The sequence below is a fragment of the Leptosomus discolor genome, chromosome 8 (genome assembly GCF_034619465.1).
Source record: "Leptosomus discolor isolate bLepDis1 chromosome 8, bLepDis1.hap2, whole genome shotgun sequence".
NCBI classification, from domain to species: Eukaryota; Metazoa; Chordata; class Aves; order Leptosomiformes; family Leptosomidae; genus Leptosomus; species Leptosomus discolor.
This window is the reverse complement of record NC_141398.1, coordinates 42,622,204-42,694,292: the sequence shown is the minus strand read 5'-3', so window position 1 is coordinate 42,694,292 and position 72,089 is coordinate 42,622,204. Positions and strand designations below refer to the sequence as shown.

At 39.1% G+C, this 72,089-nt stretch overlaps 1 protein-coding gene across 2 annotated transcripts; it reads left to right on the top strand.

The window, feature by feature from the left end:
• Nucleotides 1-37,049: 37,049 nt before the first annotated feature.
• Nucleotides 37,050-70,262, top strand: MMP2 (matrix metallopeptidase 2). Of its 2 annotated transcripts, none has more exons than XM_009948795.2 (13): nucleotides 37,050-37,193; nucleotides 41,515-41,741; nucleotides 43,290-43,438; nucleotides 45,570-45,698; nucleotides 47,297-47,470; nucleotides 52,464-52,637; nucleotides 54,717-54,890; nucleotides 56,023-56,178; nucleotides 57,942-58,095; nucleotides 63,156-63,292; nucleotides 65,089-65,248; nucleotides 68,718-68,827; nucleotides 70,159-70,262. In XM_009948795.2, the coding sequence occupies exons 1-13, from the start codon at nucleotides 37,050-37,052 to the stop codon at nucleotides 70,260-70,262; spliced, it is 1,992 nt and encodes a 663-aa protein (XP_009947097.1). The 2 variants fall into 2 exon arrangements, with proteins under 2 accessions (XP_009947097.1, XP_009947098.2); XM_009948796.2 differs by having other exon boundaries at nucleotides 37,134-37,193; nucleotides 57,972-58,095.
• Nucleotides 70,263-72,089: the final 1,827 nt, after the last annotated feature.

Sequence of the window (72,089 nt, the reverse complement as noted above, 5' to 3'; positions counted from 1 at the left end):
GTAGAAATACTTTCTATATTTTATAAATCTGCTTTAAGCAGGCATTAATGTTTACCAAATCAAGCCCATTTCATTTTAAAGGCTCAATCAACATAAACCACTTAAAATTCCCATCATTTCAGATTATTAAAATGTAAATAACTTCTTCAAATCAAATTGTGTTTTGCCATATGCTTTGTAGATGTACTGTTCAGCCTCAATGAATTCCAAAATTAGACTGGTCATTTTCACTCTGGCCTCCAATGCCAGCAAAACAGGACTGAGCAAATGAACAATCAGCCCTGCAGAAGAATGGTTAATTAAAAATGAAAATCAGTTCAAACTTTTCATGGCTTAGTTTATTTGGCTTGTCATTTGGAGGAAATCTGCTTATTCAGTCACCAACACATAACTTGATTGTCACTGGGGCAATATTTGTTTTCTAAGAAGACCTAGCTTCTACAGCTATGTGACTACGTGAGGCTCTGGTTTAGTTATTGTTTTCAAGGCAATTAAAACGTCAGTATTTGTGAAAACCCAAAAATATGCATTGTGAATAATTAAAATCTGGAAACAAGTTACAAGATATAAACCCCTACTGCCTTCAAAATCCCATGATTTTTTGAGGGCCAAGTCTCAATTTGAGAATGCCCTGGGTTGGCAATATTAACTCCACCACAATATTTTCAGCTACTGAGCAATTAGTCCCAGATCCACCTACTGTGGATATATGGGATACACTCACCCTTTGCAATACAGCAAGTCCCTTAAGGATATCTAAATGACTCTTTGGTATCAAACTTACAGGATTTAGGATTCCTAATACCACTTGGTTACATTCAGGAGTAGATTTATACTCAGATTAGCGTCTACAAAATCTGCTGCCACCTACATACCTTCCATCAAGCTCAAAAAGAGTTTGATTCTGTGCTTGCTGACAGTGTCCCGTTAAGCGTTGCCTGATCACAACTAGGAAAAAGTGAGCAATCCCGGGCAAAGAAATGGGTCTGCTTCTCCGATAAGTCTTCATTAGAATATGTAGCTGCATTTTGCAGCAGAAAAATCTAATTCCAATTTCAAATTAAGTCATTTGAAACAAAAGCAAAACATCAAAAAATAGCGGTCAGGGGAAGACATGAAATATTTTCAGTATATCAAAGAAATACAATCTAATTTTTTGTTAAAGTTTGCCAGTTTGCAACTTGAAGGCTGTTGAAAATTGACAAGAAGAGAAAAGAAATGAAACACCCAGTTTAAATGTCAAATTTTTTAAGAAGTCCTCATGGTAAAAAAAAAAAAAAAAAAAAAATAACCATCTTCCCTAAAATCTCAACCACAACTTGGCTTCAGAACCTTTATATAAACTTTCTGTCAACTTCTTTTTGTTTCCCACTTGTTCAGACCAGAGAGCTGAGAACAGTGCTGAGGATCTGCAGACCTGTCAGCTGAGTCCCACTGCTATCTTCCTGGGGACAGCCACACTGCAACCGCTTCCCCCCTGGAAGGGGTCCAGATGGGGAAGCATGGAAGGAAGCTGCTCCTTTGGAAAGGGCATGTAAAGTTCCTGCTGAAAGCATCTCCAGAAGGAAAACCTGGGAGGCCATAACCCCAAGGCCATATTGGAAGGTTTTCAGCAGTAACAGAAGGCCCTAGAGCAGAGGCAGCTCTGGCTGAGTCACCACTCCTGCCTCCCTGAAGCACTGTATGTGGGGTTGCATGCATGGAGCAGTGAAGCTCCTTTCAACTGAGGAAACACCCAGAAACAAAGTTTAATATCCTACCCCTGCCCTGGAGTAATTCTGGAAAAAAATACCTTAATAAGCCTGCAACATAGAATCACCCATAAATTGTTGTTTCCTTGCATTTTTTGTGCATCCCATCTCACAGGAGAGAGATCCTGTGATGCTTGATGGCAGCCTTGGCCACTACTGCTGGTTGAAGAGGTGTTTCATGGAGATAGCCAGGGGATTCACATCTGAGGTGTTTCATGGAGATAGCCAGGGGATTCACATCTCTTCTCCATGCAGATGGGACTCTGAGGTTGAGTGTTGTTCATTAGAAAGGTCATCATAACATATCTCAGGTTTTATACTCCCACTGTAGGTGCTGGGGTTGTGAGCAAAGGCAAGTGCTCTCATGTCAGCAATGAACTTCAGGACTGGAAGTGAGCTAAGAGCAGCTGGAGTGGCTGCCTGCCAGTACTAATATGTACACAAAGGGTGTTGCTTCAGCTTCATCACATGCAACTTTTACCAAAGATACTAAGACAGCACTGCGCAGATTGGGCTAGTCTTGCAGAAATCTTTACAACCACAAAAGATGCTTAGGACCAATAAAAACATCACTGCACGCATTTAAAACTTCAGAACATGTTGGTTTCTTGGCCAAAGGCCACGAGCCAATTGTTCAGCACAGAGGAAATTGTAGTTTAAGAAAAGACCCAAGCCAGGTTGTACTCAGGTCTGTCCAACTCTATGAAATCAGAGCAGCAAATAACAAGATTCATGCCTAAACACCTCCATTGCCTTTATGAACACAGCATTCAACGAAAGTTTCTGGGGAGTGGCAGTTCCCCCCTTATTCTCTTTACTTCTGCAACAACACACCCATGGTATTCCCAGCTCTATCCTATGACCCAAAACAGTGCAATGATAGTTAACCACTGCATGTTTTCAAACCCCAGATGGGGTGATTGCAAAATGATGTAATTTTCTTTTTCTACAATACGGAAGAAATATGCTTCTGAAGAGCCAGTAAATTGTATATAGACACTTACTTTAAATATCTATTAGCCACTCTCCAAGCTGCAACTCTACTCCCAAGTGAGAAGAAAGCAATACATTTGGGAAGTCAGATGCAGCCCGCTTAACTGGTTTTTGCTTTGGGCTGTACCTAAAGGCATAGGCTTGCCTACATAAACACTCCGGTGAGTCTCATTCCCCAATATGCAGCACTAGATATATGTTTCCATACAACAGCAGATAGTTTTAGTGAAGCCTTATAAAGAAATTCTGAAATCAACCTTAATAAACCCCTAAGATGATTGCCATCTCACACATATTCTCTTCCTGCGGAAGTTCTACCACACTCAAGTTTCTCCTGTTCTCCCTAAATTCCAGCGAATGTTGTATCAGACATCATATAAATGATTACTCAGGCAGACTTTGCTAGACACGCATCAAAGATGTCCAGATGTCACGAATCTGCAGGTCACTGAGCTACCTAAGTGTATAACAAGCATTCCTGCAATTCATCTGTGAATATAATACCTATTGAAGTCTTACCCGTTTCTAGTATTTCAGTTCTTGTGGTTATCCAAGAAGTGGTTAATTTTCCTGTCCCACCCACAGTAGGAGACTGACTACAGCTTTGTCTGAACAGTATACTACATTCAACTCTCTCAATTTTTGCATTTATGTTAGTATTTTAAATAAATTTGGCATATACTCGAGGAACCCTAGCTGTGTTTCTACTATACACACCAGTGGCCGTGATCTTTCTATAAACGCTTTAGATCACATCCTTGTCTCTATTCAGTTAAATTTACCACGTCAAAGGAAGCAGTTTTTTGAAGCTAACCATTTCCTATAATCTCAACAAAAAGAGAAGACAGATGAAAAGTCTAAAATTTTGATCCAAATTTCAACCAGACCTTATTCGCAGTTCAAAATCGCCTAGCCAACTGCTGTCTTCACTTCCTGTTCCTGGTTGTGGCTAACTCTATAGGAATGAATATCAGGACTGTCTTTAGAAAATTACCATAGTACTCTGGAAAATCAAAGACATTGGTGCATTTCAAATAAGAATCCCAAATGCTTGTTTTCATACCTTTAAATCTGATATTCACCTGTCATTAGAGAAAACAAAATATCCCAACAGATGAACACTTTGCAAATGACTAATCCTTTACACAAAACAAAAAACCTAAACCACACCATGACTGGCTTTGCATACATTTGTGATCTCATTATGGTTATTTAAGCCTACCATGTAAATTACTAAGTCCTTAACTTTTGGATCTAATAGAGGAAGAATAAAAATTGATTTTGTGATATAAATACTGGAAGTAATAAAGGCTTCATGTGATGTTCGACCTCGTGATAAACTGTGCTGCTAAATGATTCTGTTTCAGAGCGCTGATTGCATGGTTTGGCAAGTAAGAGATTGCTTCTATACCGTACCCGTGGATAAAATATTCTATTCACTGTAGACTGAAGTCACACTTTTGGGAAAGGAGTTAGTAGGCCCAAAGGGATCAGTCCCATACAGGTTTTTCTGAGTCTGCATCCATCCAAAGGATGCAGTGATTTCTATGATGTGACCCAACTATGAAAACTGATAAATCCAGTTGATTTTATTTCTTGAAAGTGTAACTTAATAAAATTCCTACAGTTGTTAGCTTTTTTACAACACTCCTATCTCATACATAGGGGTGCAATAAAGAAAGATGCTTTGCAGTCTCTCTCAAGATTCGTTCCATCCTCTGTCTACTACAGTCTCTGTATCATGCTTCTTGACCACATTAGAGAGAAAAAGGTTAGAACTTTCTTGATGGGGTGGGAGGGGGATCAAAGCAGTAAAAATATAGAAAGGGAAAAAAAAAGCGCACTATCAGATGCAAGTCAGGAAGCAACAGGACAGGAGAAATTTAGAGTTCGATAGTACCAAGCCAGAAGAAATAAGGCATAGGACCAGTAGTCTAGAGTTGCTTTTCTCCTCCAGATTTATGGGATCAGTAGTTTGTATTGCCCAGGAGGGCTCTTAAACAAGCTGGATCCCAACCTAGTTCTCCCATGCCCACAAATCCTTTTATAATCCTGCTGTGGAACACAACTACTATACTGTCTTGGTTTGAAAGACAGGTGTCTGTGGAGGAAGGCAGGAGCCTCCCTTGAAATGGAAAATGCAACCCCCTTCCCTCCAAATTACTATAATTTTGAAATTAACGGGCGTTCAGGCAAAGATATGGGGAATAGGAATAACAGTTCTTTACTAATATATATATATATATATCACACAAGGCAGGGAAAAACCAAACAACCCACTGATTTACACTGACAGAGTCAGGAATACAACCTGCCACCCTGTTAGGGTGGCAGTAGCAGTCCGATGAGATGCTGGCTGTAGTCCTTCTGAAGCGATGGATGTAGTTCTGTGGAAGCAGCAATCAGGTAAAAGAGTCTGGTCTTCCTCCGAAGGTCCAGTGGTCGGCAGGTAGCTCTTGTCCTCTGGAACTCCAGTGGGGGAAAAGCTCCTCTGGGAATCCAGTGGAAGAAGGCTGCTAGGGTGTTCAAAATCTCCGTTTTTATTTGGCATGGAATGCTTGGCTCCTTCCCCCCCCCCCCCTCCCCGGGCGGAGCATCTCACAATGGGATGGGGAGTCGTGAGGCAATTCCTTGATGGGCCATTAACAGGAGATAGCCCAGGAGCGAGTTATCGATGGGTCAGGCGATGAGGCATTGTTGTGCCCATTGACAGGAGATAGTCCAGAGGGGGGAGGCAGGGAGCACCGCCCCACCTGGTCTCAACAGCTCCTGAAGATGGTAATAGAATATTTTTTTTCCTTTTGGCACATTTTACACTGTAACCCAGGACATATAAATATGGCGACCTCCAGTCAGAATGAGTTTTTGGACAGAAAATCCCCCACAAGCAGCATTGAGGCCAAACTTCCTCCTTGTTCACAGATTATTTTGAATCCTATCTGTTTCAGCATTTGCTGCACATGGATCCTATGCCTCTTCTTTCCCCAGCTGTGTTTAAGAGCCAAATTCTAGATTTCAACCGGGACTCTCAAATAAAAATGCAATGTATCACCAATAGAAACATTCCTAAAAATATCCCTTAAAGATTCCCAAACATTTTCATCTCTTCCAAAGGTCATAAAACAAAACTAGGGGCAGTAGGGTCTTCACCCTCTTAAAACTTCTCTCTAGAGGTTGACCATATCTGTCAGTTTGAAACTATTTATTTATTTGAGGGTTTGTTAAATACTTTGAAACGTGCTGTTGGTGAAAGCCCTAGACGACATCCAAAGAAGAAAATGGGTAAATATAGAAAAAAGTGAAACCTGTTCAGTTAACCTTTGATCAAATGCTAAAAAAAGCTCAGTTTCATGATGTTCACTGAGGAATTACAGCACTTGACCTGTGCGTACACCAAATTTGATTCCCTAAGTTGAATGATTTTAATATTGAATTTTACAAATGTTGTGAAGACAAAGTTATGCTGTACACTTTGATGACTCCTTTGATATGATAAATTCCCTGAATGCATTTAGATGACCTTGATTTCTTTAAAAAAAAAAAAAGTGGCAGAGTTCCACTCCACCCTTATCTTTTAGCCCTGCCACATCAGTTTTCCACAATGTTATTTCAGTTGAGAATCCTCAGAATACCAAAAAAAAAAAAAAAAAAAAAAAAAAATCTCATTTACTAATTCAAGGATGCCCTGACGAATCACTCCTGTATGGTAGGACTCAACGAGGCAATATTCCACAGGAAGACCAACTTCGGAGATATTTTATAGCAGAGCTTTCTCCCCTTTTCTTCATAATGTCTTCCCCATGTGGACACATGCATTTTGAGAACTCGTGGGAAGCCACCCCCTTTTTGCTTTATTTCCATTCAGCATAAAGCAGACCCGTCAAACTGTAACATAGCCTTCAGCATAGTTCAGGTAATTAAGGATAAAGCATGAGCCTGATAAAGAGGAAGGGAAGCTCAATATTGACATTCTCCCCACATGTGGGAGCAGCTAGCAGACATGTTTGCCACAGTAAGAGGAAACATAACAAGAGCTCCATGGGCTCTGTTAAGGTTTATGAGTGCCAGCTACGGAGCCAACTCGACGCAAAGGAGCATCTCTCGTGACTCTCTTGCCCAAACACGAGCATTGCAATGCTCCTTGACTGTGTGTCACTGGGCTTTAAACGTCACTCCCTCTCTGCCCCCTGCTCGCAGGTGGGCACACCTCAATACAGACCCTCACGACAAGTTCACAGTGCCATTGAGAATTTTTTTGTCTGTTTTGTTTGGGGGTCAGGGTATCTCATATGCAGACAATTTGAAAAATGAGACATTCGCACTACAAATGCTGATTCAGGTTAAGAAATGAAATCCCACTGACATCTTTGGGACAAGCAAAAGTTTAATTACTCTTTTACACCACACCACGATGCCTGACCACCTTCATACTTGAGATAAAAAGTCTTCCTGAAACTCTGCTGGTTTTCAGTCAAGCTGTTTACAGTTACTGGTGAAGCCTGAAGACAAGAGTGGGAGAGTGAGAGCGGGCTACTCGCAGGAGGGTTTTCCTGTCACATTTGGGGCTAGGACTGTCCCCATACAGCAGGGACTCCTCCATCCTGCTGGCCTCCCAGCTGTACACACAGCAGTATTGCTGCCTCAGCGAGTCCAAATCTTAAGGTCATGTGCAAAGTACAGAAATGATGGAACATCGCTTAAAATGCAACATCCAAACCAGGACTTAGTTCAAGATCCATGAACACTTCTATCAGATGTAGCCAGCTGGCAATCTGAAAACCAGGAGAGCTGCTCTTACCCAGAGTTAATCCAGTGCCCAAAGCAATACTGCATCACAGTTTTGGAAGTTCACAACTCATTGAGGCTACTAAAGCACTACCAAAATCAGCTTTTGTTTTTCATGCTCATTCTTTCAGAACATTTGTGAAGTATCACCCTGGAGTTGACTGCAGATATCTGACCTTAGGAAGGGCACTTCAGAGTATTTACGAAGTGTTAAATAACACTGTACAGACCTGCCAAGCAGTAGACTGTCTGTGCCACGCTAGTAGGGAACTCCAAGTCAAACGGCAAAGCCCTAGCACTATTTCTTCCTCTCGTTCAGTGCTTACCCGTCTGCCTGCATTCAGTATCAAGACACTTACGGAACAGAAACCAATCATTGCAACAAGAGCAAAGGAGAAACTGCTGCATCATAGCAGTTCCAAACACGTTTTACTTTGCTTTTATTTTTTCCTTTTAACCGAAAAACAAATACACAAAAGGTTTTTTGCTTTTAAAGAGAAAATAAATACACAGAAAGGCTCTTTGAAAGTCTCAGGAAAATACCCAAACAGAAAACAACTTTGGATCATAAATATTTACTGAAACAACTCTGTGGCTATATAATGTCGTTCAGCCTGGAATTTCAAAGTACAGGTTCCTGTGGTGAGCATCGTACTCCGCAGTGTTTCTTCACACTGAACAGCACCTCTTTTTGATCTGCCCAGTTTATACCATAAAGTACCTTAAAAAGCCCTCATATCTGCTTTAACAGTTTTTTGAAACAGATGCACAGAAGTTGCATTGACTGTTGTTAAGTAACAAGACGACACTCAGGTACAGAGCTCTCTAAGTTTTGACTTCCATTACGACTATGCCAAATATTCTCCTCCGCATTGTAATAAAATATTTAAAGATGGCCTGTCTTTAAAGCCAAGGATACATGTAAAATAATCCTGCAGATAAACTAAATCCCTCTATCCCATACTAGTTTTACAACAGAAAAAGTCCCATCTGACTTGAATTGTCTGATGGGCTGAAATAACTCACTCCAGGACAGGCCTAAATCAGAGTTTGGATCTGATGTTAAACAGAGTCAAGGTTTAGGGTGTCCATTACAGGACCCTGAACCATCAGTCACCGACCTAAATTTCAGAGGAGAGTTGTAATTGCACTGGCCAGTTATTGAAAATAGACAAGTATTATAAGACATCTCAATTGCCCTATCCCCTGCAGAAGTGAACAGCCATGGAAAAGCACCATTTCATTTCCTTCACACCTTTTTTGTTGTTGTTGTTGACAATACAAACTTTTAACACTTTCCCAGCTTTACTTGAAGTACATTAAATTGCTTTGCAATTTTGGCAAGTGTACAGCAATTTATTTAGCTAGACGTTTGTTAGACATTGCCCAAAAGCTGCTTCCCATGAGGACATTCCTTCCAAATGAAATATCATCTTATGCCTCCCACCCCAAAAAGCGAACTGCAACTGCAGGGGAGAAATGCTGTCACCTCATAACTGCAGCTGGTGTAAGGCCAGAAACTGCTTCACAGGCTGTAGCACAGTGATCACCTGCACTAACCAGAGGCTGGAGGACAACTTCATGTTATAGACTCAGAAGCTTTTAAATTTCTGGTGAAGTATTAGGGTCAAATTAATTTACTGGTTTCCCTTCCTCTGAATATGTATGTGGGCAGCTATAACACAGAGTTCAGTTTCACTTCCAAAGAAATACCCCAACTTTCTTAATGGATACCGCTGTTTGACAAATTAACATTTCTTTCTTTCCCCCACCCCGTTTTTCCTTTTTGAATATACAATCTTCCCTTTTTCAAATAATCTACAAGACCTGTCACAGGAAATCATGGACACTTAAACTCCTCTAACATGCAGATCAGTAATAAAAATGCACTATAATGCACAACAGCAGAGTAATTTATGAGTAAATCTAAATGGATTCACATGGGAAAAGCAAAAAATCGTAAGGTACAAAACAGATAATAGAAATTGCACGGACTAATACCTAAAAACCTGAAAAAACAGCTATTATTGACCCAGCAACAGCCATAAAAGAAGCAGCAAAACTCCCAAAGGTCATGTCAAGTGCTTTGATGGATTGAATTAACTTTCCCAAACTGTACTGGCATTCATCTATATCCCCAAAAGGCCAAAATTAACTTTCTAAAATAAGTTAAAATAAAAAAATAAATCTAAATCTAGAAAAGTATTGTAGAAGAGTTGGTTGGGTTTTTTCTTGCTTTTTGTCTGAAGAATGATTTGCAGCATTATTTCTCATGTGATTTCAGTGGATTTTGATTAATACTTTCAGAAAACTACTGTAGGATTACAGAAGACTTATCTTGCTGAGCTTGACCATCACGTTTGAGGAATTGCACAGTAATCTATTTTTGGTAGGCAAAAGGACCAATATATATTAGAGAACCTATGTTTTTTTTACCTGAAATCAAATGTCCAAATACAGCGAGAAAAATAATTCCCAGCAGTTACTGAGTTCCAGATAATCCCTCTGTACTGGAGCATACCAGATTTGTTCAGGTATAAGATACAGGTGACCCACATGAGGTCTGTATAGTTCCAGGTACACTTCAGCCCTAAATGATCCTGAAGCACAGGGGGGTGGGGGGATGAGGTACAACAGCAAAAAAACATACCACGAACCAACCAAAATCTACTGATTGACTCCACAGCTACAAGTTTGGATCTTTTATTGCCTCAAAAGACAAATAAATGAATTGCTTTCAGACTCAGAAAACTGTTTGCAACTGTCAGCTTTCAGAATTTGGAAAACTCCAGTTCCTAAATTATCTCCCTCTCCATCAACCAAGTTTCATAACTTCTGGATTCAGGCAAAACCATTTAAAATGCTAATGTAAATGAACGAGCAGTGCATCAAATTCTAGTCCTCTTAATGCACACTGCATCCACCATCAGACCACACAGAAAATACTCCTGAATTCATTCGCAGTTTGACTAAGCAATGTTCTACACCTGCACAGAAATCCATGCCCCAAGTTTAGCAGAGATTAATATTTACACACTGTAAATCGCAAATGTAATAGTAACACAATAATTTTCAAGGCTATTTCCAAGACAATGCCAGAAATACTCTCAAGACTTCCTGGTTTTCAGACTGAGCTGACACAAAATACTAGTTTCAGCTCCACAACTGTAGATATATAGTTACTGACAGTGGTTTAAGTAAAGCTGGCTTCTCAAATGAGCATGTTTTCCCTCATGTGTACACAAAACTGAAAATAAAGTCAGGAATTCTCTCTGTTTTGCTCACCTAGTGATGCCCATTTCATTTTGAGAATTTAGTCCCTTACAGATGTCAAAAAATACACATTAAATTTATGCTTCCCAAATTCCTGAAGTAATTTATTACAGCATTCTCTCAACAGAGACCTGAGTCTAGAAAGCCCAACTGGCTCCTGAAGGCCCAATGGGCTGAAGGCAGAGCAACCTACAGTAGGGCCTGAAGCAGTGAAAAAAAAACCAAAATAAAAAAGCCCATCATCATAGTGTCTGTTATGTTGTCCACATAAGAAGCCTAGTGTTGGTACTCTTCGTAATTAGAAGTAATCCAAATAAACTGCTTAGAGGAAATAAGGAATAGTTGCTAATCAAAACACATGGGTTCAGACTTTAGTCAAAGCAGTCAATTCTGAACATCTTTATGTTGATATTACATCAGTCTCCACTACAAGATACAATTTTTAAACAGGAACAAAATACTCAAGACATTATATTTCATTAGGAAACATTCCATCCCACACATTTGTTTTCTTTTCTTCTCAAATGTTGAGAAGTCCAGATACAGTGTCTGCAGTACCTCCAGGGTCTCCTGGCAGAACTGCAATATATAATAATAATCAGCCCAAGCTCAATCATAAGTGCATTACAGAAATGCCACAATCATGATTTATGCTTGAGCAGACTTGCACACCTCAAAAGATTCAATTAACCTAATGAAAAAAACCCTGCACATTTTGAAGTTGCCACATCAGAAGTTTGGCTTGACTTTCTGAGGTTTGTTTAAGGTTGCCAAATGGTCAGATCAGTTTATCAGTGAGACATCCCAAAAGCACACTGGTCCAGAAATGTGCACTTACTTTTCTCTTGTATTTCAGCTTAGTCTATGACCTCCTAGGTAAGTGAGAGATACAAGATACCTACAAACCCAACCTACAAACAAAACATGTCTTTTTGAAAGAGAGAGAAAATCGCTACCAAGTTCCTTTAAGTCCCAAACACAGTTTATTATTCAGTAGCCTGAAACTAATATGTCCACTAGTTTTATAATGTTGATCCATAAAGCTTATTACATCCCATTTTAAGGAAGAATTTCTGTACTTGCTACATGTTTGAAATTTTAACTAGTGTAAACTAGCACAGGGCTGCTGACTTCAGTAAAGGTATCTTAAGTAGTTTAATTTTCATAACATTTTTCACTATATAATATTATCAGTAATTATTCCCAAATATAAACAAACCTTTTTTTCAATTAGCAATTGAACAGAACTAGCTACATATTTAAAGCAGAAAATGAAGAATATTTCTATTTGAAATGGAGTTTTATAATACAGGTTTGTAGAAGTCTTTTGTTCTCTAATAGGAAAAGAGAATGAGGAGAGCAAAACTACTCTGAAAAATTCTACGTTGCTCATGTCTTTGAAACACACAGAAAAACTAATACTACAAAATATCAATTATTGAGCAAAACTTACTTTGTAGGAGATAATGCCTTCAACAAAGACTCAGATGCACTCCAGCATTCATAAAGACTAACTCCTCCTAAGTGAACACAACCTTTTGGGAGTGAAAGAGAAACCTTAGCTCTGTTTGAAATACAGATTATCACTTGGGATTTTTTCAGCTGCTGACAATCTAGGTAGCTCAATTTCAATTCCCTTTGACTTTAATGGAGCTCATTTTGAGTGACACCAGCTGAGGACATCCCTGTAGATGTATTTACTTATGGAGACCTATTGCAGCAAATCACTTAGGGAACGATGGCCCTGTCTGAGAGGACTGCATAGCTGTTAAGTCAGAAGCCTATCAGCACCCATAGGGATGGCCAGGAACTGAAGTAATTTGTGCAATTCGGTTCTTGGTCATGTTTGGTTTACAAATATCTTGCTTCCTTAAAAATCAGTGCTTTGTTGCCTTATAAGAGAATTGTTCTATCTCTCCAGAACCAGGTACAAAGGCGGCACCGGAATTTTAAGTTCAACTTTTTCCCCACTGATTGCTAGGGATGCATAGCAGACACCGAAACAGAGTGCTCTTGCAGATATAAAGCCTCCGTATGCCTCTGTGAGGTTCACTGGTTCAGGTTCAAGCGTCTAGCCAAAACTCATTGCTAGGAATGCAGCTGCCCTAGGTTTCCTATGATAGAAGGGACTCCGCAACCGTGTTCGGTTTGCTTCATCAAATGGCCCTACTATCCCTTACCCAGAAAATAACTTTATTGTTTTCTTCAGTGACTTTAACAATGCTCAAAACACCTAGATGGTTTTAATGTTCATATGAAACTCTGCAAATAAAACTAAAAGAAAAGATGTTTTGTTACACTTCAATAAACAAAAGACATCCAAGGCTGAGTGATCAATTCTGCCTACAATTATCCCGATGTAAATGAAGGAGTGGATATTTGTATGACATGACTAAAAGCTAGCCTTGATCTGATCAGATGTAACGGAGAACAGAATTTGGCCTACAGCTACAGAGTGTTTAAGTTTAAAACTCTAGGTTTATCCTCACAAGCAGTCTGCACTGCACAGACAAATGCAGTAACATGTAGATTTGGCAAACACTGTACTACCGGAGAGGGAAACGTCCCAGAGCAGCCTGCAATAACAAATTGTCACTGTTCAGGATAATAAGAACAAGCACTTAGCAAAGTTGATGCAGAGAACTAGACTGATCTTTACATGGTAGCAGGTGACAGCAGCGACAGAGACATTTATGGAATTTGGAACAGTACATGGAACAAGGGGACCGCCATCCTCCCACTGTGAGAGTGCCTTAGGCTGTACACAGAAGCATCAGGCTTTAATCTCCTCCATATTGCTCAGAACTGAGACCATAATCAGCATTATATGAAGAGGCGTTTTCATATTTATTTATGTTCTGGATGGCAAAGAAACGCATGCCATCATTTGAAGCCTTAGAAATCAGATGTGCTGGGGGTTTTGTGCATGTGTTACCAAGCATTAAAGAAAAGGATCTCTCACTAATTTACTAAAAGCTATGCTAGGCAGTTATAAAACAACTTTCTAATCATCACTCTGTGGTGGCTGCTCCTTTTCTCTTTGATGTGGCACCCCAGATAATACCCAACAGCAGAATACCTAGTAGGATCATGGTTCAGCTGCGTAACTAGAGCTCATCTGCTTGCTTTTCTCTCACAGCCAGTTACAAGAAGTAAGCCAGGCCTTTGTTTCATTCATTTCTTGCCCACACTGCATGGCCCTGTCCATTAATTTCACTGAGCTTATACAGCAGAATAGAAGAGTTGGAAAGAACATTTGTAACCATGGAAAACCTGAAAAGACCATCTCTCCTCCATGTCTGAATAAGAAGTTGAGAAAGGATAAGAATAAAGATGAGACTGAGAGATGAGAAGAATGTTTTGTTAATGGTTAGACAAGCACAGACTGAACAGCTAGAGGTTATAAATGGCTGCATTTTTAATAGGGTGCTGAAACGCATTTTGTAGATAAATGCAGACACATAGTCCATGCTTTGTGGAGCTCAAAATCCAAACATTAAATTTTGGCCAACTGTTCAGAGAGATGTTGAACTGTCCTTCAGGTTTCCCTAGAACAAAAAGATCCTTCTTAACAACTGTTGGCATGTCCAAAAAGTAAGTGTTGATCTCTTTCTTCTATTAGCCCTCTGACCTGCACTAGTGAATGCAGGAGAGTTGGATGCAGATGCTGTACAACAACACCCTACCACAGTGTGACAGAGGAAGCCCTACAGACCAGATATCTCAGAGTGCCATCTGTAAGGCTGACCCTGCAAGCCAGCCTAAATGGGCCCAGTTAGTGCAGAATGCTTCTCTCAAACCAATATAGCATAGAATACCTATTCTTTCAGGTCTGCTTCCAATTTACTGATTGGTACAACAGAAAATTATCTTGATCTGAAAAGATTAGTGCAGTGGGTTTCTGCTAAGTCTGAGAAACTGAATCTCTCTCCATAGTAGTGTCACTCCCAATGAAATTCTCTGGGACACACACAAAAATGTTCCTAATTTCATGCCAAGAGGCATTTTCTGTTTCTCAACCCTTGTATTCATATCCCTTCTTGGACCTGAAGTTAAGTTTAGTGGTTGCCTTTAGCTTAAGATCATAAGAAAAGCCATGATAGTTCAAAGAAAAAGTCGCATCTAGCTCTACTGTGGCTGTCCCTGGTGGTCAGGAGTACATCACTAGAGAAGAATATAAGAGATGACAGGTGCACAGCATGGTTTTTCCTTGTATAATCTTCACAAGCTTCTAAGATTCAGTGGTTCAAGGGCTGCCAGACCTGGAGGATGCCTTTAGACCACTTTGACAGATCTGTGAACTCAGTAAGTTTAGTACTAGAGTTAGGATCAGATCTGGCATTATTCACCACGCCTGTATGTATATTAATTGACATTAACATGTCCTACCTCATCTGAGGGCTGTGAACACCAACTGCAGAAGCTGTGAGCAGCCAGCTCACCTTGACACCCTTATTTTGAGGTAGTTCATAATCTTTCTTGCTCATAATGAGCAACTCGAGCACCTAAGAAAACACAGGCTACTTGGCAGTTACAAACAGCCATCACTCTTGGATCTTCTTCTCATGGTTCGGTGATGTGGTATTTGGCACACTCACTGTATGCAGTCAAAGGAAGCACAGAGTTACCAATGTAGGATTTGGGTCACAGGGGAGCTTGCAAAACTGAGGGGCAGTAGTAGCTGCTCTCCAAATATGTTCCCTTCACTGTGTACAGCATATGTACGGGACTCGCATAAGTACTTCTGCTGCCATTGCAACTGGAGTAAAGGTCTTGTCTGTCTTGGATTAATTTTAAATTTGGAACAAGGAGAATTAAATCGCAATTTCCTTCTTTCACCCTATTTCATTGTGTCACAATCCCATACATACTTACCAACTCTGGCAACACTTAGCATGGTTCTTCTTCTGACACTTCAGCAAGTAACTTTTTCAGAAGAAAACCTGACTCAGATACCTCCAGAGTGGAAGCATTAATGCTTTTCAGTTACATATGGTTTCAGGTGATGGGTACTGCATAAGTGTCTGAAAGTTGCTCAGAGTTGGCTGCAACAAACTTTAACAGATCTTAGTATCACTTCAGACATTTGTGATGCCTTCATTAGCACTTGCTGCCTGCAGATAGAAATGTATCTTGCATTGGTTGACACAGAGGACACAAATCTTTAGAATGTCTCTTTTTCTGCCATTAGTATATATGATCTTTGAGTGAATACAAGTCTGGAAAATATATATTAATTTTAACTTCAGCAAAGTCTGTTGTAAGAGAACACAGAAACTAACTTTCACCTTTTTTACTTGCCAACTAACTTCATCCATGTGTTGGAAGTATTTAGATGAATTTAACATTCTTGAATTATTTGGGCTCCATATTCTTATAAATATTTATACTCAGCATGAATCCAAGACACTGTCTCCATCTAAAAATAGCATTCTGAATTGTAGCTTTGCAAATATGAGATGAGAAGTCAGAGCATTACAAACTACATACAGCAAGTGTGTGTAATTACATTCATTAAAATAGTCTAAATGGAAAAAAATTCATTACCCTGGGATACAAGAGAAGCAGGGCAGACGTCCCCTGGATCCCCACTGCAAGCAACTTTTATGAAGACCACGTAATCCCACATTTCTAGCAATTTGCTCAGACTCTCAGAGACTTGCTTTTAGCCCTGAAGCTAGAACCTGCCTGTGCAGAGCTGGGGCAGATGCATGGCCACTTCCTGAGTAAATCCCTGTAAAATTACTCTGTGGGTTTCTGGAAGGCTAATGGGGGAACTCTGGTCTGGACTTCCAAGTGTCAAAGTTGGAATCTGAAAAATGCCATGGAAAATCTCTTAGTAGGACATTGATAGTTCTGGTCTTCCAAGATTTTATTGTTTTAAAAGCCATTTGCTTGACTGCAAGCTGAGTATTTAGTGTTGCCACTCAATGGATTCTGCCTACAAGTAGGATCTTCTGGAAGCAGAAGTATAAATGAAAACATCACCATCCCATAATTGCCATCTGTCTGATATTCTGCAGCTGCCTTTATTAGAACAGACATTTTACTTTCATTCTACTACTGTCTGGTTTAGTTTTAAAAGCATAAATCCTCAGTACATATTTTCTCTCCCACACATTCAGACTTTCTCCTTTTCCCCTCCAAACACCTTCATGTTGTTTCCCAAAGATCCCAATATGATTCTGCCCTACAGAATGAGGGGGACCACGATCCTTTTCACTTCTTCTCTGAATGAAAGCACAGCAGGAAGAACTCCTGTAGTAATGTTTATTCAGCTGTGAAACAGTCTTCCAAAGGAAGTAGCAGAATTGCTAACACCTGAGTCATTTTATCACAGTGACCCAAAGTACTGCAGAATGTATGTCCTCCACTAGCAGAGCAGAGCTGATTCTGTATTGTCAAAAACCTCTAACCCCATGCTCCCTTCTTTGAAGAATGCAAAATAAAATACAAATCAATAAAACAGAAGTTGTGCATTGATTCATTTCACTAGGCAATAAATGCTTTTTGATTCTTGTTCTTTTACAATCCATGTTGCATGGAAGCGCGCTCGGTGTGTCTTTCCTCTTGACAGGTGACTGCATAGCTAGCAGGAAACGGACACTGGAGAACACATACTGACTGTCTGAGAATAATGAAGTGACTGGAATGTAACAGTTTTAATTTAATCCTCCAACACACTTTCCCTCTAAGTACTTAGTTATAAACCTTAATCTTCTAGGTAAACTACTCTCTCATCTATTTGTCAGGATGTCAGACAGGCTTTTAATATATTTACCCATTTCACTGGCATAGATACATATCCACAGAAAACATGATATTCACAGTGAAAGCAATCATGGCCCTAGTAAACATGCTAACTATAGCACTTCTGCTGTATCATAAGCATAACTGTTTGGCCTGGTGCAGAACAGGGAACTGTTCTGCAGAAGCAGAAATAAAAGATGGCAGATAAGGAATCACATTCAGATGGCTCCATAGGCCCATGTCTAACAATTTTCTCATGGTCTCACCCATTTTCTGCACATGCACAACAGTATTCCAAAGGAGTGTGCACTTACTGACTGGTCAACCTGTAAAAGGTCCTGCTTGTGCTACTGGATTGCTAGCACTGCAATGGAACACATTTTAACGACCTAAATATTATTTTTTTTTCGATTAATTTCATGTTGGTCTAAGTGCAGAAACTTTAGATTATGTCTAATTTTTTCAATTTGTACCTTCAGAGTAAGAACCATCACCTGATTCTGCACTTGCTGAACAATTCAGGCTCCAAATGGTTAACCTCCTCAAAGAAAAAAAAAAAAAAAGGCACTTTTCCTTCTGGGCTTCCTGCTGAAACTGAAAACAGAAGTGCCAGAATACCACAATAAAGGCTGCTCTTACTGTATTTTTGAACTGACTAGAAGAGACAGGAAGATCAAGAAACCCTGTGAGAGATAATAAAAGACATGCACTTGGAAACTGAATTGTGATGTGGCCACCAGAAATACCATTCTCAGAAGCAAAAATACTTGCAAGTGCATCCCTAGAGAATGGACTGCCAAGTCCTGGCTCAGCAGCTCTGCTCTTTTTTCGAGCTAGATTATGCAAGAATCCTCTGTGAGCGAATGGAAGGAGAAAAGCCGCAGTGGCTTTTGTCAAGCATCAAGCTATCATGAAAATCTAGGAATTACCATATTAGATTAGGCTATGCCCTCTATCAAGTTCCTCTTACTAGTTATCAGCCCCAGATGCTCCAGAGGAAGCTGAGACAGTTCTAGTATATCATATTCCCCAGGAGACCTTCCCCCTCTGCTTCCCATAGGCAGCATTTGGATAAAGCACTGAAGCATCAGAGAAGGACTGCCTCCCTCTGTGCTCCACAGAGCTCAGAGGAAATGCATATAACTTGGCCCCTAGCTGGTAGGTCTCTGGATCCTTTCAGAATAATTCAGGGTTAGCTCTAGTCCAAAGAACATTTCACTCGTAAATGTTTTTAATAAAGCAATGGAAGCCACACACATTCTACTGGGATAGTATGAGCTTGTGTTTCTGAGCTCTTGAACCATTTCAGCAAAAAACTCATGCACACTAGGATCCTTTTAAATGTCGTATCAGGCAGTAAGTGATATTTTGCACAATGAGATAATTATTTTTTTTAATAAAAAGGAGTCGTCCAACTAAATTTTTGCTACAAACACACACAAAGTAGCCCCAGCTCAAATGTTTATGCAAGATGAATACACAGCCCAGTTTTTTCCCTATTACCTTTTGAGAAGCAGCAAGGCAGCCTCAGGCAGGCGTCTGTCTCCCTGGGAACGTCACTGGGGAGCTGTACCACTTCAGACTTCTTCAAAATAGGAAAGCATTTCAAAACCAACCACGCACTGTAATTACTGGCAATTAGAAATTCCTGGGTTTGTGTGTTTACAGCTGAAAAATGTTAATGTGTGCCAGTTGTGTCAGAAAGTTTGATTAAGCTCTTTAAACTGAACTTGAAAAACTTGAAACACTCCAAACACTCTATGATCACAGTATCTTGGGGGGCTTTCCAAAGTGACATGTATAAGTCAGAACTACTTTAATAGTCTCCTCACTGTTCCCAGTGGACCACAGCTTGCCTTGCAAAGACATGCACCCAACATAGTTGGCAGAAGAGATTTCTATCCAGTTTTACAAAGACTTAGCAGCATCTTAATCACACCTAAGGTCACTATCTGAACGGTAAACTGGAGTTACAACTGAGGTTCAAATGAACAGACCTGGTGTGTAGTGGGGTATATAAGCAGCTCTGAAATGAGATAAAGGTGAGGCTGTATGGGTTAGCTTCTTTTTCAGCATACAGCACAGCTGTGTTAGTAGTTTTCTTCGAAAATTAACGACTGAATCAATATAAAAGTGATGTTAGACTAAGTTCATAAGCAAAATACAAGGAGAACAAAAGGTACTTTTTCTGGCCTAAGAGAGGATATTTCCATAGATATGTAAGGCTGCTGATGAATGCTTGCTACAGAGCTCTCCATGTGTCATAAAATATGAGCAATAAAATAAAGTCAAAGAATTGAAAAGACAAATGACAAGCCACTGTGCATCATTAATGAATGATGAGGGTAGAAAGGCAGAAGATAACCCTCCATGCATATAATAATGATGTCTTTGACTAGCGGTGCTTCTCTATGCCTGCACATTTAATAAGACGTGTTAGAATTAAAAATTTAAAAATCAAGTCCATGTGCTCCATAAAATATGAGGAAAGGCGCAACTCTAGCCTAAGTTAAGATCTTAGCATTGTACATCCTACTAAAGAACGAGATGTGTTGATTTATGCAAACACTCATAAATGAAGCATGGCAATATTCTAATACTGATAACAAAACAGTCATACAGTCAGTAATCTCATCTCTCATTAAAGGAAGAATTTTGATACTTAGCAAAGAGTCCACAGGAAACTATCCATTATTGTATCAACCGACATTTTGTCAGCTGCTTTATACCTGATGCTGCTACAGACACCAGGCTAACTAATAGGGTACCATATTTTTTCCTGAATATCATTCATTAGAGAGAAGACATTAAAAGTTCACATTTTGCTTGTAACACTGTCCATTGCAAAGGACGTGAACACACTATTTAATGAGCAAACCTACATGGCCCTTTCAGTATCACAGGTACTTCCTAGTGGAGAAATGAAAGCACTAAGAATGACAACTTTCTTTCTGCACACCTTTAGCAAGTATGCTCTCTATTCCACTGAAGTATACCTAATGCTACCCAATCCAACATGCCTTTACTGGGAGGCAAAGCTGTATTTGAAACTTTTTCCAGGATTAATGACATAACAAGGATTAATAACAGCTGGACTCAATGATCTTAAAGGTCTTTTCCAGCCTAAACAATTCTATGATCCACTATGTTCCCACACGCATCCTCAGGCAAACATATACAAAACAGCTTTCCAGTTATAAATATTTTGGAGACTTCTGAAAAGTGAGCCTTAAAAGGGTGGTGTCAAAGAACTGGAAGAGTGGCAGTGGGACCCCTCAGCAGTGGTCTCAAAAGGCAAGGAGACATCAGCCACAGGAGATGTGCTGGGGCTCCTGGTAAGTCAGAAGGACATGCAGCTTTGTGCTGTTGATCACAGGTCACCCAGAAGACAGAGTCAGGTTGGTCTGAGACTGCAAATCACAGCTTCGTAAAAGGGATATAGACCTGCTTATTTGCCTGCTTTTTGCCTACCACAGTGAGGCCATAACAACATATTCAAGTCACAGAATCCATAAAATTGTGATCTTCGCAGGACAACTGCACCTCTGCAATGTCCAGTTTGAGAGGGATTACCAACCTCCTGAGAGACTACCTACACTCATCACTCCACACAGCCATACTGGAGCTGGTAGCTTCCCCATTTACAAAGGGAGAGAAATCACCTCTTATAAATCAAACAAGCCACATAAGTACAGCAGATATTTTACCATCCTGTTGACTAAGTATTTAGTTCTTTCCCAAATATTGCCAGTAAGACCAAATCAAAAGGCACCTGGTGTTATCCTAATCACACCCCAACCATGCTGCATTACTTTTGAAACATCCAGCATGACTGTTCATGGGTTTTTTCCTTCATTATTGTTATGAGTAGGTTAATAAAATGTGGGGTTTTGCATTCTACTCTCTCGTCCATACCTACACATACACAGCTGGGGTCACTTCCCAACCTGTCTTTGTTGCCTGCCACATTACTGTCATCCCCATGTCTTGTTCATTCAACTACTGAAAGTGCAGGAAAGAACAGGCAGCGATTTCCAGTAAAATATTCAACATTTTCTGTATTCCAGATATTCCAGACCCAAATTAGGGGGCCAGTATTACATTCTGGGACAGATTTCACCAGGCTTGGCTTCTCTGCCACCGTCACCTCAGCTGAACTTGCTAGCTAAATCGTGCTGACAATCATTTTGCATTACCGGGCAGAAAAAAACCAAAACCCAAACCTTCCAACTCTAGCTCTGTATATTAAGCTTGTGATGAAAAGCAAAGACACAGCAGATATTTCCTGGCATGTTCAGAACGTGGGAATGGCTCAGTTCCCCTCAAAATTCATTTGATTCCACGTTTTCAGATTTAGGACAGGTATTTTGCAAAGCATGCAGCAATGTCTGCTTCCTGCAAGCTGGAGCCTCCAAGGAACACGTACATTTGAGGAAGAAGAGAGGTAATTTTGGAAATGTCACTTCTGAATGAAAAAGCGGGTGCATACTGCTTAGAATTCTGGGATGTGGATAAATCATGGGATGGTAGGCCCCTGACACACCTTAACAACCACTTAGCCAGAGTCTTTGACTTAAATCACCAACAACCTAGTGGTTGAACCACAACAGTGTGGATTTCATTATTACAACTGGTGCTAAATGCTCTGACCAAATTTGCAGAAACAACTAATTAATCTCTGATTTATTTTGTACTATGACCTCAGCAACAATAAAAAACTGAACTAAAAAAAGTGCTAGTTATAAAAGTCTCGTAACAGAGGTAATGGAGTAAGAGCACGTCACACCTCTTAGAAAGAAAAACCCACAATCCACCATGGTATCTCTCATACCTTGGCATATTTTTGTTACAAACACCATTAACAACTCCCTTTCCTGACCCACCCCCTCCAAACTTTGTTTGAACTTAAAAATGATGAAAATGTGCTTTAATGAACTATTAGTGTCTCTCAATGTCTTCCAGGCTAAGTTTACCCAATTTACAAAGCAAGCAATTTTCTTTTCCCTTTTTTTTTTCCCCATGCTGCCAGCTCTGCAAATGCAACATGGAATCATAAGTGTGATCCTAAGGGCTGAAGTATCATCACCAACAATAAAAATCTGGTAACTGAAATTTACCTGAGAGTGATGCTGTTCATCTGCCAGATAGAGCAGAAAACCAGCTCACTTTCCCACAACTATATTGTCTCTTAATTGTTAGCAATAATAAAAGCTTGTTTCCATTAAGTAAGCAGATACGTCAGACATATGGGGAGCAGGTCTAGAGGGCGAGTGCCATTGTTTTATAGTCATTTCCCTCACCATAATGGCATTTAAGAAGTTACTTGCAGCATGTAAACTAGAAGTAGGATATGCATGTAGGTAGCATGTGAGACAACTGGACTAAGAAAAGCATCTGGCTTCTTTACAATTGAAATCTTAAACCTTAAATCAATTAAAGGTCTTTAAAGTAAGGGACGCTGTCCTGTTCCCTAGTGAAGCAAATGGCTAACCTTCCAAGGTCTGAAAGAGGAAGAGTCCACCACCAAAACTTTCAGGAGTAAAACATCAGTTATTTATTTTTACTACATTTGAAAAGTTCTTGGTCAAAACACAAAGGTTTTTGTTGTAAAGAACTCATAATGTTAAGGTTCTTAGTTACACAATTTTCCTTAGGATCTAGAAATTCCAGTTTACTACATAATGAGAACAATATTATTTTTAGCAGCATATTCTACACAAAAAGGACTGTAAAAAATCCATTCTCATTACTCACAGTGGGAAGAGACGAGAGGCAGTAGCTTTAGCTCTCAGGGGCTGGAAGAGGGAGAAGCATCGCTGGGCTGTACGATAAAAGGTTCTGCCCATGCTTCAGCAGAGTATATTACACATCTTCTAAAATATACATTGCTGCATAGCTCTCAGAATGAGAAGCAAGTAACAGACTTCACAACTAGTATTATATGCCAGTAAGAGGGGAATTATTTTTTCCACATAGCCTTGCAAATTCACACTTTCATTAAAGCAGTGTACCAACACTGGACAAGTTGACTTGGCCAGCCCAAACTTACTGTTTAGTGAAAGTAAAAAGTAGAACAGATGCAGTAAAATTTAAATCCAAGGTTTGGTGTCATGGAAGAGAAAAAGTCAAACTTCTTATAAAAGGAACTTGGAGAACAGCAAGTAAGAGCTGTACTGAAACCATATTTTAAAATTATTTTTATCCAGCTGAATGACAGAGCTTGTCACTTCTGTGTAGTATAAATGACTGAATAGTTGGGATGAGCGATAATACCATGGCAGATTGAGTCAAGCCAAGATTTGATTCTTAGCTCTGCTACCAATTCATGCAGATAAATCATTCAAAGTCTTTGTGCTTTGACTTTCCTGTCTCAGAAAGAAGATATTCAGCCTAGTTCACAGAGGTGTTGAAATGTTGATCATTTTTATGCATGCAGCAATGTGAACTCATCGGGTGAAAGGTGCTTGGGAAATATTAAATATTCTTCTTGCTATTATGCCTGCTTTCGTCTTCATACTGTTTATGAGTAGCGCTATTCTTTTGACTGAACTTCAGCACCTTAGAACTTAACAGAATAGAATTTACATTCTTTGCAATGATAAAAGCATTTAATTTTCTTCAAGCAAATATATTCCAATCCAGCATTTAAGCATATGACTAATCTCTTTTGTTTCACATGATTATTGAGTAAAAAAAAAGTGCTCAACTGCTTTGTCAAACTGAGGCCGTAAGAGCTTTTGCAAGAATAAGCAGCAATCGGCAGTTGAACCCTGTGATTTGAAAAAAGTTCTCTTCCAAATCATGAAAAAACTATCAATAATTTGGTTGCCATCCCACCAAAATGGATGTGGTATAGTATCTGTACACACAGGTTAAAAAAACCAAACCAAACCAAACCAAACCAAAAACAAAACCCCAAGAATTTCCCATCATGGTCTTGACTCTTCCTCTAGAACTGCAATATCCCCTGTTACATCTTGCTCTGACTTTGGAAGGGAAAGAAGCACTAATTGAAGTCTTAAGAAGTTTGAGGGCAGAGACAGATTCTTCTTGTCACCATCCTTACAGGGACGAGGTTTTCTTCTGCACTTTTATCAGGTGTGGTGCATTTCCTAAAACTATGAGAATCTAACACACCAACGAAGTCTCTGACTGTTTCTGCTGTCTTCCTGTTTTACACATCAGTAGTAGTTATACTTCTTACACAATCAAAAACCTGATCCAGGGTATAAGGAGGTTTGTGCAACCTATGAGGTATAAATTCATGAATTCTTCTAGAGCACCTGCAGTGAAATGAGCTCTATCCATGCATATTTCATTGATTCAGATCTGTATATTCACATTAAAAACAAACGATTGCTATGAATCAGTTCTCATGCTACCTGCAATAAACCAGAAAGTAATATAAACAGTGCATGCTTAGACTGGTTTTCCTGAGACGTTGTATTAGGTCAGAAACTCATCATGACAAGAACCGCAGTTTGTAATCTGCAACATTACAGATCGTTAGGACTTCAACTGATTTCAATATAAATAGGTCTCTCTGATCGGAACGAAATCCACAAGACAGAGGACGATCTTCCCTTCCCTGCCCCCTGTCATCAAAACTTTGAAATCTTGAGATATGACAGGCCAAGCAATCATAGCCCCAGCTCTGCACATGGTATTGGGAAACCCTAAAGATCTCATCAGCTTTATTGAAAAGAAAGATCTTCCTGATGAACTTCAGTGAAATAAATGAAAAAGGAAGTTTCAGTGCATACAAGCTAATACACATAAGAATCAGCACAGAACAATCTACAGGTAAGTCATAGTAAGATTGTATTAGTGAGCAACATATATGCAAATATTTCTTGAAATGGTGAATTCTTGGAGGGGAATCTAGGGCATTTCTGTCTGGAAGAGCTAATGTGTAAAAATCGCCAGTAGACATGAAATGCAAAACCCAATCAAGCATTTGAATAACTGGGACATCTGAAGAGCTCTCCTTCCCTCAAACTTAGGTACTATTAAGGTAAACAAAAACTAAATTTTGTCATCAGGAAAGGTATTGGATCAGTTCTTGTAGAAATAGGGTTAAGATTATCTTACACACAATTGTCTGCAGCAAATGCTGAGTATCACTGTGCTCACAGAAAAGGGTAGTGGAGAGGGAGGACTGGGTCTTGGGCGAAGTCTATGAAAAAGCTTCTTGTCTTAATTTACGAGACCTCTGTAGACCAAAATAAATGGTAAATCACTTATTTTATTCCCCAAAGAAGCCTAAACGTCCTACCTCCCCCTTGGGAACACAGAAAGTTGGTTTTTTAAGTTTACAGATTTCTGATCTGCAAATTACCTGAGAGATACTTTTAGACTGCAGGTACAAGCATCAGAGGAGTGGACAAAAGCTCAGTAAAGCGACATCCAGAATGAAAAGAGTGTTCTGGGTAAAACATCATGTCTCTTCTCAGGTGATGTGGACTGCCATTCCTAAAGCTACGCAGGAGATCAAGCAGAAAAAGATAATTAACTATGACTGTTCAGGCTGCAAAGACTCTCAATGTGAAAAGCTGAAAGTAAGAGGACTTGCTGCATTTTAAAGAATACCCCTTCCTGGAATAGGAATATGATTCCATCACAGATGGTAATGCTAAAAAAATAAATAAACTTAATAATACTGTACAGCCACTGCTGCACCATAGAAGATGGCATGTTTTCAGTAATGCCTTTTAATCCATCATTGTACACAGAAGTTCCCACTGCTTATTTTACTGTCATCAGAAAACATGTATTGATTTGCTTATGATCATAATTCCTGATTCAAATCTTTGTCTATTACATCACAGCGGGGCGTGGGGGTGGGGGTGGGGAGAAAATCCAGAAATAAACCCAAATTAAATCTCCATTTAGATTTCAGAGTAAAATCTTAAGCACTTTATTCTTTGAAACAGAGAAAAAAATATGTGATCCGGATTTTGTGTGCAGCTGCACACAAAATCCGGATCACGTATTTTCATATAATCTTAAGATCAGGAACAAAAAACCAGTACAAAACTTGTGCAAATGGCCCTAGAATCAGTCTTCCTGACAGAAAAATGTAGACATGCTGTATGGCCCATCGAGGTGCCTCTGGAAGTAGTTTAGCCATTTATTTGCCCTGCATTAATAATGGTCAAGTATGAAAGAAATTAACAGCTCGTAAAAAACATAGGAAGAATAATAAAAATGTTGAAAGACAAAAAGTTGGAATTTAATCCCTTTATAGAAACATTCTCGCTGACCATTAAAGTGCTGTCTTTATTCGGTCATTCCCATTAACAGCTAACACAGACCGCTAAAGGACAGGCAAGTGGTGCCGTCGGGTCAGGTTTTCCCTCTAATGGAGGTTCTCCTTTGAACTCAATACCTCCCGCCTAACCACTGAGGGCTGGTAGACTTTCCTCACTTCTCCCCTTTGGGATTCCCATGGTGCCCTTAGATCTTTCTCCTTTTTGGCATCTTTGAGGTTGTAATTCTGTTCCTGAGAGCTCCAAGATGATCCAATGACCTAGTACGTCTTGTTAAAGGAAAAGAAGCCGACCTTGATACCTAATTATAGAAGAAAGTAAGTCACTAAATAAAAGCCGCGAGCCTGATTTACTTAACAGCCTGCTTGAACAGCTCCTGTGACACATGCAGTGCTGGCAACTGCCTGAACAGTCTTGGTATAGGCACTGAACACACTTCTGCACATCTGAGCTCGAACATAATCCAACGTTTTTCTAGTACGATGCCACAAAATACTGCTCAAGCAGAGGAGAGTCTGCAATTAGATGATATTTACTTTGGTTTAACATTCTGAGAATGACCCAACCCAGACCCAGCTGCCTTGACAATGGCTGGACGTACAGTAACAGCCAGTGCTATTAAGACTCATATACAAATACATCTGCCAGCCAAACAGCCTTAAATAATCAAATAAGAGTAACAGTCTACTGTAGCAAATTGACAATAAAAACAAAAGAAAAAACTCCAGATAAAATTCCCCCATGACCGTGTCCAGGAATTTAATTTTAACAGTTTACAAATTGTAGTTTTAGCAGTTGGTTAAAGCACTATGTGAAAAGTTAGTAATATAAAACCGACAAACCTTTTGCAACATTACCAAGAGCAACCACTCAAGAAATCAAGTAATGTTTCCTTTCCAGGGAAGTTACTTTATATTCATAAAATATATTCATATTTTATGTTTATATCTAAGAAATTATTATCACTGTGAAGGCAAAGATGGTAACTACAGATGGCTGAATGATGTTCAAGATTTATCAAATATATTTTTCAGTAACTGCTGAAAAATCGTGAATCGTATTTTCCTATTGTTAAGCCATTTCTATAGCTAATAAATAAGACATTTCTGAATTTTTGCCAGCTTGCAGTGACTAATTTATTCAAATGCAATTTTTTCCATTATTCATCTCCCTCTCAAGGCAATGTTTTTGAGAGATCTTGATGTGATTTATCGACCAATTTCCCTTAGCTCTATTAAATCGTAAATTTTGTTTAATTTATTAGATTTTGTATATGTAGCAGGTAGTTATTCTTATTGGTTGGTTTTGTTTGTTTGTTTGTTTCTGATGGTAAGATCACAGATTGGCCTCCATACACAGGATGGGGAAACTTAGCAACTCCAAACAAGCTAATCCCACAGAAAGGAAGACACATCCTTTAGTAGACCAGACCAGATAATAAACCTTAAAATACAACCCACAATGGTAAAATCAAAGCCACAATGCCCGCTGAATCTTCACCCTGAGATGGCAGAGTAACCATCAAGACTATGAAATGAAGTCCATTCAAAGAACTTCATGGAAGTCACTGCAGTAACGGGACAGCAGTGTAAGTCCCCTTGATAAAAACAACATATTTGATAAGAAATTCAGGTGAATCAAGGTATACAGTAACACCAAATAAACTAAAACAAAATTCAACTGTCATAAGAAAATCGTGTTCCCTGGCACAACAGATTTAATCTACAGCAATATATTCTGCTCCATATTTGCTTAAGTTCAGTTATCATAACATAGGCCAGAAAGAAATGTGATTGATCAGTGTGCCAGGCTGAACTCTTCAAAAATACATGAATTTCCCCTACATCGTCTGAGTGCAAGCACTGCCTCAGTTCCCCTTTTTGTGAAATAAGAATTCTCCTACTGCCTGGGCAAGAGTCCTGGCGTGAGTACCTGATCCATACACAGCATTTTAACACACCATGTCTACAAATAAAAAATTAGTATAGAAGCATCATACAAATGTGAGTCCTTTTTTTTACCTACTAATACAGACATTTAAAATATACGAGGATTTCAGAAGGAGAAAAGGGGGGTAGGAGGGGGAATCAAATGACTGCAGACGCCTTGGCCTTACCATTTCTCCAGAGTCTATAGCAACAGGGACCTCTCTGTTTCAAAAAAAGCCCATTCTGTTTTCTGAATCTGCTGTGATGAAATGGAATTTGCATTCAGCATACAGCACTAGTGGTCAGAGGGAATCACTGTCTCCATCAAAGACTGCGCACTTTAAATCCTTTGCTAGTTCAACTGCTATATATTTGATTTTAATTAAAGTTCTGTCATGAATTATAAAAGACCAGATCTTCAAAGTCATTAATTAAGGCCCCTTGGTGTCTGAATACTAACACTATGATGACAAGTGAGATGTACAGTGCCTATCAACATGCGGCTGCACGGCAGCAGCAGCAAAGCAAGCAGAACTATTATTCTGACATGTTCAGGATTGCACTTGCCGATGGTTACAGCAAAGAGATCTCCCATGAATACAAACAGAACGGTGGTGGGGAACAGTCAAGCTTTGGCGTGGCGCTGTTTGTAAGTAATGTGCCTCTTCCCAGAATTTGCAAAATGGGTCGCTCAGTGAGGTACTCCTTAGGGTCTGCCTCTGAAATTTGAAAAGCAGGAGTTCCATAGCTCTGTACTATGGGGCTTAGGAGCTGATCATGCAATCACATCAACTTAGCTCTTGCTCTTACCATGTGCGTAGTAGTGGCTACCTTACTAGCTAAGGGCTAGATCCCGTTATCCTTACTCACATCTTTCACTGCAAGATGCCTCTAAGATCAACAGGCCCACTGACAAAATACGAGACAAGCCAACACCAACAGGGATGGCAGGATCTGTCCCCAGTGCTACTAATGATCATGTTGAGTTTACCAAACTCAAGCAAATACAGCAGCATCGAGACTTCATTCTTCTGCTGAGCCACCAGTGATGTGGAGTTTCTGTTCAAGGCATACGAATTCTGCACATTTTATCCACAAGATCCAGTTCATTTTCAAACATAGAAGCCAGTGGCCAGATGTCCCTCCCTTTCCCTACAAGTAGCCCCACTTATTTTTTTTAGACACTTTACAAAGTGAAATACAAAGGAACACGGAATAGCTAGGTGGTTTTCATATTTTGCAACTAGCTGGGCAAATTGCAATGGTTAAGTGATAACCTCATTTGTAAATCACTGCAGAATTGGATGCTTGAAAATAAGAAAGAGTTAATATGTGAAAAGGGAGTAAAAGGAGAAGTATAGAATCAGATACTAATAGTCATGATGTTTTAGTTTGAAATAATACAAGCTGATGCACTTCTTATGTTTTAAGCAGGGCACTTAGGTTTACATCAGAAACAACTCAGGTTTACAAATGCACTGTCCTCAGAGAACACTGATAACTCAAAACTAAAAAATCCTTACTCAAAATCAGCTTGACTGACTTTCCAAAATAAAGGTCTTCTCTGCAGCTGAAAGCTTGACACTAAAGTCTTTTTCACACCTCACTGCTGAGGAGCAGCTTGATCTTCTGCTTTCTCTCTACAATCCGCAGGTGGGGTGCCAGCCAGTCCTGTTGGAGCTAACAAGCAAGGCCCTTGAGGAAGCCAGAGCCATCTCCTCACTCAAGCTTTTTGTTCCTCAAGCAGCTTATTTTGCTCAATAGACTAACCTGATCTACTTCAAATTCAATAGCCCTACAAGCTAGAAGGGAGTTCTTCAGATTCGTTCTGACAAACATTATCAAGACACACTTTCTCAATATTCCACACTAGTCGTCCAATTTATGATCTCTATTATTAATTAATTGTTCTTGCATAGAAACTATTTCTTTGAGTATTTCCACAGTTCCATCACAAGGAATTGCCTTATATTGTGCTCCATTTATGGCACTTTAGGAATATTTCCCCATTCATATCCCCCACATTGTTACCACTAAACTATGTCCTTTTTAATGAAAGCATTATGCTTTCCATTTTACTGGCATAATTTTCACTAAAGACACATTTCGATTAGTGACTCTAAAAGTTAATAGGTCAGGCATAGGCTACTTACTATAATCAGTCTCTAAATGGACATACCTAAAATATGCATTTTTTTAATTATATCTAGTCTCTGTCTGAAATGCAGGGGTGACAAGCAGGCAATGACCAACATCAAACAGAAGTGTTTGAAATTAGTTTCTAACCAAATCTCAAAGGCTTTATGATTTCTGAACTAACTAGCTAGCAGAATGCTCAACAGCAATGAGTAATCAGAACACCCTAAAATCAAGTTACAAGAACTCACCAGATGTCACTTTATCCTACCAGATACTTGAAATCAAAATAGTTAAAACAGGTAAGAATTACATTGGGAAAATGTGTAGGGACAATAGATAAATTTATCAAAGGAGTCTGCATTTTAAACCTTCTCTAGACTATCTGGCACTGTTAAGAAGGCACAAAGAAGATTGTTCTGGCGACACATGTAGCTTTGGCCTGGGATTTTGCCCAAAGTAGTTCAGTGTATTTCCGCTGAACTAATTCACCCAACAGCAGCTTTGCAATGCCGATTAACACCAGCTGAGGACACAAGCATGAATTTCTGTTTCAGCAGAAGCATAATGAACAAATGCAACGGAAAATGCTTTGTTGAGAGTAACAGATTTAGTTAAAATTCATTTCTAATTTAGTAGCAAGCTAACAAATGAAATCCATGTGTCAATGGAACTTCACATCCTTAGGACGCAATATCCCAAACAGAAGGGTTGTAGAAACAAAAGCAAAAATATAATTGCTACCTTAAATACTGAAAATCACATCTGGTACCAACTGTTGACCCTTTGTACATTGTCCCGCTCTCACCCCTCTGTGCACACACATGCACACACTTGATTTCCAGCAGTTTAAAGACTCCCTCATGTGGTGGTCAGATATGGTGAATTCGATCACTGGAGTCTGAGCTAGGCACTGAACAAGCGGAGAGCATATCCAGATAATAAATGATGTGGATGTTTAAGGTTTACATTCTGTTAGGATCAGCCCTTCAACATACATGTCTTAGACGAGCTCACTTGCCTGCAATATGAGTTCTCACTGAAGTTATTAATCCTTTTGAACTCAAATGGGGACTGCTGTGACTAATCAGTGCTTCCTGGAGACAACTTTACTAAAACAGATAAACTACTAATATTATACGTTTCTCTGTCTCTACAGTGCCACATGTCTCCATCAGTCCACTGCAACAGACAGCCACTATTCTGTTACAGGTACTGAATGGCAGGTAGTTGGAGCTTACTACCTAGCCAGTGCCACACACCTGGAAGAATGTAGTCCCTTAGTATATTAGTACTATTACTTGTATCATCTTCAGCAGAGGTACTGCTAAGAGCAGGGGGTAGATAGGTGATTCATATACACCTCAGGTTCAGTGGGGCTTCAGTCTGACACCACGCTGGTAGCCTTGCTACTTTTTACTGCAGGGCCTACAAGTCAGACATGTGGCAAAATGCATTAAAATCCCTCCTTTAGCTTAGTCCAGTCCCATGCTTTCTTCTGTAAACTCTTTGGTTTCCTGGTACTTATAAATATCTTCCTCAGATAGGATGAAATAAGGCGCTGGAATGACGATCCAGGAGAAATTACGAACAGAATCTGTGCGAATGAGAACAAATCACAATGCAACCCTGGCAAACTGAGAAGGAGCTAAAGGCCTGGCTAAACTGGACCTGGGACAGCTGCATGGGCAGCTTTCCTGAAGCCCAGGGAAACTTTTCTATCACCTGAGGTTCAGGGTTTCCAGTCCCTTAGAAGTTCTGAGTGAAACACTCTGAGAACGACATTAGCTCTGACAATTGAATTGGTTATTTCTTTTCACAAATCCTGCTAAAATCAATGCAAGTCCACCTACATGAATCAAACTTCCATTTTGCTTCCTAAACTTGAAGCTATAAACTGACAGCACAGAACCTAGAATTAACAAATACAGGCAGAGGTTCTATACACATACCACAATGGTTTACTTGGAGACATACATCCCACTGCACCTAGTTACAGCCAGCTGACTCTGCAATCAGAGGATCAGCTGCTTTCTTGAGATCTTAATCATACTGATGATTATCTATTCTTCAACCTAGCAACAGGTTTCAACTTAAAACATGAAGCCCCACTAAGAATAAATCCATCGTTTTCCTGTGGTCTGTGCTCATTGGCACTCTGCCCAATGTACTCCCCTCTAGAATCACCAGGAAATCATCAGCTTTTGATAAAATTTTGGAATTAGTGACAGTAAGAGTTGCTACAGTGCATTTCTGGAGGGATGACTACTTTGCCAGCAAATTACCCAGGACACCATCTGAAGTCTAATCCTGAAACTGCTGAGTGCTCCTGAATAATTTCAAAAATAATTTTCTGAAACAGAAAAACCCTTTGATAAAAACAGCATGTGAATATACACAGTTATGTGTCTCTTATCACAGTCAGAGCTACTGAGATATGTAGCTTATGGCTCACAAGACATTATGATTCCCTTTTTACTGTTATTACTGAACTATGTCCTCAAAAGAGGCATTTGCCATCACAAGACTATGTGGGTTTTGCCATACAGTTCCTATTAATGCATGAAAGTAGGCATTTAGAAAGCAAATCTGGCATCTCACTGACGAAGTAGATGGTTTAAAATTTTCAGTATGGAGTGGTTCTAATCTGAAACAAACACAGTGACTAGAGACGAGCTTTTTATGACTCAGGAGAGATAAATTAACATATACACCAAATAAATATCTTACCTAATATGTCAGTTGTATGCAACCATTGAAATGAATTTTTTCCACAAATGCATAAAATCTGTAGTTGTAGTTACAACTGTAGTCATTTTCTGTAGCTAATCCAAAAGTAGCATGTATGTACATAGACAAAATACCTTGTAGAGTTTCAGCTCTTCCACAAAGTTGGTAGATGGCCTTATGTTCTCTTCTCAGGGCGGCTTCTTCCTCTTTTCTCTTTGTTTTGTATTGCTCCAATAATTCCTTAATTTTTAATTTCCAGGAATCTATTGAGAAGTCGCTAATTAATGTTAGACGTAATGTCTTCAGAGTGTGGAGTGTTGAGGAATGTTTATGCACTAAATATTAATAGTAGTTAAATCGTCAATCTGTCAATGTCAAAATACATCAGTTCAAATGTTTCAGAGTCTGCCTCCCTGGTTTTAAGCTTATCTAGTCCGAGAACATAAAACACGTCATAGCACGTCTTTTCAAATTCAGCAAGAATGGTAGCATCAGGGAGCAATTCGGGCTGTTACAGACCTCAGGAAGTCATCTAGCCCAACCTCTGGCTCAAAGCAGAGGCCTGCCAGCAGCAGAATTTCCCTACTTTCAGGATTTAGCACCACTGCATTCCTAGCCTGAAAAAGCAGCACCTCAGTAGCACACTGAGAACAGGATGATCCCATAGAGCTTAAAGAGAAATACAAGGAGATAAGAAACATTTTACCCAAATTTAGTTGTAGTATGATAGGACTTCTACTTTCACAAAGTGTCACCAGAGTTTATTTTGCTTTGCTTATCTGAAAGAGGGCACCTCAGCTAGGATCTCACAAACTGCCACTGATCTCATGTGCTAATGGAAGAGAATGCCTTTCACTGAATGGTCAGAAACTCAATATATCGGTTCACCCAGTACCATAAATCCAATATTCCATTGTGTATTATGTTCCTTAAATTGAACATAACTTGCTCAACTGCTCACTAGCTTAAGTAGTACCAGCAAAGCAGGTGACCAGCAAAACTGCAATCAAAGGTGAGAAGTTTTGCTGGTCTGCCTGGTTTTGGTTGCTTTGCTGATTTTTTGAGGAAATATATTCAGAAGGTGATCTCAACCTATTGTTGCTTCCAGCAAAGACAAGAAACAAAATACAGTGAGATTCTCAAACTGCATGGACCTCACAGTCCGGTCAAAAGTTTCCTCATCCATTTCTGATTTGACGTTCATTAAGACACACTGGGAATTAAGCATTCACTAGATTTCAATGAGGCTTATGAGTGCAACAGGAATGTGCCAGGACACATTTGGCTTTAAATGGCTTCACTGCAGTACCCTTCTAAAGAAAAGCTGCTAAGCCATCATAAGGTACATTAAAATTCTAATGAAAATTATGTGGTTCTTAAGCTTTAAGATTTACAGCAGTCCTTGACCTAATGCAGAGCACAGAGATAACTGCAGAATCTTGTGACACAACACGTAATATTTTTACTTGCTTAATGAAGGAGAAGTTAAGAGTAACTTGGCACATCTAGTGAAGGCTTTCACAGTCTTTGTTCTCTTAGTTTCACGTGGCCGGACACAAATATGAGCTGTCATCACAAACAAAGCAGGAGAGTCATTCCCCACAACCAAGTGCAGGGCTGGGGAAAAACCAGATCATATTTTCAGAACTGCCATTTATTAAGGCAACTTTTAGAAATAAATGTGTTTTTTGCTGATGGGGAAAAGCTAAAAAAGAAGGTGCAATTTCAAAGCCAAACCATTAGGGGAAAGTTGCTCACTGTAACTCAAGTGCTATTGGAATGATACATGAAAGGATGAGAGGGCTTAAATACGAAGCTACTTGCTTACAAAGAAAGCTCCATTCATGTACAAAGTTCCCATAACTCCTCTTTCTCTCTTGAGTGTTCAGTGCTGCTTCCCATGGCTGATTCACCAGAGGCCGTGCATACAGCTGCTGTACTGGGTTATCAATGGAACTGTATGGGCAGCAAAAGCTCCTGCTAAGGCTTTCTCTCAGCCCACCCTTTGCAATCCCTGCCTTTATATTAAGACCATTCAGTTCATGGACGATGGGGTGCAGTTAGCGAAAGAGCTTGATAGTAGCATAAATCAAAGAACTATCAATATTAACTATTTACAATCAGGTACCAAAGAGCAAATATCAAGCAACAGCAAAGTATTTCCTTTTTGCTAACAGCCCTATTTTGTAACAAGAAAGCTTTACTCTAACATTCATTGGAAAGCCACGACAACCTTTATGCTGCCATACAGCTCAAAGGAACCATGGTGGCTGGACTCACGTTTAATAGAAACTGTAGACACTTGGCTGGCCAGAACACAGTTTGCATTATGCAGAATTGCCAGCCTCTCATCTTAAAAAGACACAAGCCAAGCTCCTACATTAGGGATATTCAGCTTAAAAAAATATTCCACTAGTAGCAACATCTCAAAGCTGACAATATTACAAACGACACAATAAAAAGACTGTCCATGACAACGGCCATATTTACACCAACATTTCAGACTAAGGCAGCTGCACCAGTGGACCAAACACCCAGCATAAGCAAACCCTGAATTCTGTACAATTCCCCTGGCATCAATTATTGAGGATAATTTCTATTGCTGAATCTGCCTGATGATGTCTTACCCCGTAGATTAAGGTGATAGACTGTGCCTGTTGGTGGCAAAGCCTCAAGCTGGTTCTAAACCCAAACAAGCCACAAGAATCTTATGCAGAGCTCTGCACATTCTGCACAGAGCAGGGAGGGAGTGATGCTCTCGCCAAGTTCGGGTGAGCCCTGTGTACACAGACCTACAGTTTGTGGAGCCTAAGCACCAGAGGGACAAGAAGCCTCGCTTGGCTGCACTGGCCCGTACAAGACCTGCCTCAAAATCCATAATCAAAATATTTACTGTAAGGCACTGTGTAGGAGTGTAACCACATAGGACTAAAGCAGATCATTATGTCTGTGGCAAAAAATTAGGCTAAAAAATAATAAAAATACTTAGCCAGAAAAATAACGTTTAGGAATTTATTTCTTTTTTTACTTAAAAATATGTGGGACCCTTCATCTTCACGATTAAGTCAGATTTTGCTTTTTTCTGCTCTCTAGCACAACTAAATGCTTTCATATATGCAAATGAGGAGAAAATGTGGCCTCTTTCAGCGGTAATAAGTATCTGCCTGTTGCTACCTTAAAATCACAGCAATCACATCTGGTAACTGCCCTTTTCTCATGTTTCCACTAGTTTTCAGACTTCCTCTTGTGGTAGCTTGAGACTGCGCATCTGGATGTTTTAAACATACAAAGGAATTGCTAGAGCAAGCAAAAGAGAAAACGGTGCAGAGAGTTAAGATGTGCAGATAAGCAACTGGTGTACTGTGCAGCTAAAATAACAGACAGGCAGTGGGGGAAAAGCTTTTTCCAAAGAGGAGAGCACAAGTTTAGGCAGGATGAAGACTCACATTGTCTGTGGCTTCATTTTTAAAGTACTGTTAATCCAATTATATCTTTTTAACAAAACTTTAGCTGCACCATCACCAATCATTAAGTTTCCCGGAGACAGCACTCCCAAAACAGACAAAGAACTAGCAGTGGTAAGTGTTGGTTTCATCTTTGCTTCAGATTTATGTTGTTGTTTCATAAGCAGATGTTTCTTTCTTGTTTCAGCTGAGGTTAAGGAATGACTGTAGCGTTCTCTCCCTAGAGTCTCTGGAAGTGCTAGCTAGCTAGCAAAGGTATCAGCTTTCAAAAGTTAAAACTAGAGCCAAGTAATGTTTCCTCTCTTAAAATTTTTAAAGCTGGCAAAAAAGCTTTTTTCTTAAGTCTGAACTTACAAAGTAATTTCATTAAATTATTGCAACTATAATCAAAAGATTGCAATTGTAAGAGGGCAGAAGGGCAAATAAGAGACATCTAACTTTTTTACTTAAATCAAGTAGAAGAGAGGGCTGTCGAGACTCACTGAATGCATGTATTACAGCTTTCCGAAGTTTGTTTTCCAGATGGTTTACCGTTCACTGCATAAACACAGCTTTAAGGGACAATTACAATTGAAAGCTGGCTCAAGTTTCAGAAGCCATTGTGACTACTTTTGACTTTGCAAAAAAAAACTCATCAGAGGTTTACAGAAATATTTTCTTCCGAATTCAATCTGGAACAAAAAAAAAAAAAAAAAAGTTTGGATTTCTGTGACATTCGCAAATTACAGCTATAACTCTACAGCATTTTATTCTAACCTTATTTTAGCCCTGTGAACCTTCATAAAAATGACATTATGGGGAAGTCCATTTAAGGGGAGATTGAGATGGATTATCCTTATTTTAGCATGTAAATTATAGACATTTCTCTTCTTCAGCAGGAAGTCCATTTTAAGGAAGATTGAGATAAATTATTCTTGGTTTAGGACACAGAGGTCTGAAAGTTGGTCACTTTTCTTTAGGAGTTGGTGTGCCTCTTGGGAAAGCTTTCCAGGTTAGAGGAGGTCTGGGGGAGGGTAGAGAGAGAATTTCCAGATGGGAGCCGTGGTGGAAAGTCTAGGAAAAACAGACAAACAGACCCAAAAAGGGCACTCCTCAGTCTTTAACAAAACAAATCCACCCAAGGTCTTGCCTGAGCAGCACAGCAGCCAGGGGATGGAGGGGCAGTGCATGTGGAAGAGGAGAGTGGGGTCCCATATGTCTAATAGTAATTTAACCACCTTAAATAATCTATTTTCTTAGACATAGTCAGGCTTTTATTCAATAACAGTAACCCACATCTCCCCTCATCTCTGTTTCTCTCAAACAACCTATTTATTATGTGTACTCAGAGGAAAATTACAAGCTGGTTTAACACTGCAGTTCTTCTTTGTGTGTCTTGTAGTATTCTTGAGTAATGCTAACTGGCTGCCTTTCCCTCACACCCTCCATCAGAGCAGCCCCAACACTCAGCATCAGAACACAAATTGCTATGTTGCAGCTGGACTCTGGTTCATTAATAGGCTGGATCAGAATTCCAGATCACCACAGCTCCCTGCTGACTCTGGGGAAACTGAATTTTGCAGCCTAGGCCAAGATGTGGTTCACACAGACACTACATTTTCTTCAAGATTCTCTTCTCATAGAACAGCTGGTTATGTTCATTTCTCAATTTCAGTAAGATCTCCATTTTAGGAAAAACTGAGAGGGGTTAGCTTTTTATTTAGAATCCTAGCAAGTAAAATTCTTTACCATGCCTCATTTTATATGTTTGGTTGTATATCTTACTCCCAAACCTAAAATGACACGAGCAGCATCCTGCTTGTCAAATAAACTTCAGTTCTGATGCACAGTCTACATTGTATCATGGTACCTTATTGGGATATGCAAACAGACACATAAGAAAATACATCAAACTACATCAAAATTAAAATTGGGATAAGAACAGATCCTCCAGACTGGCCTGTTTGATTATATTCTTAATGCATTTCACGTAATCTCCCCATTAACTATGAGTAGACAGAAGCTTAGTGGTAGCAAAGGTGAAACCATTCTGTGTCCATTATTTGCCAGCACCACAGTCTCCACTGGAGAAATACCACACGAGAAGTAAAAATCACAAAAACCAGGCATAGTCTGTGCTTAGTCAGTAGGTGAATGGAGGACCTTCTGAAGGAAATGGTGTAACATCTTGATTAATTCCTTTTTCTGAGTAAGCTCTGAACCATTTCCTATGCAGGGTAGATGAAGCACGTCTGGACTTAATGAGGAGGTGGTGAAATCCAGGCTTGACCAAATGCAGTCATCAAATATTCTTTGCTACATTTTGCTGATGTATTGGTCTTACTCCCAGTCTCCTGGGTGAACTTCAGTCAATTCATTAGATCTGTAAAGCAAGGTTTCCCTCAGGAATACTTCCTGGCACAAGAACTTAAACATGCAGTCATTTTGTCAGGCTTCTGGTAATCCACATTTAGAAATAATTGTCTCTGATGTTTCTGATACATTTTTGGCAAATACACCTTTACATTATTTAGGGTGTTTTCCTACCCTGGATTTGTAGTTAATATTCTGGATACAGTACCTGAGAGATCCTTCTTCCTCCACTACAGACAGTTTTACTGGAAAGACCAGTAACTTGCAACCTTCTTGTCTAACAGCATCATTGGCAAGGGCATCTCTCAGCTCTATACCACACCAAGCACCAGTTTCGGTGGCCTGTCCATCAGTTTGGGAGTACTTGCCACTTGACATGGATGTAGCTTTTCTTTTAGAGCTAGGCATAAAATACTGCAAATGTAGACTTGAGTGTGGAGTTCCTGAAATCTCTGTGCAAGAGAATCATGATTCATTTTACAGGTTAATGCCTACAACTCCAGACAGTTTAGAACCTGTGAAGGAAAACAATTAGGTAATGATACATTATTATCATTATAGAAGCACTCAAACGAACATAATCTTCATAATCCATTTATCTGCTCCTCAATGAGGATATAAATTCAGCAATCTAAAGCTGTATGTAATCTAAACAGCGTGACTGAGCCTTATCTGTGCAACAGTCAAAGCTAAGGCAATAGCTTCATGAAGCTACAGGTTTTCTCACACTCAGTCTGGATCCAAACCCTCTAGCTAGCCAGCAGTCTGTTGTGGGGCCACATTTGTTAGTCTCCAGTTAGGAACAGAGTTGATAAAGGATTTTCGGCAGTTGCTGAAGATACAACTTCTTGTTGCTCTTTCATTTGAATGACTACGTTTTTATGGCAGGTTTCACCACACACTAGAGACTGCCAGGCATTCCCTCAGGGCTGGTCCCTACCCCAAGAAGATCACAGTTATTCTGCCAGTCGACACTGAACTTATGGTCAAAAATACTGAATACTAAACTGTTCGTGTGATTTCACTTGTGCATTGCACAGAAGGTGGGGACCATGTATGGATAATCAGGACCACAGCTGTTTATCTACACTTTAGTTTAACATAACTACGAAAGTTACCAACACACACCTGAAAGACATGGCTGCTTAACTGGAACAATTGCCAAGGAACAGACAAACCCATTGCTCCTCTCAGATTAGAGGCAGCAGCAAACAACAGACAGACCTTTTTTTTTAACTGCACTACACCTGCTAAGTAGGCCACAGGGATCAAAACTGATAGTGGAAGAGACTTGGGTGGGTATTGTTTTAGATAACAGATGAAAATAATGGAATTTGTACTGCCTTGTTGATCCTCTATGGCCACTGTTTTCTAAAGAGCGATAATTTTGTGACCTGCCACCATGGTTGTATCAAAAAGATCAGTCTGGCCATAATCTGCTGAAGCATTTGATGGAGTTTTAAGTATGCAGATATCAATTAGCTGCAGTGTCCAGGCAACTGAGATGTTACCAAAGACCTTCTTCCTCAGGTCTTTGCAATGTTTGACTCAAAAGCAAACACACACAGCATTCAAAAAGCTCAAATAACTCAAATAGCAGTTTGAATAAACAATGGGGTTTCTTCCCTTTTCAATTAATATGGTCTCATTTGTGTGGTTGCTTTGATACCTTGACAAGTTTCTCAATAATCCATAGAGTCTTCCAAGAAAAAAAAAGTACACAAAATCTAAAACTGTAAGCAGATTTATACATCATAAAGAAATGAAAAAAGATAAACCCATTTTTACTTTGTAGTTCTACATTAAAGCTCTACACTCTACTTACTAATAAAGCAATTCATTAAGTAAAGGTGACAGCTAATAGAGGAAATGATTGCTTAATTAGCAATGTTGTGTGATCAAGGATGGTTTGTGTCAATTAAAGAGATTCTGCTGGTCTCTCAGTTACTAATAATAGCAATTTTGAAAAGAAAACTTGCAAATTATAGATGGAAAGCTAACATGGAATTACAGTATTTATTTGTAATGATTAACTATTTCTTTTATGAATTTTAAAGTCTTTGTTCTGTGCTTTTTTTTCAAGCAATACCTGAATAAATACTATGGGTGCCCAAAGGACAATTGCAATTTATTTGTCCTGAAAGATACTTTGAAGAAAATGCAGAAATTTTTTGGCCTGCCTGAAACAGGAGATTTGGATCAAAATACAATTGAGACAATGAAGAAACCCCGCTGTGGTAACCCAGATGTAGCCAATTACAACTTCTTTCCAAGAAAGCCAAAATGGGAAAAGAACCATATAACATACAGGTACTGGCTAGTGATGTTGGGTTTTGCTCACATATAACCATAATGCTTTTAAAAACCAATCAAACAAGACACTTAGAAGTGGAGTAGCTGCTTAGAGGGAGAGACAGTATTTCTTGAATTAGAATCTCTTTGTGCTTGGATAACTACCAGATGCTTTAGCAAAGACCTCTGAAATTTCAAATTGTAAAATTTCAGGAATAATCATCTAAAGATCAATTTTATGGTTCTGGTTGAGACTAAAGAGATTTTGGTTTTACTCTTCGCTCTGCTGCAAGCATCCTAAGGGAAATGGACCAGGAGTATCTCACCTGCCCATCTGCTCAGCAGGGACCACAGTACTTAGTGACTGCAGAGGCCATGTAGGAGGACAAACTCCTCTGCATTTGGCAGTCATAAAAATGGAGGTCGAGGAATAAATTCTGAAATAAACCAATCATATTTCAGCTATATACAGACATGATTTGAAGCAAACCTATTGCAATAGGTTTGGCATGTTTTCATTTCTTACTCTACTCTGAAGAGTCAGGAACCAATATAGCTCTCATTGAAGTCAGCAATAAAAAAAGTCTCACTACCTTAGGTGGTCCAGGAACAAACTTTTAGCACCAATGAGAACAAACAGCAGATTTGTCTTAGCCGCTTGACTTAGTCTGCTGCATCCTCACAAGTTACACTCAAAGCATCCCTCATGCTGTGACTAGCTCAAGAAACACTGATAAAACCTGTGGCAGCTCTCACGACCCCCGCTTGCTGATGTGCTTCCTCTGATTCTTCCTCATTCTCCTTAGGTACAAAGTAGTTTCCCTCACCATGCACAGCCCCAGAAGCAAAGAACTGGAAACTTGTCTTTACATGGAGGTTAGCTGGCTATAATATAAGGCGCTAAGAAGCCCAATTAAAACATATGAAGAAGAAGAAAGTGACACGCTTAAGAGTTTGTCCCTTTCCCATGTCAGCCTATGGGTCTATCTTACATGCTTTTACCTCCTATTTCCCCATATATCTTATTGCCAATATAATCAACACATTGGTAAAGGATTAGCATTCAAGTGGGATGAAAAAATATACAGTTAACTACAACAGTCAGGGAGAAGGGCTGTTTTTCTGTTACTATTAAAGAGCAAAACAATCCATACTTCAAACTTTCAGAACATTATTGAGCTCTTTTTCTGGCAAATAAATTTTATACATCAAGATGTGCTTGTATGTTCACATCTAAAGGGACAGTAAAGGGATGGTATGACTTGCCAGGACTTCAGTGCTGATGCAAAACCCTGATATTTTGTGCAAGGCCCACTGCCATGCAGGCTTTACAGCCACTGGCTATATAATTTTCTTCATGCTGCTGCATCAATTCCAAAGGAAAATAAATAGTAAGCTCCGCATCCAAATACATCTCTGAATCAAAGGAAAGTGTTTAGATCTCTCTTGCAGCAATGTTACCTCTTAACCAGTTTCACTACTGAGTCTACCCAGCATTTTGATTAGTAATCAAGAAATACTGGGAGGCGGTTCATGTGTTATTTAACTCTTCCTTTTACCTCTAAGGATTATCGGCTATACCCCAGATTTGGATCCTGAGACAGTAGATGATGCCTTTGCTCGAGCCTTTCAAGTCTGGAGTGATGTCACACCACTGAGATTTAACCGAATAAACGATGGAGAAGCAGACATTATGATTAATTTTGGCCGATGGGGTATATTTTTCTATTTTTACATATGTTTTTGGTTTTGTTCCTTTCATTAATTCTTAGTATTGGAATGATCTACCCTAAGTAGCACCCGTGAGCCTTTCTGGCAAACCTTGTCCTAGTTTGCACTTGGCTTATACAGGCTAAGATCTAATTTCACTAAGATTTTTATTTTCTTTCCTTACACATGAGAGAGACAGAAGTATTTATACAATATCCTTATGCTGTATTTGTCTTTCCAAAAGAGAATCGCTAGAGGCAACATTTTATTTTTAAATTTACAAATCAGAAATAGAACTGGGAAATATTGGTACAGATCTTCAGATGATGTGAGCTGGCTTCCCGCTACAGAAGAGAATGGAATGCCATCATGCTGTTTATTTACAGCTCTGTACTTATTTTCTAGTGATATTGATGGAGGTCCTAATATATTGGAACTTAAAAATGGCATTGTGGCTTTCAATTTTGACTCCAGAGCTGGTGTCTGTCCTTCAGCACAGCAGAATGCAGGCTTTCAATGCATTCTTTGGTCTTGAGGAATTTAAAAATATGGATCGTAAGCTGAATTATGGTTTCAGTCCAGTTGATGATAGGTGACTTGATTAATTTTCGTTGTACATTCCTTCTCAATTAATTTTGGTTTCCCCTGAAAGAATGCTTTTAGCTTTTCAGTGTAAACCTGAGGCATTTTAACTTCTTACGGGCAGTCACAGAATTTTTAATACTGATGAAGGTACTTATGCAGCCAGTCACCTGGGAGGTAGACTTTGGAAGTAAACAATCCAAAGAATAACTGAGCTCTTGGTAAAAGCGTCCATTTCAAGCTGGTTTTCTTTGCTTTAGCTACTGATGAGTTGACCTCAAAAGCTTCAGAGATTCTGTACAGAACTCAAAATGTCAGATCTTCATCCAGTCTGGCTTGGTTCACAAAAAAGAAATCTTACAAAGCAGAACTGTTTCTGCTGGGTTTAGTGCCTGCTGGTTACAGTCAGCTCAGAAACAGTGGGAGAAGAGCTTCTTCCACATTCATTCATTCTTACCACTTTACTGCATGTTAGATTCACAGGAGCTGGGACATCCACAAGGTTTTTAATTTTCAAGCTTTCTCTTAAGCAAAGGATCTACTTTGAAATAAATAGGAGTAAAGCATCTAATCCACGTCAAAATCTTGTGCTCAACAACTGACACACTAGTCTACTGAAATGAATGAACCGAATTAGTATTAAGAGAGTGACACCAGCATTAAATCAGTGTAACAGAGTAGAGAATCAGGCCTGTGTATTTAGGGCTTCTGTTAAATGGCAAGACATCAGACCAAAAGGCCTGAAATGATGCAACTGGAGATGCTGGCTGCCAGCTTTGATGCACAGGTCAGTGTGGTGAGAAAGCTATGAATACCAGGGTTATGCCCTTGCCAGCCTGCCTTACCCGCATGCGGTGTACTTCCAAGAAAAGCCTACAGTGTAATAACAGGAAAGCTACTTAACCTGCTGTTGCCCTGTGAGCTGCCTGCATCTCTGAGTGGTTGATAGGGAGGAGGAATAGGCTCATTCACAGGACTCAGGGCACTGAGTAAGAGCTAGCTTTCCAGAGGCTCACTACTGAGGCACTCGCCTGATTTGCTTTCCTGCTTAAAGTAGCTGGCATCCTGCACAAAGAAAAGAGCACAGCAGTCTGAGGTGCAGCAGCAAAGAGTAGCCTGCAAAAAGAAATCTGCCTTTACTTTCCAACCTCTGTGTTGGAGACTGATACAAATTATCTGAAAATACCCCTCATCTAGAATGTTTATTTTACAGCTCCCTACCAATCTCCATTGCGACTTAGCAGTGTGTATGCAGCCATACATCTAATGTACAATATTTCACTGTTCTTCACTGTCTTTGATTCCTTTCCACAGGACTCATGAGACATAAAATAACACGCTGTGACAACTGCAGTACTGACACTTAATGTTCTTTGTAAGAACTGGCTTCCTCTCTTCTGGTTCAGTCTTGCCAGCGCAACCCATACTAATAAACTCACTCACTAGAGTATTCTGCTGTTGTCTTGGATGGAAAAGTACACATGATAATCATCATTCATGTATAGATGTTGAGGTCATTAGAAACTGCTCTTTTTTGTCTGCTTCCTCCTGCAGAACATGGTGATGGCTATCCATTTGATGGCAAAGATGGTCTCCTGGCTCATGCCTTTGCACCCGGGCCAGGAATTGGAGGAGACTCCCATTTTGATGATGATGAACTGTGGACTCTTGGAGAGGGGCAAGGTACCAGACTTTTTAATGTTTCAGAACATATGGCCTGCTGGCTGCTATGTTCTAATGCTGTTTCAGGCACAGCACTAAACCGTTTCATTGTCACGTCAATAAACGTTAGGGGATGAAAGTTAATTTACACAATCTACATTGTTCTCTACAAAATGTTTACGTAATTCCTAAATAAATGCTTCTTAGGATTTCCCTTTCTGTTCCTCTACTGTTGCCCCTTGAAAAACGGAATTAATAATAGGCCTGATACTGCACAACCTTCATGAATTGGGGGAAAGTACAAAGCCATGACTACGATTTTTGAATGCTTCAGTTCTTAGGGACTCAACCTACAACATCCTTCAGTTCATTTGTAAGAGGCAGAACAAACAGTGCTTTTCTGCTCACATACCCTTTTTACGATGACCTAAGCTGTGGCTCCGGTTGTTAAAAATGGAACAGTTCACCTGAGTAAGTTTTTTTATACTCATAGTATCTGTCAAAACCAAATGGAATATAAATTCCTTATGCTGATGACTGACATCAAACAGTGGATTAACATCTCCAAGAATTTTTAACAGGCAGTTTGCCATACCCTTTAGAAGAAAACAACTGAACTCCAGATAGTATCACCTGAACTAGAAAAACAAGACCAAGTATTAGTAGTCTGGAATCTCTTTTTTCTACTTGAACTTTGCCACAATCATATAGTACTAATTATAATTACTGTAAAATAATTTGGAAAACAGAATAAGAATGCAAACTCATGTTTGCCTTACATTTCAAATTCTAGTTTTCTCAGCTGTCCTCCCACTGAAAAATTAATTGAACTTTAATACAAATATAGTCAACTTCCTTCTGTTTGGCTTTCTTTTAAATTCAGTGGAAGCACTGACTGGTAGCTGTACTAACTGGCCTGGATCCCTGCCTGAGACTAACAACGAACAGGAAGAAACTTTTCCATATTAGTGGAAATACTACACAAGCATCCAGTTAGTTAGTGCCATTAAAAGAAATGCTATGGATAAGTGAATTATCTATACAGAAACATATATTACAGCACCAATACTGTAGTCTTAAGACCACATGTGACAAACTGAAATAAAACCTAGGATCTGGGTGTGTCTGTATTACCATCCTGTCCCCCAGTGCTGCAGCAGATCTCACTCAAGTCAAAATGGAAATACCAAAGTGGTTTATGAGGCACAAGGCATGTTCAGCTCATGCTCAACTGCTGCCTGGAACCTTTCAAACTATACTGAACATTTTAGACCATATTACCAAAGAAATTAAATTACTAAATGTATGAACAGCATGTTTATAAGTTTGCTTGCCATAGTAACAACAACATATATATTTCTGGGGGCTGATTCTTAGGACTGTTCATTCTGACACTTCACCATGAGTAATATCCATGTAATTCTTTCAAAAACACCAGTTATTATTTCAGCTATGATCATCTTGCCAATAGACAAACCAGCAGCATATTGAATTTCAAAGTGGAAATTCAGACTGCATTTCTATACCAGTATCCTCCAGGCAAAGATGTCCAGAAACCGTACGGGTTTTTTTCTATCAGTTGGTGGCTAATTTCACCACTGCATTTGTTCTCTTTGTAGTGGTTAGAGTGAAGTATGGAAATGCAGACGGTGAATACTGCAAATTTCCTTTCTGGTTCAATGGCAAGGAATACAACAGCTGCACAGATGCAGGACGCAGCGATGGATTCCTCTGGTGTTCCACAACCAAAGACTTTGATGCAGATGGCAAATACGGCTTTTGTCCCCACGAGTGTAAGTAGATCGTTGTTTCTACTGTGTTTTTTTCCTGGTAGACTGTTCTCTATTTATTTGCCTATCTTCTCCTCATACTTTTGCCACTTCTTTTCTGGCAGATTTAGCTTCACTGCTCTTTAATACCTCCTCAGTATCTAAGCAGACAAAATTCTGTAAAGGATCCCTTGGTGTAGGAGAGTTTGTAACTGATGACGGACGACCCAGGCCAAGGCCTTTCTCTAAAAACAAGGACATACTGAATAACATATGAAGCAATGTCGGCCCCCTATATATACATCAAAGACACTACAGTTTGAGTTTCACAATCCAGGAAAGACTACCACCTTTTAGCATAAGGATAGGGGCACATTTGGAGATGGAGCACACTAAATGACAGAAATCTCTCCCTAAACTGCAGGCCATTCCACAAACAATTGACATCGAACCTCCTTCAAGAGCAGTAATTGACAAAAACTAGCAGTTAAGGATGAAACCCATTAAGCCAAACCTCTATAACTTTGCATAGCAATTTTACCAACTGGTAGCCCAGGTCCTTTGAGTCTAGGAGCCCTTTTAGTACAACATGACACTATTATTGTCATAAATCACCCTTTAAATGACCTCATACTGCTTTTCAAAATAAAAAACATGGAATTTTAAATAAGTATCTATGCTGGTGCAAAGTTATTTCTATGTTAGTACATTGCCAATTGCTAGCCAGGAAAGCACTCACAGTCTTAGAATTTAGGTTTTTATTTTTAACAAAGGTCTTAGGACTCTTACTCATGAAGCAGTGCCAACAGCTCACTTTAGATACAGGAATGACACTGTATTTCAGAAATCGTAACGCTATCAGTATCTGTGCAAAACCTAGAGGGTCTAGGAAAGCTAAGATCATGCTTAATTTCTAAGTTTTTGGAATGCGAACGGAATCCTTTGTTTCTCAAGCAATTTATTTCATATTTGGAAACACTCATTTACAGATTAGACGGTGTGTGTAATGTTTTCATGAAGCCATAACTTTTTTACAAATATACACAATATGATTATTATCTTTCAAATGAAATTATGGCAATGTTTCCTTCCAAGGAATATATATCAGGGACACGTATTTATATGCTTGAAAATCTCAGTGAGTCTACTGGATATAAGATTTTGGACAATTTATTATTATATGAGTGTTAATTTGATTTCCTGTGTATCGCACAGCAGGAAACCTTTAGAGAAGCAATTAAGTATAGTTGGCTATAGCCTACTGTGCTAATTCATTAGCAGTGAGAAGAGTAGAGAAGGTAAGGGGCTTTTAGTGACTTGTTCCATCTCCTGTTTGACAGCTCCAGTGCTGGCACCTATATTCACAGACACTCCCAGTACTGCAGCTTCCCACATTCAATTTTCTCCCTTTGTACATAACAGATTGCTATAAGCTTTTGGCAGCAAGGAGTGTTTCATCACCCTTGTTACCTTACATCCTGAGCACTAAAACTCCTGCTTGCTACTGGTGTGTTATAACACATAAGACAGTTATGAAAGAGAACAAAACAGAAAACAATGGATCTTTTCTCAGACTCATGCTAACCCTGCTTGGAACAACAGTACTAAACTTATTTATACTATTATGTTTACATGCAAAGAAAGAGAATACACATTGCTGAAAGAAAATTAGTGATGCTTAAGATGCAAAGCTAGCTAAACAAGGTATGTTCAGGGTTTTGCCAGACCAAGAATGCACAAGCATAGCCCAACACATCCCAGGCAAGCCTCAACAAGCACTGTAAAAACACTTCTATGTGCATTAATAAGTATGTGACAGTTAAGTACACATAATTTTTCAAAATTTCAGTTATGTGTACATAGAAAAAGTTCAGATACCCTGTCTTCAAAACTTCTCTGGTATCTATTATAGCCAAACACTAAATGGATTCCTGTTGACAAATCTTTTGGGATTTCTCAAGTTCATTTGCAAGACCATACAGTTTCCAATATAAGATTCCAAATTTCCTGCATCAGGATGCTAGTGGTTTACAAAGATAATTTGTTGTAGAACCTTTTCAGTCTTCTAGCCCTAACGTGATAAAAAAGTATTCTTTGGTTTCCAAAACCCTAATTGCCCATTATAGATCACATCTAGAGCTGGGATCTACCATGGTGACACTTATGCAACTCTAGGGGATGAAAAAGCAGGAGTGCAAACTTTTAACAGACATCAGTTAATAAAAATAAGTTATAGCTAGTTACATGACTTTCAGAATTAGCTTCTTTAGCCTAATATCTGCTTCAGGAGATTATATGCATGCACACGCACACACCCACACAATTATTTTTTCCTAAAACTTTGCTGTCTCCTTCATTCCCCACCTTTCCCCAAATCTCCTCTCCCTCAGGTTTCCTTCCAGCTGGAAAAGAGCAAAATTTGGCTTATTTCTTTAAAATACTCCAAAAGCTCAGATACAGTCAGAACGTAGCCCAGATTATAGGCAACTGGACAAACCGAGATCCACATACCCTGACTGATGCCTTTGTAAAATCCCAAAGTCAAACAAGAACAAAAGTGTAAGCAGTGAAGCACTCTCAGGGAGAACTGGTTCTGGAAGTTGACGTTCCTGGAAATGCTTGTGTCAAGGTTTCTGAAATGGAACAGAAGGGTTTCAGCTTTTGTTTCTGATGTAATTGTTTCGCAAGATCCTTGAACAGTTATACACAGATGTTTCTTATTAAATTCAGAGCAGCATTGTTCACTCATTATTCCAAGACACCATTTGCTAAACCACGGCTAATAAATTCAGATACAGGAGGATTTCCATCATAGAGTCTGTATTGGGGGCAACATTCCTAGTTGTCAGTGTTTGTTTCTCTCCCGTTGAATTCACTGAAGTGGGTTTCAGTTCTTCTCATTATGCAGCCACGCTGCATATTTGGAAACATTTTAAAAGCTGTGGTACTGCACCAGGCTTTGCTAAAGTTAATCCCAGATCTGTACCCTAATTCTGTAGACTGATTCAACTATCATTTGTCAAAGCAGAAGAAGGGAAAGCAGAAAGTTATCTACCTACTACACAAATCTTACATAGGTGTGCTGAACCTCTCCTTCACCACATGAGATCAAGGGATCTTGACTCTCTCTCTACCAAACTCCACTGACACTACAGGGAGTTTGGGATCCTAATTTTGGTCCTCCAGTATCTAATGTCACTGAGATCTGTACCTCCCTTACACTGGTCACAGTTGTAGGCTGCTGCTTGAGTGCTCTCCCAGGCAGAACCCTCACGAAGCTGCAGCTACCTCCACCTTGGATCCATGCCACAAGATTTTTAGCAGCCTTTCAGCTTGAGGTTTCCTTACATCACAACCTGCTTGATTTTTCTGGAAAGAGCCAACAGTACAGTGCAGCTCACAGATTAGTAATGTCCAGTCTGAATCTGCTCTCATATCAGCGTATCTTCACTGATTTTTAAATTGCTGAGCTTACCATGATGCAGAACAAGAGTCAGGCCCTTTAAGATCCCCCTACAAGTAAATAAAGCTTTTGTTCTGGGGGAAAACTGAACTTTCATTTACATTAAAGCAAAGAATTTTCTAGTTAAGACGGGAGGAGGAGATTTGAAAATTTCATAAACCATTGTTGTTACCATCACATGATGTTACCTCAAGCAAAATGATAAACTGCATTTTGACTGTGACTCAGAAAGACTCCACACAAAGCAGTAGGAGACTGACTTTCCGTAGGATTTTTGCAACTTAGCCACATTTAAACCAATAACAAAAGGTTATTAAAATACAGCGTTTGCCAGATCTAGAGCTGGAAGCAGCTCATGTGGTAAATGAGTCATCTCAGTTTGCCTTTCAATTCTATCATTTCTTTATAAAAAATAGTCTTTCTCCAGTCACGATAGCTACAGCCCTAGTTAATGCACATTTCCCAACTTACTACAGCATCAGAGTCAAATACAAACATTTGCAGCTTCCTCTGTAGGGGAGGCACAGTGTGTGTTGCAGTTATCTTTTGCCTAGTGCTAGGACCTCTGTGTGACCACTTCCATGTCCCAGATGCAGAAGGATACAGATGAGAGCTTGGCCAGATCAGAAGTTCAGCGAACTCACGCGTGTGAGCCAGGCCTGCAAAGCTCCAAGTCCTCTCCTTCGTGGGACTGGAACTTACTTCGGTAACTTACTGGTTCATGACCCTGATACTGTGGTCAATTACTGATTTAAGTGGAAAAGGCAAAATGAATCATCTGTGTCACAACAGCCCATCGTTAGCATCCTTCTCAGCCACGCCTCAGCCAGAAGAGGTCTTGGGTTTTTATTTATTACTACTTTAAAAAGTGAAGCACTCTCATAAACAATGCCTCTTCCCATTGATGTATCAGACTGAGTTTATCTATTGAGTGCCTGAGCCCAGCTGCGGGGATTCTCAGAAATGATAAGCAAAGCTCAGAGGAAAAGCCTAGAGGTTATTATCTGATTTTAACTCTATTCTATGTCAGCATCTTAAAGAAACTGAAAATGTACAGAGATGGCCGTTAGCAAAAACTGATCTGGCTTGTCCGTGGCTCTGTACAAAGTTTGCCACTCTAGCTAACATTTTTTTGATGCAAGGTAAATGAATCAGCAGAGCACTAAGGAACATAAATGACTTTCTCAGCATCCTCCTTCTAGTTGTTGTTCAAGAAGGGATATTAATTTTGTGTTATGAGGCAGGCTATAAAGGATATACACAATTCAAACCACATTCAAACAGCTTGATAGAATTTTCTTCAATCCTAGTTCATTTATAAAGGGCAATCAGTCATTCCTTTCTGTACACTTGTGAGATTGTAGCATCCCTTGTCTATCTTGCCAAAGCATTTCATTGGTGGGTTAAAATAGAGGTTCTAAGTGTGAACTGCAGCACGCATGACGAGTGTTTAATCTCTGTCCAGACCTTCGCACGTTACCATTGGCACATCATGATTCCTTGTTGATATGGAGCTTTGCGTATTGACATTTTTCTCTTTTGTTCTCCCTACAGCACTTTTTACAATGGGCGGCAATGGTGATGGGCAGCCATGCAAATTTCCCTTTAAATTTCAAGGCCAATCCTATGACCAGTGCACAACAGAAGGCAGGACAGACGGATACCGATGGTGTGGAACCACTGAAGACTATGACAGAGATAAGAAATATGGATTCTGTCCGGAGACTGGTACGAGGAATGTTGCTTGCATAACACAGTCTAATTTGTCATTGTTCTAAGTAACAAAAGTCTCCTTTTTTACACCTTCATCAGAGCACACAGAAGTTGATGAGCTAGGCACAATCTCAGCATAGGTGGCCAAGGAAGTAACTAGAACAGGAGCGATCACTGTAAACAATATGGTATGTCACAGCACACCAAGTTTACCAGGGATACACAAATGTCATTGAACCACAGGACTAAATGTCTACCACTGCAGGATAATTACGAGTAGATTACAATTTGTTAATTGCCCTGGAAGAGAAGTCTCATGTGACAGAAGAAAGCATGAATAAAGTTTTAGCTTAATACTTAGCATTCACACTTGAAAAAAGAAAGCCTGTTTAGTATGTTAAGATTGAGTTAATAGATCTTTTCAGCAATTCAAAAGAACTAAGTGAAACGGTTTAGCCAGGAAAATAGATTTCTGCTTTCTTTACAATTTTTTATACTTTTTAACTTGAGTTTTATTACATAAAGGAAGAAAAAATTAATTTATAGCCTTGTATAGCTTGTCAGGTATTAAATTTTAGGATACAGACTAGATCATAAGTATTCAGACTGTGTAAGTTAGCTATGTCAGTTCTAAAATCTCAGACTTTTTAACAGAGCCAAGAGGAAGCTACATTCGCCCTGCAGCACCCTGAAGCTACTTTCAAACCTACATGCATCCCGGTTTTTGAGTCTTTTTTAAACGGCCTAACCATTTTCAATAGGGGTTTGATGTATTGGTATTTGGCTTCCTGTTACTTTTGATAACCAGGTATAACCCTTCAATTTTACCTTACAGACTTTAAAAAAAAAAAAAAATCAAAAGAAAAGATGAAATTCATTATGAGTTACTACACAGTTAGGAAGAGAAAAATCAAAAGGATAGTTCAACAAACAAAAGAACCAATGTATCTACAATCAATATACCCAAAGTCCTAGGTAACACAGTCTCTGTCACTGGAACCAAGAAACACACTTAGTTTAAGCTCTTTTTTTCAGCATAAAAGGTTATTGCTTGAGGTAGCTGTGATTTCCTTTTCTTAAAAAAAAAAAATCTGGCTAAGTAATTAATGATAATCAATGAGAAATAAATAATAGTAAATAATTAGGGACATAACCAGCTTTGCTTCTGTGCTGCTCTCCCATACCTTCCCAGAAGACAAACCATAATTTGAAAGGAACTGTAATTGCCAGGTAGCAGTGTAAATGAATTTAAATGAGTTTTATATTCTTTTCATATTCTGTTTATGATACCTACTTTAAACTGTAATTTTAAAATTATTTATACCCTCTTCCCTCTAGAAAATACTTGTACATACACATACAAATGTTATTTTTTATGTATTACCATCATATACAACATAGATGAGAACACACTCAGGGGAAAAATCTACAAGTTTTTTGCAAAAATACTGTGTGGTTTTTTTTAAAAAAAAAAACAGCCACATTTGATATCCTTTTCTTTAGAAAATGTTTAAAACTGTACACTTTGAAACTGTACCCTGCTGTCAGCACAAAACAATTCCTCAATTTATTTGATATGACTCCTCAAAATCCATATTTTGTGGGTTGTTTTTTTTTTTTTACCTCAAAGCTTATTATTCAGTGGGACACGTTCTAACCAGGTGGATACTCAATCGCACTTTAACCTTTCTGACACTAAACCTGCCGTCAACATATTTGTGACACACTTTAAAACATCACCAGGAAAGACCATCAAAAGATACTTGCTACACAATCACCTTCCACAGAACACTGTTAACTGCTGCTTTGCTGCTTTCTCAGAGCTGTGAACATGAGTCCAGGGCTCGTTCCTACTCCCACCAAAACTACTGGCAAGTTCATTGCAATGGCAATGCCTAGACTTTTTCCTTTTTTTCTGCATCCGGTAATTTTCCGATCAAATACGACTTCTAATCCTACTCCTTCTGTTCTTAAGAGGATTGCAGATTTTCTGCTTACTTCCTGGTTTTAATATGTAGTTTAGGAGAAGATGCATGAGCTTAATCTCATGAAAGGCCTTCCCTTCTCACTGTGTTCTACTGTCATCTTCCACAGCCATGTCAACAGTTGGTGGAAATTCAGAGGGAGCTCCTTGCGTATTCCCCTTCATCTTCCTTGGGAATAAATATGAGTCCTGTACAAGTGCAGGTCGCAACGACGGCAAGCTGTGGTGCGCTTCTACCAGCAGCTATGACGACGACCGCAAGTGGGGCTTTTGTCCAGATCAAGGTAACACAGCTTGTCAGAGCAATACAATGGTCACAGCTCATTGATCACACCGATGACATCACACTTCGATGATTTCATTCTCACACTTATCACTCCTGTCTGGTTACAGTACTTCTCCCCAGCCTGAAATCTGTGCAAACCCCCTACATTTATTATGTGAGATTATTGTTAAAGCGTCAGTCCCAGAGCTCATCTGCCTGAAACATTCAGTTTTTCTAACACTTAAACGATGAAGTATCTTTCCAAAATGTAAAAATCAAAAACTGTTAATAAATAAAAGTTTTTCTCATCAACAGTTTTTCCTTCCAAGGCTAAAAGCCACAAGTACTATAGTATTTCACTAGTATGTAATAATTATACCCTGATATTGGCCAAATCAGGAACAACTGTTAAATGTAAAAAATTAATACATTTGTGATTAATATTGCTGAAGACAAAAAACATGTTTAAAAAATGAGAGGAACAGTATAAAGTTTGTATGGTGAATATCAGTATCTAAAATTATTTTGGTTAATCTTTGTCCTTATTTGTAACATGGGTAAAATTAAATATAGCAAAAAGCTTTTTACGCATTTGCAAACAAATCCTAGATTCAGGTTTTTCTTTTAGGAGGAAAACAACTGCCAAATTTCAGAAACTGGGCATAATTGATAAAATGTCACCCTATGATAAAAATTTTTTTTTTATCCTAACAGTATTTGGTACAACAGTACTGATTCAGGCTCTGTTCACAGACACACAGACCTGTTTATTACTTGAATGCCCTTTCAAGACGCAAAGTAAGATCTGAGGTCTAGATTACAATTTTAACTCTTCTGTGCTTAAAAGTCTGATTTTACTTGCTACACTTCCTTTTTTCACAGAAGTATTAAGACTGTGGTCAAAGTCACTTGCATGTGAGACAGCAACAAACATCAGCTCCAGAAGAGGTTTTAGAGTCTCTAATACAATCCATTTCTGGCAATATGTATGACATTCACCATTGGAGGCTGTAAATACTAATTACAGTATTTATTATCAGGAGATTTTTGATGGGTAGCAAGGAAAATAAACTTGTAAGATTACGACTAACCTGAACAGTACACTTCTATTTAGATGCAAGCAGCTAATACTACCTTGCTGTGTTATTTAGGATACAGTCTCTTCTTGGTTGCTGCTCATGAATTTGGCCATGCTATGGGATTAGAGCACTCTGAGGATCCAGGAGCTCTTATGGCCCCTATCTACACCTACACCAAGAACTTTCGACTTTCTCAGGATGACATTAGAGGGATCCAGGAGCTATACGGTAAAGTCCTCCCTGGTCAGCAGAACTCATCAGAAAAGCACGCAGCACAGGTTGAAATTTGGGACTCAAAACTTGCAGTAAATTACATACTGCACAATATCACCAATGCCAGAAACATCCTCTGTTCCTTTCTCCTTGCTTTCTTCATGTTATTACCAGGGCTCATACTTCAATCAACCACCACAATTTAAGGATGAGGGTCACTACATTTACTGAAGTAATAGGAGCCTCAAAACTCCCCATAATCAAACCTTTAGCTGAAAATTTCTATTGCTGTTACTAGGACAATGAAATGGCATGCTTTTCTCTAGCTTGAAATACCTGATGTGGGTGGGTTTGGGTATTATTGTCTAGAACACTTTGAGCTTCCCAGATTGCAACTCCTTGTAAGAGGGAAAGAATGTTGTTTCCTGTCCCAGCTTGGAAACAGTTCACATTGCCATCCCACAACTGTTCAAGCTGTACCATCACAATAGCATTTGCAAAGAGTGTGTGGGAGCTGGTATTTCAACGTAAATGTATTTGGCAAGCTCCTGGAGAAAAAGTGGATTTAAGTACTTTTACATTGGTACAACTTTAAAATCTATTATTTTCTCCATAGATACTCTTAGTAAAATGCATTAAGTATTATTATGATTAAAGTTCCTTCCATGTATATATTCTCTACCTTGTAGAGACACAAGTATACTACAGCCAATTAAGCAGTCGAAGAAAATCTGTACCATTTCTTTTTCTATGCTTTTCACTTTTGTACTGAGATACCTTCCTAAGTGACTATATACTACAGTATTCAACATCTTAGAAATTACAAGAATATACCAAAGTGATTACCACGAAACACTTTTTTATCAAAAATCTGATTTGAATCTTCATTTTTTCCTTGTTCTTAGCTGCTTTAATTAAGACTGCAAATTGAGACATGGGCAGGCTTAAGTGAATTTTCTAAGCTCACACAGCATATCTTTGGTAAGAGTTCAGAATTTAACCCAGTTCGCTCAAGGCATGCTTCAAAACCTGAGACAAAACTATCTTTCTTGCCACTTTGTAACTGATATAACCCTTTACAAACTGCTTTCTATATAAAACAAGTAGTCAAAAAAACCTTTGGTTTTTTCCACTATTATTATCTCCAATCGGCTACACTCCAGTTTGTTTCATACAGTAAATCAACCTGATGTCTAAGAAAAAAGGCAAATGCCTCATAAGGCAATACAGCAGCAGCCAAATAATAAAACAAAATAAAATAAACCAGATGGCAAAGTGGATGTTCTGAAGAGCACATTCTGATTATTGATGAGGGCAGAAAGATCATACAAATGGCTCAAAATGCATCTTTGTAACTTGCAAAATATTGGCACTTCTAGAAAGAAGACAAATCCACGTTGATGTCTCTCAGCAGAGCTGTGGATTATTCTGAACAGAAGGACTTTGAAAGGCATTTCTCTTCTTTTTGAAGCCAGTAAAATAAAAATTGTAATGTTAACATTTGAACCCAGTATAGTCACTTCTGAATATCTTTCAGGTTAAATAGGCAGCTCAACATGGATAGATACTCACACAGGCCACACAGCAGATTAAGGCAGGCCTGAAAGCTGAGGCCTTCTCAGCTGTACTCGACCGTCTTTCTTTTGAAAAGATTTTATTATTTTTTTCTTCTTCAAGCACTGCCTCCAGATTGAATAATTACAGTAGTTCATGCTCTCTATGTAACCTACGCAGCACTGTATTTCAGTGTAACAGAGTACCTCTGCTCCCCATTACAGAAGTATCAACTGATGTCGAACCTGGACCAGGGCCAGGACCAGGGCCAGGCCCACGTCCAACCCTCGGACCTGTCACTCCAGAGCTCTGCAAGCACGACATTGTATTTGATGGAGTTGCACAAATTAGAGGAGAAACGTTTTTCTTCAAAGATAGGTAAGTGACACAAATTGCTTACCAATGGGGCCTCAAGTGGAAGAATCTGTCAGACCTAGTAATCAAAATCTAGAAATTTATTATCAGGCCCAATCTTTGCCCTTTCTCCTGTATGTTCAAAGACAGCAAAGTGCCCTATTCAACTCCTAAGGGAAAGAGATGACAAATTCTGGTTTTATGGTTAAATAATACAGCCTTCTTTGCTACAAGGGTACACTGCTGGTTCATGGTCAACTTGGTTTCCACCAGAACCCCTAGGTCCTTTTTCACAAAGCTGCTTTCCAGTATGTACTGGTGTTTGGGGCTATTCCTCCCCAGGTGCAGGACCTTGAACTGGCCTTTGCTGAGCCGCATGAGGTTCCTGTCATCCCATTTCTTCAGGGGTCAAGGTCCCTCTGGATGGCAGCACAACCCTCTGGTGTATCAGCCACTCCTCCCAGTTCTGGGTCATCAGCAAACTTCCTGGGAATGCACTCTGTCCTATCATCCAGATCATTAGAGAAGATGTTAAACAGTCTTCTACCCAGTACTGACACCTGGGGTATGCTGCTAGTTACTGGCCTCCAGCTAGACTACGTACCACTGACCACACCTTCTAGACCTCACTGTCTGCTTACCTCACCCATACTTCAACAGCACCTTTATAAGAAACTTACTAGAAATAGGGTTAAAAAACCTTTCTGACCTGCTCTCTCCTCATCTACCAAGCCAGTTGTTTCATCGTAGAAGGTTGTTAGATTGGTCAATCATGACTTCCCATCGGAGAATCCATGCTGACTACTCCAAACCACCTTCATGTCCAAAAGATTGTCTGTAAATAGAGATAGGTGAGACGATTATGCCATAAATTCACCATTTCTTAGACCTACTCTCAAAACTTCTTTGAGAGTCTGGAATTTTCAATTTCAGTCATTATTTTAGGCAGTTTTATGGTGGTTTATAATTTCTGGTTTCTGCCCTACACTGGGATTGTGCATGCCAAGATTGTATGACAACAACTGGGAATGTGCTAGTTCTCGTTAAAATCAGAACAAGGAAATGCCACAAACCTCACAAAGAAGCCTGTTCTCGTGATATTTTCTGTCCAATTTTACAGATTGGAGAGCAAAAATTAACCCTGGTGTTAGTCCTGCTGGCTCCTGTGGAGGTACACAAGGGTTGCTGAAAAGGGTGAAGTAGCTGGGAGACACAGCCAAACTTCTAAATGCTTATGCAAACCACATATGACCCCCAAAATCTTTAGAAATTTACCCATCTGTAATGTTAATCACAAAATTAGCAATGGAAGAGATGCATTAGCCATTCTATTGCCTGCCAAAGAAGGATTCATTCCCTATAAAATATTTCCTTATGTCTTTTCTAGCAAAACATAGAAGGATTGTTATTCAGCAATGGAAATCCCATCGCTTTCAGTGGAGCAGAGCTCTGGAGGCTCTATCCTTCCTGATTTCATTTCATATAGTCTGCACTCTGGAGGAAAGCTTCAAATCTGATTGCAGGAAATTTCCAATCTCAACTTCTAAAAAACTCCTCCAAAGGTAGTTCATCCAAAGCTAGTGGTAATAATTTCAAATGTCTCTTCCACCATCGAGAGACCATTTTAGCAAATCTTCAGTTTTAGCATAACTTCCATTATGACAGACTGGTCCAAAGAGGACCAGTTCCTCTGGGCTGTTCCTCTCCCATGTTCAGAAAGATACAATCATGGAAATCTCTGAGCAAAGTCTTGTCCCTAAGTGGTTTAATTCAGGTTGAGTCCAAAACCATTAAATAACAGCATTACGTGACTCAATGCTGTCTAATAACACATCGAGGACACTGTTAATTCCGATAGGCTCCATGTGCCCAAGGCCTCCATAGCAGAAGACACAAAAGGCGTTTTTGATGCAAGAGCAGGGACATTCCTGATAAAATGAGGTGGCTGCACAGCTGCAGCTCCCACAGCCTTCGCCAGGGCTGGTATTACCCAGCTGCTCAGCAATGAAGAAGGTGTCCTAAGGAGTACAGGACTTGGCAGCACCATGGTGAGAGACACTAAAGCTCCTTTTTCCCTGCCATAAATCAATGCCCAATTTGAAACCACCTATCCTCAGTTACCCTGAACGTTCTTCCAAAGCCATTGAAGATCTGGGCCCATGCACCTTCACTGTGCGTGCCTAAATCAAACACTGTCTCCTATCATATAGAAATGTATACAAGCATCTGAAGCTGATGGAAGTATTACATCTCAACTGTTCAAAAAGAAGCAGGAACCAACAAACAAGGTCTCCCCCACAAATCAGCAATTTAATAGTTATTTATAACTCCTGATGGTGTGAAGTCCAGCCATCTCCTCTAGATTTAAATTTTCAGCTAGAAGATACGAAGGATTTATTACTGTGCTGCACAATTTAACTCTACTCACCAGCTTTTCATAACAAAAAATCACAGTCAGTTGAGTGATTTTGCAGGCTACCGTATACAGTAATTCCTTCATGGAATTTTAAATCTATTCCTAAATCAGCAAAGTGATTCAGTATTCTATATAATCCCAACAAAACAGAAGTATTTTGCATTCAGATACAGTTGGTCAAAGAACTATGCAAATACCAAAACAATGTGTTCAAACTGACTCATGCTTTATCTAACATGTGGCAGAAGAGGACAATTGTTGAATTGTTTTGCTCTGGAATGGCTTTGCCTGTCTGTCTTGCAGCTTTCCAAACATCAGGCAAGCAGCATTATGACTCACTTTTGGAATTCAAAAAACAAATGTCTATCATGTGTCATGTGACTTTTATGATTCATGAAAATGACCATAGCATCCAACTGTCATATTACACAGGCAAAAGGAATAAATAGCAAAAAGGAGGTCAGATCAGATTAATTCTTTCAGAAAAGTATTTTTTCACTCCCCCCTCAAACTGAGGAAATAAAAGGGAATTACTGGAGGTGCTGTTGGCCATAGAGAACAGTTGAGCTTTTCCACTGGGCACAGGAAACCAGAGTGCCTGAGTACAGCATTTACACAGATGTTTTTGTTCTAAAAGCGAATAAAAATTCAAACTTCTGAAGCTTAGATAGTCATTAAAAAAGACCCACTGATTTGTTCCCTTTACATAACTGTATGTAATAACAATCATAATCATAACAACAGCAATAATAGCAGCAAATACAAATCTTGATTATGTTAAAATATAATGTAAAATACTTACTGTAACAAAGTATTAGATCTGTCTATAAATGTAATATTAAACATTAACCTGAGTTAAAACATTTTAACCTGTTCAAAGTGAAAGGAGAAAGTCAAATAATTACTTTCACCATTTCCTCAATGAGTAGAAATTTCCTCCTACCCGATTCAAAACCGAAAGAAAATTCATCTTTGACAAAGTTTCCCTTTCCACAAGAAAACCTCATCATTTTAACAAGTCCCTTGAAATGTGTTCATTAATTAAAACCCCATGTTCAAGTCTCCATTGGCTCTGGAAAGTTTGGAATTCATGCAGACAGTAATTGTTAGTGCCAACTCAGACATAAATCAAGTGCAAATTTAAGAATTCTGTAACTTGGATTTTTAAAGGAGCTACTTTTATGAATGCAGTGTCAGAAAAACTTGTTATATGGATTTCCATTTCATATCATATCGGATCTGCTTTTCTGTCTAAAGAGAGATGCATGAAACAAATATCACTACATTTTACAGCATTTCATACGTGTTAAACACTGTCAAGAGCAAGAGTAACTAGCTAAATGCCTTTTTTAAATGAAAATTATGATGAGTTATGCTCAGAGATATTTTAGTACACGTTAAAGTTACATACATGTATGCAAAACGAAAATAAGTTAACATACTACTATCTTAATTATTAGAATCATGTCAAGTTAGATTAAGAGGTATTTTTAATTAAGACACAAAAAACCAGTGCCCTTGCCAGTTGTACTCCTCCTATTATCAAACACTATAGATTATCATAATTCAGTATGCAGCAACTAATCATACTTGCAAATGCATTTCAAAATGTTTTATTTGTCCTAGCTAGCTTTGTTTGCAGTCAAACTTCTGCTGATAAAAATACAGCAATTTATTAAATTAATTGAGGACTGCTCCTCCAAGTTTTAGGCAAACCCAAAATTCAGTTTCAGATCCTGGGTTTCTCAAAGGTATAACTATTCTAGGTGGGAATAAGTAATGACTATTTATAGTCTGCAAAAAAATAAGATGCCAGTAGCACCTTGAGCTTCAGCAACATAATAATGGGAACAGCTGTTTGACCTGAGAATTTAATAGCTATAGCGTGGTACAAGAGCAATTCCATCAGCCTGCTGATTTTTCATTTTATGGCCATGGCAAAACTTTTGTTCTTCTGGGGAAAAAAAGTTGTTCGTTCTATGGAGAAGGAAATAGCAGTGTCATTTTTAATACCAAAAGCGCTCAGCACAAAGCTCTGCCATTTAAAGATAATTACAGCTTTTTAAAGCTTAAATCAAATGATGATCCTACATATACATAAAATAGCCAATAAATTACCCTTTGCATTTCTCTAATGAACATTTTTAGTGCTAGCAGTTTCTTTTACAGCCAAGCTCACTTCCAAGCAGTTTGATATACTGTTATGGAATTTGAACTTTTAGTCACTACAACAGTAACTGCAAGACCAATTCACGGAACACAAATCTCTTCTTTTGTCAAACACTCATCCATCTGCTTCATACACAACAGCAGGAGAGCTCCAACAGTTTAAATGCCTTGTAAATGACTTTATTTGTATACTCAAAGCACAGAATACATTTTGCCCTGATGCAAAAAGCAACAGGAACTCCAAAACAATCAGTGCAAGCAATTTCACCTGCAGTCCAGCATGCAGCTTATTGTGCAACTGTTTCAGCAATATGCTTCTAAATGAATGATTTGGCTTTTCGTCACTGTAGGAAAAGTTACACGTGTGTGTTGCTGCTAACATGTGTGCGCTCATGTGTGTATATGCATGCTCATGTGGCCTCTGCCAGAAATGATGAGAAACAGATGTGCTGGTGAATTAGTTCATTGTAAATCTCGTACAATTTTCTGTTCTGCTCAGATTCATGTGGAGGACTGTAAACCCCCGAGGAAAACCCACAGGTCCTCTTCTTGTAGCTACATTCTGGCCTGATCTGCCAGAGAAAATCGATGCTGTCTATGAGGCCCCTCAGGACGAGAAGGCTGTATTTTTTTCAGGTACTGGTTTTAAGTTTTAACATGGAAGTAGCCATTTGCGCAAGTGTTGCATTCAAGCTCAGTTTCCTCTGACTTGTAACTGGGCCAAGGAAGGGCCTGCCTAAGAGTCAGTATAGCCAGCAGGTATGGGTGACAGATCTCAAAGCTCCCATGCTGAGGATTTTAGGACAAAGGCTGGATCCAAAAGACTCAGAACAGCATTCAGCCTCCATCAAAACAAAGAGGAGCTATAACCACCCAGAGAGATACATTCAGCAGTAAGTAAGATTAAACAAGAGCTGTTATAAAACAAAACGCAACAACAACAGTAGGAGCTGTTTCATCAGTCACTGCTCTGTTTTTCTTCTGTTTCCTCACATTTTAAGCTGTTGTCTCTGCACATGTTGCTTGAGAAGATCAGATCTTTTCTCCCCCCATGCCCTTCCTAGTCTCCTCCTCTTTTGCCAAAGACCGACTTCTACTCTGGCTTCCAAGTACCTGCCTTGGTGGCTCCTCAGGCAGAGGATACAGGCAGCCGTGCTAGCTGCCTCCACGGGAGAGAAGGGTAACAGGCAGCACTACTCTGTCTGTCAAAAGTCACACATATGATTCAGCTGTAGTGGCCAAATTAGTGGAGCTGGGAGGCTGTTTTCAACATGAAAAACTGAGCCAGCAAAAACTGGGCTCCAGTATCTACTAAAAATATGACTAAACATCTCCAATCATGTAAAAACCATATGGCAAATGCTGCCGTACATTTTCTGTACAGGAGGGAAAAAAGTAATGATAATCTGTTCCACATGTCTCAAAGGCCATTTGCTTTAGTTTACATGGAGGGGAAAAAACAAGCTTAAAAGAGTTTTGTTTCAGGCAAAGCCAAGAGACTTTAAATATTGCCTATACTATATATAATCCTATTACATCTAAACCTCTCTCCCTCTTTTTATAATTTCCAGGAAAAGGTAACTAACCTGCTTTGAAATAAATAAATAAGCAAGGATTATCAAACAAACAAAGACTGGTTTGAAAGTTACGTGTAACCCAACTATCTGAGACTCACCCTTTGCTCCTGAAGGGTGAAATAGTAACTTCTCAGGAACTCAAATGATACGCTTTACACTTTTCTTATATCAATACTTCTTACTTTCCTTCTAGCACAGAGTCAAAGAAATGTCCTTTCATTAATGAATCTCTCTGTGGTTTTCACCGATTCCACTGAGGGTATTTACTAAGTAAATTACAATTCCATGTACAGAACGCAGAATACTTATACAACTTCCACTAGTACGTATTTGGAGAGGCATTAGAAAATGTTGTATGACAGAAGACAACAGAATCAGGAACTCTGGGCAAAATCTACCAATCGCTCAATAAAATGGCTCAACAAAACAAATGGAGGGTGAACATGAGCTTCTGCATTTGAACATGTGCTTCTGCCAGTGCCCATGCCTGGTTTCAGACCATATTCATCATACAAAAAATTACCAATGTAAACTATTTGCTTTAACATAACACCAACTGTACTAAGACAGTGAGTGTTTGCCTCAAAGATGGGACAGCTAGGAGGGAGGAAGCAAGAGCACGCTGAGGTGACGTCTTTTGCTGAGAGGCAAGCAACACTTAAGAGGCAAAGGAGAAATTGTAATCACAGTACAACTGCACTCTAATCTAGTGCTTCACAGATGGTAAAACACTAGAAAGACTAGTAGTACAGTTAGTGCAATTAAAAGTCACATAACAAAGCACAAAAGAAGAAATACTGCTCTGTATCTGATTAATAAACAGTGTTTGTTTGCTTTATTTTCTCCCCTGCTTAGGAAATGAGTACTGGGTTTATTCAGCCAGTAACTTGGATAGGGGCTATCCAAAGAAACTCACCCACCTGGGACTACCCCCTGATGTGCAACGTGTTGATGCAGCTTTTAACTGGGGCAGAAACAAGAGGACATACATTTTTGCTGGAGACAGATACTGGAAGTAAGATGCACTGAAGTGGTGGTGGTATGGTGTTAGCCAAGCTGTGTCTCTAGGCCTGAATGCACACTGAGGTTCAGGAGGCAGTAACCAAACACATGGGGTTCATCCTTTCAGAATACAAAATGAGGGCTGCCAGGACAGCACTGACAGCAGTGGTGAGTGAGGATGCTGAACCAGGGAGTCCGGCTGGGAAAGTGCTTCAGTACAGCAGCAGGAAACTAGCACACATTCAAGAAAACAGCTTGCAAGGGAAGAGGATATCTGGGAGTCTCTGTCAGGCTGCTCACCACTAACAACCCATCACTCAACACTTAGGTACCAGCAACTGCCCCATGTCAGTCTCAGGCTTTTAAAAGGGGCAGTTTGTCCTTACTCTCCCAGCTGATGGAAGAAAACTCTGAAAGGAATTCCTTAAAAATTGGCTTATCTCTAATCACTTGAAGCCAAAGACTGACCAGAATGCCTTTGAAATTTTTTCATGAAGCCATCAGGTTTGGAGGTGCTAGACGTAAAAGAAACGGCAGTGTGACTAGCAAAGCATGCTGGGGATGACTGTAAATCCTTTCAGCAGCTGATGTACCAGTCACTAACACATTTGCTCTACTAACAGAGTTGGCACTGAGGAGATCTGAACAAACCATGAGATGTGTATTTGTTAGTCCTTTGGGAAAAATCTCAGCTTAAATTCATTTTGACAGCCTCTACAATCCTTTTTCCAGTACACGCTCACAGAAGTTTTTGTTGCAAAGAACACCACAAATGTGGTATTCCACAAATGTGTGTAACTCTGTATTTGCATTAAGGTTTCTGTTCGAAAGACTGTATGAGAAGTGAAACATGATGCAATGTAAGCAACTAAACTCAGGTGGATCTGCTACCATGCTTTATCCAAGAAAGATCTTGGACTCTTAGATTAGGAAGGAATGTCCTTAAAACATCTCAAGGCTATTACTGTGGTAGAAATAAATATCCTATGATGAAGAGTCTACTAATTGTATTTAATAGAATTCCATTATCAGAACTGGCAGGAAGCTCTGGCACAAAAGATCATCATAAAAAGCAGAGGCACTTCAGCACTTTGAGGAACTTCCTGAGTTACCCCTGTGCTGCCTATCAGAACGGCATGAGAACAGAACAGAGACCCTAACTCCTGCTTTCACCATCAGAGGTCTCTTCTAGGAACATGACTTTGTTTCAGGCATGCAGACATTACACAACAGGCTGAAAGCTGAAACATTTATGAACTGAAAATTTACAGAAAAGTTAAACATCAGAAACAGACACCAGAAATCTAAAAGATTCTCCAAGCTAGAAGGGGTTCCTTCTGAGAGATGCTCTATATAAAATATTGAAGGAGGTCTCAGTATAATTGAGTCCATTTTATGTGAACATTAATTTCATGTTATGATCAAACTGGATGAGGGTCTTTATTATACCCAAATGGCTGTGGATTCCTGTAAGTAAATAAAATACCCTTTCACAATTGCCACTTGGTCATAACTTTCAATTACTTTGAGCTAGTACTCTTCCATTATCTAACGGGGAAAAAAAAAAGAGCTTAAAAGCTAAAGAATGTTATTCATTTTTTTAATGTCGAGATGTATGCACCATCTTAAACATTTTCAAGTAGTTCTAATATGTCTAATACAGCCATTTGCAACACTCTGGATTCCTACCAAAACGTACAGACTATGAGTTAGCAAAGCTGCTGGTCTCCTCTGTACCAACTAATGTTTTGATTAACTACTCCAGGCCTCCAGGTAATTCATCACTCTAATCACAGACAGTATGTCTATCAAAGTACCTTATCAATCGCAGTCACTGCAGAATGCATGATTTATTGTTAAGGAATCAAAATAGGCTTCAGTGATTTCTATCTGTGTAAAGAAGAAAGCAAGCAGTTGAGAAATATTTCAGAAAAAAATGTATCTCTGTTTAACACAGATGCTATAACCTTTAAGTATGTGGCTGGTTTATTTTATACAAGGACTCTGTCACACGGAATCAAAATAGTTACATACCATAGTCCTTCCTGTGCCATTATCACACTTACTTTAAATGGACTTTTGGAAGACTTCTCCTCTCCCTCCTTCCAGCAGAAAGCTATTTTAGTGTTATTATAACTAGATTGTTAAGCAAAATGATGTTTTGTGAGGGAGAGGAAGAGGAGCTAGCACAGATTCCACAACTGAGGTTTTAAAGCTACCCAGCAAGGTACTAGATTTTCTTTAAATATCCAAGGAAAAAATAGTAATTTAATAACTTAAAATGACTTTGACCAACCTACTGCTCATTTGTACCGGTGTAACTTTGCATATAATCCAAGTAGTTCCATATAGCAATGAGGAAAAGGTAACAGGAGATACATTCAGATATGGATAAACAGAAATCAAGAACATAAATGCTTCCCTCCCTCCAGTACTAGTCAAAGAAGACCTCTCTGAAGTCCACTGCCCTGAAGAGGAGCTGCTAGGGTGACTGAGGCCTCACATGCATTGGAAGCCCGGTTCAAACTATATCCTATGTCAGTGCTCTTCAGGACATGTCCACTCCTCCTGCTCAGCATTGACTCCCATCTATGAATCAGTAAAATGGGGAAACCAGGCCAGTCTTGCTCCTTTCATCTCACTCTCAGGGACCTTGCATCCCTGGGACCTTTATTCCTGATATATAGAAAGAGAGATCCTGGATTATCTATTTGTGGGAGTGTAAAACTGGCTTTGCACAACTCTATCTTTGCGTTCTACAGTGGAAAGCACACAGAGCAAATGAAATAACTGAACACCTGCAGATGTGGGTACAGACAGATCCTCTCACTTCCAAAGGACACTGCAAACCAGATCTGACTTCCATGGAGTTAGGTGGATTTATATCAGCTGAGTTTTCCCTCTTTAAAGCATAGATTGTGAAAGCCATTGTGGTTTTGTTGTTGTTCCCCAACCCCCGCCCCCCCTCAAAGAAAAGCACATATTTTTAACTTAGCATTTATCTGTTCATCACCACTGAAGAGAGAGACTATGTGAAAATAATATGGGGTTTTAATTAAATGTAAATTTAATTAAAATTAGGGAAAGTAATTAGTAATTTAATAACAATCCATCAATTACATGAACTACAAGCTTATTTTAAATAAGATTTTTAAAAGATAGCCATTTCACATTAAAATCTGCTATCTTCAGATGTTGGCTGCTGCCTAAAAGAAGTTACTTCTCCTAGAATTGTGTTTGGAATTTTAAAGCTACATTTCTGAAAAGGATTTTGCTTGGGAAGTGTATTTTCAATGCAGCAAGAATTGCATTTCTAAAAGGAAAGATGTAAAATTTCACAGGGTTTTAAAGGAGTCAGGAATAATTATAATGAAATAGAAACAATGTCACAATCTTGGTTATCAGATTTCTGTTTGATTGTTTTATATAGTCACATTCACTGAGGACTCCCTGAAGAATTACGTTAAATCTTAACATTACAGGTACAATGAAGAAAAGAAGAAAATGGAGCTTGCATCCCCTAAATTCATTGCTGACTCTTGGAATGGTGTTCCAGATAACCTCGATGCTGTCGTGGGTCTCGGTGACAGTGGTAAGCTGCAATTCTGATTTAAGACACTAACATCATCTCTTATTGTCTGCAGTGAAACTTACTGGAGACTAATTTCTTGTGGTCCATGAATAGGAGCCAGACTGAGCCAAATTCCCACTCAGCTTTGCAAACTACTGGTTCAAACAAACTTTTTTTGTCTCTTTATTTTCACATTAAATATCAGTTGATAAATACCCTACTAATCACAGTTCAAACTTCTTCAAATGAAACATTTAGGGAATAGAACCTCTCCTGATTATTTTTATCCAAGCAAATAATAGTTATGTTAATTTCCCTTTTCATGAAGGTGATTTAATTTCAATCTGCTACTACTCTTTATCATTTATTTCCTTGATGCTGAACACTTGGCAAAACTTACCAGCATCTTCTCCCTTTTCTTCCTTGCTTTTTTTTTTCTTTAAAAAAAAAAAAAAAAAAAAAAAAGGCTATATACTGTTTTGTTTAAGTGTCTTGAAGCATCTTATTGCTTTCCATTGCTATGTTGTACCGGTCTAGAAACCCACTATATAAATGTCAGACAGGACATGCAGGGAAGTAATCCATGATGCAGTCACTTTTATGTCAAGATGTCCCCGAGGCTCAGATCTGGGTTCATGTCAGTCTTCCAGCTTGGGCATGGGGAAAATTAGCTCTGTGGAGAGTGCTCTTTCTAGGGTAGTTTGAGCCAGACACTAAAGCAACTCCTGCCACCCAATGCCTGATGCATAGGATGTCCTAACACCAGAAGGCATGACCAGGCCAGTCCCTATGGCTTGGAAATTTCTCAGCATCTTGACAGCTCCATAAGTTCCTCAGTACCAGCATGCGGTCACAGTGCCATTTCAGCATCACTCTGCTCTAGCTCAGCCAGAACTTGAGTATGACAATCTCCTTGATCACAGGACCAAATGGGTTGTATTTTGCTCTTTTTTTTAACCTCCTATCAACTGCAGCTCAAAGCCTGGCCCATGGTTTTAAGTGGCCTCATATTTTGCACAGATACACGTAAATGTCTGGAAGCACCGCTGATATCACAGGAGTCTCGACTTCATTAGATTTTCAACATTTATTTTGCCAGCAAATGTTTCTTTCCAGAAAATTTTGGCTCACAAAATGGTAACCTGACTTCGGGCTCTATTTAACAAGATCTCTGTTCTCCAGGATGGGAATTTTTATGTATTTTTAAAATAAATCTTTTTGTTGTGTATAAATATTTCAGGAAATAAGTCTTCCAGTTCATTAAGGTTCATTAAATCAAACGGACAAGAAAAAGCTTTGATCAAGATAATGTGCTCCGTAACCTGAGTATGCTTTTTTATTTACCTTCACAGGATACACCTACTTTTTCAAAGATCAGTACTATCTACAAATGGAAGACAAGAGCTTGAAGATTGTTAAAATTGGCAAGATAAATTCTGACTGGTTGGGTTGCTGAACTATATATTAATAACCAAATATTTACTTTTTTGTTATATGCCTTATCTGTAATTAGAAATAGATCTGACTGCTAATTACTGGACCAGTCTGGTACTGGCACCAAAACATTAAGTACCAGTACTGTACACATCAGATAATTTAAGAGTGTTTGCCTCCTCAGTATACAAAAGATGTTTACGTATATATTCTGGTACAATTTTTCAGTTTTCATGCTAGTCCTAGTAATGCTAGTAACAGAACATCCATCTTTCTTTATTCCCTTGGTGCTTAAACAAAGCATTGAAACCATCGGAGACTGGATCACACCCCTGTGTTACACACATCTCAAACAGGCTCAAATGAGATGTACCAGCAGTGCACTTTGATTATTTTTTTTTTTTTAAATACAACTCTGTTATAAATAGATGGTTTGTCTTGATGTTTTTCACCCTCTTGCGAGTTTGATCATTACTTCCATTTATTTACATATTAATACAGAAAGACTGTCAAAGGCACAGGTTGCCTCAGGATTTGATTTGTGTTGATGCATGATGGAATCATGGCAAGAAACTGTGTTAAAGTATTGTTTTAAAGTACTTTTTATTTTAATACCTTAGTTAAATTTAGCAATTTGCTTCATGCACTTTGTTACTACTATATAACTTGTTTATATGGACGGTATGACTCAGATTTTTGAAGTCAATGCGTTATACATAAAAGTCAAGTATTATGGTTTAACTTGTTTTATTTTTCTGTTCTTTATAATATTGGGGGGTTGTTTGGTTAGGTTTTTTGATTATGCATTGGGCAACAAAAAATGTTCTTTTCACAATCTGATGGAATGTTTCTCATTAAAAAAATAAAACAGAAAAGAATGTCCCACACATAAAGCGCCAACAATACAAATAAAATCAAATTACACTGTCAACACTTCTCATGGCCAGGCTTCCTTGTATCATTTGAAATTAGAAATTCAGTAGCATGTTACAGTGAAATACCTGCCAAAGGGAAGACAATATTACCCCAGTACATAACTGTATACCGGATTTATTTAGCAATCTAGGTTATTTTCTGTTAGTTCTAAGACTTAACTGCAGCAATTTACATTAAAGAGAAGATACGGTCCCACGCCTTCAGGAAGCCTGCTGCCTTCTCAGAACAGTTTACATGGCTGCCTGTTACCCATGCCCTTTCTCCTTACCAGCAGGCTACCTCACCACAACCCACACAGGGAGTCAGCACGGACACAGCTATATGTGTATCCAATAGGGAATGTCAGCTTGAGAAACAGAGATGTAAAATCTTACTGCTGTCCGTAAGATCAGACACCATTTGGCCAAGGATCTTATCTGGCTCTGTGCACGTGAAACACTTTGTGGCACTCTATGGACCGCATCACACAAATGGTCAGCCCAGATCCTTCTCAACACATCTCTCACACTGAGTCCATGATTCATAGAACTAGCTAGTAATCAGCTAATACCTGAGCCAATGATCAATTTGTTTCTTCTCACGTCCTCTACAACTTCACGTTTACACTCAGTGCTTTCCTGTTCTAAGCAGAGGTTTTTTGCTATGGTATTCTGAAAAGATACCGCTGCTGAAGTGGCTGCATTTGCCTAATCATCTTTCCATTGCACACTGTCCAGATACCACTCCCACTTTGGGAAGGTGTTGATTACTACAGACAATTCTCACCTGTATGAACCAGTGTTATTTTCACCTATGCCAAAAGAAAAGATGCCTTATCTCCTTCTGAGCATCCTCATTCTCTTCAGAAATCATTAGTTGCCTTCCCAATTAGTCCTGCACCAGAGTCAACAAAATACGGCACAAAGAGTAGTTG

Excerpts from the sequence above, each read along its gene's own strand:
- MMP2 (XM_009948795.2), top strand. The coding sequence starts at position 37,050 with ATGAAGACTCACATTGTCTGTGGCTTCATTTTTAAAGTACTGTTAATC. Across the intron at positions 56,179-57,941 it reads AGGGATCCAGGAGCTATACG|AAGTATCAACTGATGTCGAA; the intron begins GTAAAGTCCTCC and ends TCCCCATTACAG. Across the intron at positions 65,249-68,717 it reads GCTGGAGACAGATACTGGAA|GTACAATGAAGAAAAGAAGA; the intron begins GTAAGATGCACT and ends TTAACATTACAG.